Raw genomic sequence first — 72,089 nt, 5'->3', positions numbered from 1 at the left:
ATATAAAGACAGGGTCTCACTGTGTAGCTCTGGCTGGCCTGCAACACGCAGAAACCTCCTGCCTCTGCCTGCTGAGTGCTGAGATTAAAAGGTGTGCATCACCACCAGGCTATCAAGGTGAGGTCTCTGTGTCTACAAGGTTATGGGTTTTCATTCTGAGAGTAATGAGGAATCTAAATAGGAATAAAGAGAAGGACACCAGTTACCTGTGGTTCTTCAGAAAATGATGATGCTTGGCCAGTCCCATCAAAATACTAGTGATATTTTCTCTCTCCTGCACTAGATTTCATGACACTCTAGAAACTGTAAAGAGAATGGATCTGGGGCTTCAACCATCACCTCTACTAAACCAGTTAACTCTCCTTTATCACGATGCTTAGTAGAGCTCGAACAGAAGCTCAAATAATTTTTCTTAATTGCTTTAAAGCCTATATCACTTCACTGGTCTCAACTAGCAACTCTGCAGATGAGGTAGCCATGACCAGATGACTTCAGTAACACTGTGGACTTCGTGTATGGCACAATGCTTTTCCCATAATGGGCCCAAAATGTTACTACAATTAGGATTGTAAAATACATGTTTACTGAAAAAACAGATAGAGCATTTAAAAGGTTGTCATTTCTATTAGCCAATTCGGACCCATGTATGTGAGTCTATAAATTGGATTGACTGAGGAAGCAGAAGTAGCAGTAGATGCTGGGGGCAGAGGAAAAGGAGGTCAAGTTGTCATCTAATGGATCAGTAGGTGCTGTCTGATGCATGGCATTTAAATGAGTCATTCCACTTCCTGGGGGGGCAGGGTGGCTTTCCATAGCCCCACATCCCTTAACAGGCTTGAGTAATGTTGGTGCCCTGTGGGACCATGATTCAGAGCCTAGACATCAGAAGACTTTTTCTGATGGATCAAGAAAAAAAATCCAACTCAAAAGAGAGCAAATGCATGAGATGAGGTAGTGCTTTCCCCTCAGTGGGGACAGGGCTTCACTTAGTGAAGACAGGAATAATAGTAGGACAGAGAGAGAAAAGCCGGCATTGTGATCATCCTAGCGGTGCATCTGGCTGAAGGAGGGGCCCCAGGAATCACTTCAGTCACCATCACCTTCTCAGAAGCATATTGATCTGCATCAAGTACAGGCCCCACCTCTGCATTCTCTGTAACCAAAGCTCTCTAAGTCAGAAGCAAAATCCAGGAAAACAAAACAAGAACAATCTGCCTGGAGATTTGCTATGATGCCGACCGGAGGCTGATCAATGACATCCTCCCAATGTCAGATGTCTTGGAAGGTTCAAGGTTCATGATCCCATTTAGAGCAGGGTTGTAAGGGGTGGGGAGTGGTGGTGGAAGGATTTCTTGTCTTCTTAAAAAGTCAGAAACCTTCACAATAGATGAAGTCATCACTAATGACCTTCATTTCAGGATACCGCTTGTAGTTTAATACAAGCATCTGCAGGGGAATTTTCAACCCTGGGCAAGTGGATGCCTTTTTAATTAGCAAATGCAGTTAGCACTAAGGTTTTACAATTAAGGAAAATTAGGACCAGGCAAACCTGGGTTGGATTCCTGCCCCTCCTTTGTGCCTTTTGTGTAATTACTGTGGTCAAAATACAAAATGCATACCTCTCTGGGCCTTGAATTCCCAGTTGTAAAATTTCAAAGGAGTCTTCAGGATTAGAAAATGATATGGAAAGAATTCATCACTTCACATGGTACATCCCAGGTGCTCCAGGAACACCAGGAGAGGTGGTGTGAGGACGGTAATGCCGACAGACCTTGTCATTGTTTTGTTCTAATGCAACATAAAGAAATCTAAGATTCATATGCACAATACAGCTGGAAAGGCAAACTGGATCCTCCCATCTACCGGAGAAGACTTTTCATGCAATGCTCCTTTCCAAAAGCAGCCAGACTTCATTGCAAATGCTGTTAGCATACGAAGCCTTCGGAGAGGAACCCTGGTTCTAATTACACACTCTACCATTCTCAGCTGTACAACTACCCTTCATTGAGTGGAGTCTCCGACCCCATAGCTTTTCAATAAATACTGATTCTCCCCCATGAGTTAGTTCATGTGAGTTTCTACTTTACGTAACCAAAATATGTTTGGTTCAGACATGCTGATGAACATGATTTGGGACACAATGCCTCTGAGAGTGTGAGAAACATGAGGAGAAGAGAAGGAAGCCAGGCAGGGGGTGTCAGTGTAGGCCAACTCCTACAACTCAGTCAGGACCAATGAGATTTGTGTGGAGGAAAAGGAAAGGGCAGAAACATGACTGACGCCATTTAAAGGAATTAAGGTAAGTCTGTAGTTGACTAAATGAAGCCATCCTATCGCTGAGCACTTGACATACAGCCCAGAGGCCTAGGGCACTGAGGAATGAGGGAACACAGCACAGTCCCACCTTCAGGAATGTCCAGCTCCGCCCATATCTACTGGGAGTAGATGGAGCGCAAGGATGACTACTGTGGATGCCTGATCTTGAGGCTCTTACAGCTTTCGGTGGAAGCATGCAGTATGATCCTATCAAATAACAGAGTTGGAAGTGCTTTGTAAATGGAAATTGCTTTGTAAATATCACTGATGTTCATATTCAAATTGGGGACAATATGGTCCAGTTATGGTGGGATGGCCACCCCAAGGCCACAGGCAAAGCTCTGACTATATCTTCTTTGAAGGGAAAGGAATGAACCTCAGAATAAGGAGTTTGCTATTGCCCCTTCCAACAGATAAAGAGAAGGAATCTCAGAGATAGCAAGTCCTCATCCAAGGGCACAGATTTCTTGATTAGTGGAAAGAGAAGTAAATACACACCCAGTGGTGAGTTGGTACAGGACAGAAATGCCAAGGGAGGCCAAGAGGGAAAGAATGGTCTCGAATAAACCATACTGGAAACAACCGAGTGCTGAACAATGAATCTTGATCAGCATCTCACGTTGCATGCATGAATTAACTTTATGTGTCATCTAAAAGAAACCTTGAGGGCTGAGTACATAGATCTGCAGTCAAGCACTTTCCTTCCATGCATGAGGCCATAGGTTGGATCCACAACACTGGAAAAATTTATTTTTGGTTGCTGATAAATCACAAGAGAAATTCACAAATTAGGTAAGCAAAGCCTCCATACGTAAACATAAACTGTAAGAGAGAAAACTGATGCTTAGAAAGATGTTATTAAACATTCCACGGTTGAATGGAACGTTTGCTGTGGAAAAGCATGGTCTTACACCAAACACATGTAAGGGGTGATTAGAATTGGGTGGAAAGAAAGTAGCTCAAAAAAACAGTCAAAAGGTTTGAACACTCCAGGGCAAAGTGTTCAGCGTGAACAGTTGCCAGGGAAATGTCATGAAAAGTCGTTCTGTAGCACTTGGAATGACACACATGGAAAGCAGTTTGTTATGACCCCATAAGCCAGCAAATCAGGGCCTAGGTATCTGCCCAAAAGATGTGAATGCATATCCCCCATTTATGACTAAATACACATAGCAAAAATATTTGCAGTAGTAAAATGAAACTCTCTGCAACTCAGTGGTTGGGCAGATGGTATAGTCACCACATCGTACTCATCAGTAAGAATCAGCGGTCCACATTTCCATTATTGGTGATGTCTTCCTTCACCCTAAGGGAAAGGAGACTAGAAACAAGGCATCATATACTGTGTGATCACTTGTGAGCTTTGGGAAGGGGCACACCCTGTACTGACAGGGAAAGATCTGTAGCTGTGATGAGGAAGGAGGCTGCTTGGAGAGGGCAGGAATTTTCTTTCTTTTTACTTATTTGCTTATTTGTTTATTTGTTTGAGACAAAATGAAAATAAAGTATAGTGTCACAGATAAGAAGATGCCATGTTAAAATCTATTACTTTGTACGCTAACATAAGAAAATTAATAGGGAGCTGGGCGGTGGTGGCCCACGCCTTTAATCCCAGCACTCGGGAGGCAGAGGCAGGCGGATCTCTGTGAGTTCAAGGCCAGGCTGGACCGATAGCCTCCGAAACAATACAGAGAAACCCTGTCTTGTAAAAACAAAACAAAACAACAACAAAAAAAAAACAAAAAAAAAAAGAAAAGAAAAGAAAATTAATAGGGAAAAATTCAAGAAAAATGAAGATGACCCCTGGAGTATGGTAATATGATCTCCTGGCGCCATAGTAGCAGGAAGTGAAGGTGGACACGGTGGAAATAAAAATGGAAGTTAGAAACAACAGGGCTGGGATCACATTAGTCAAATCATAAAGCAGTGCCCAGTTAGGTTCTTTAATGTTTGGCAGCTCCTGAGCCCTGTCGGAACAGAGTGCTGGATTGGGTGTCTGGAGTGGGAAGAGGCAGGATGCAGAGAGTGACCTGGACCAAAGGGGACATCTGACTTGGTTCTGGACACAACTAACCTCACAGCCTCTCCCCTCCTCCTCACATCCCCTCCCTTCCTCCCTCAGTAATGCCTTCTCTCAGTCTAGTGACTGTTGGGGAGGGGTGGGGGGCTCAGGTCTGAGCCTTTCACACCCTCCTTTAGGCAAGCCACTGGAAACAGCCTGGAATAGCCACCCCAGCCTTCAGTCATTCTCATAAGCACTGTTCTTTTAAAAAGCTGGAAGGTTGGTTGAGGAGTCCGGAGCTATTCTTAGCACCAAACTCTATAAAAAGGAAATGCCAATGATAATCTTAGATGGCTGTATTTTTACAAGGGATAATTCAAGCTTCCCTCTGAGACTTCCCAGTCTGCAGAAATCCTCCATAAAATTGCTACCCCAGGGCAGACCCTCAGTCGCCACCCACCCCCACCCCCCACCCCCTTAACATTGCTAAGATTCTTTGGAGACTATTTGAATCAGGGACTGACTACAAGAGCTCAGATTGAATCCACTTTAATGGACACCTCTTTCCCAGCTGCCTCTGTATGTTCTATCAGAGGAAAATCCTCAATGAGTGACCCCACAGGAAGATATGCATCTGTGCTGACTGTACAGAGACAACATACTAAAGGAGTTAGTAAGCAGCAAGTAATTGTCACACTCACCTGTGTCCCAGCCCTGCGCTTCCTGTGCAGAACGGACAATTGTGGCTCCCGTGAGCTAATGCCTGCTGTCACCACCTAGCAAATTTGCAACCGAGGTTAATTCATCATTGTCATTGTGTCCAATGCACAGGAATTATGAAAAACGCATTCTGGCCTTTGAGAACTTCACGATAGTTGTTACAGGTAGCATACAAATGGGATAAGAGCAGAACCGGTGATGGCCTGTGTAAAAACATGCCTTTTGGGAACTGGGGAGATGGCTCAGTGGCTGAAAGTGTGGACTGCTCTTGCAGAGGACCCGAGTTTTGTTCCTAGAATCCACAGCAGGCAGCTCACAACCACCTGTAACTCCAACTCCAAGTGATTTGATAAACTCTTCTGGCCTTTAAGGACACTTGCATTTAAGTAGTGCACATACCACACAGATAGAAACACACACACACACACACACACACACACATATATATACATATATACATATATACATATATACATATATACATATACATATACATATACATATATATATATACATATATATATGGTTTCTCTGTGACTTTGGAGGCTGTCCTGGAACTTGCTCTGTAGACCTGCCTCTGCCTTCCTAGTGCTGGTATTAAAGGTGTGTGCCACCAATGCCCAGGTAAAACAAAATATTTTTAAAAGAACATGCCATTTGGTTTTCATGCAAAACTAGTCCCCTGCTTTGAGCTTTGTTGGGTAGCAATTTGTTAAAAGGATAGATATCAGATATATATATATATATATATATGATAAAAAAGATTGTGTGTGTGTGTGTGTTTGTGTGTTGTGAACTGAACGCATGACTTTGACCATACTAAGCATATAGTCTCCCACATGCAACCCCTCAAGGGTTTTCAAAATGTCTTTTCCTCTTGACCTACATTCCCTCTTGAAAATTTCTTAAGAAAACAAACTCATGATGGAAGATTTTGCCTGGATGTTTTTGTTCAGAATAACAAAAAAATTGGAACGAGTCTAATGTCTAACAATGGAAGTTACATGTAATGTAGATATTACAACTAACGGCTATTTCCACAAAGCAGATCACAAAACCACAGTCACAATGTGGGTTCATTCTGAGGCTATGGCCTGCAGTACTCTTTTTATTAAGGATTTATTGTAACCAGAAACTCTAAGAAGGAAGCCTGAGTTTTTCCCATATAAAAACACAGACACTGAGATATTTATATACACACATATAGAAAATGTCTATAGATGTTGGCTTAACAATGGTTTTATGTGTAGCTTTTTAGAGGACTTTTTTGTTTAATTTATTTTATTCCTACAGACTATTCCTTTTATATGAAAAAATAGAGGCAAAAAAAGTGAAGGTGGGGTGAATATGCAATGCCTTTGTTTTCACTTGACATTTCTTTTTTCCTTTTCTTTTCTTTCTTTCTCTCTTTCTTCCTTTCTTTCTTTCTTTCTTTTTTTTTTTTTTTTTGAGATAGTTTCACCATGTAGCCCTGGCTACCTGGAACTCACTCTGTAGACTGGGCTGGCCTCAAACTCATCAACTGTGCCTCCAGAGTGCTAGAATTAAAGGCATGTGCCACCACTGCCCGGCTTTGTGTGCTATTTCTAAGGACCCTACATCCTGTTCTTAGCTTTCCCCATACACTGATTGAATGATTGACATGGATGGAGTTCTTCCCATCTCAGACTCTGAGTTTTCCACCTCGAAATGCATGTTAGGCTAGGTCAGAGATAGCAAATTACTCTCATCCTGAGAGCAGCAGCTCCACCTCCCAGGAACCGTCAGGGCCACCTCTGCAAAGAGAAAGAGGATGTCTGATAGCAGGTGAGGCCTGGTACTGACTAGTAATGCCCACTGTGGATCTAAGATGGAGAAGAAACAAAGGAGAGCCATGCAGTTCCCATAAGTACAACAGAAAACTGTAAGTTTCCTTACAGTCATATGGGTCTGGGGCATCTTCACCCAAAAAGCTTTAGCCGCTACTTTAAAAGTCATTGGCGTCAGAGACACCTAACTTCACACATTCAGTTTTAGCTAAGTTGTACGAGACAACCCAGTTTCTACCATATGTCACAGATTCCAAGACACAATATGAATTTACAAATGGAGGGCTGAAGATGACTCAGTGGTCAACAGCACTTGTTGCTCTTGCAGACAACCTGGGTTCCATTCCCAGGGCTCACATGACAGCTCACAGCCATGTGTAACTCCAGATCCAGGGGATCTGATGCCCTCTTCAGACCTCTACCGGTACCAGGCATGCAGGCAAAACACTCATGCATATAAGGTAAAATAAACCTAACTTTATTTGTTTGTTTGTTTGTGTGTTTGCTTCTTTTATTGAAGGAAAAAATCACCACAGCACTGTGTCTCAGTTGTATTTACACCCATGGCCTCTCATGACAAGGCCAAGAAATAAGTCCACAGCTGTTAATTCGGCTTCATAAACCTGAAACGGTTTGAAAGCTACAGCTGTTGGAGACAAACCTGATCTTGGCTTTGTCCTTGATCCGTGTCTCAAGTTTCTTGGACTTCTCTAAAAGCCACACTTCAGGGGGGTGGTTCAGAGGAGGGTGTGCTTCTAAGTATTGACTCCCCACTTTCACCACCAAAGCAGACTATTGGGACTTCCAGCAGGACATTGAGTCAATGGTCCCAGGTCTACATAGGGCTGACACTATTCCCACTATGCTAAATTCAATCAATACACAACCTTACTCGCTGTCATGCAAACGTGGATTCTTTGGCAAACGTCAGCAATGGGCTCTAGAGCCTATTTGGAGGAAGGGACAGACTAAAAGGCTTGACTGCATCTCAAATTAGCTATGCTAATCTGTCACAGCTTCCAGAGAGAATAGCAGGCTGTATTCGGGAGTCTGGGCAACAGCTGTGCCCTCCAAACCAAGACACTGTTCAGAAAGATGATCCAAATGTGGGTGGTGTGTTTCAGCAGGATTTAGTGGGACTTTCCCACTTAAATGGCCCTTTGTGCTTTTAAAAGATGGGACACTGACCTCACGAGTGGCTAATGCATGATGTCTTGGAGGTCTCCATTTACATTTGGCTGGTGGCCAGGACTGAGTTGTCAAAATGCCCAGATGACTGATGGACAGTGCCAGACTTGTTCAGACTTGTTTGTAGTGGAGTGGGTGAATTGTGGGACACTTGCTCTGTCCAGGTTTGATAAGCTGAACAAAGCAAGACTGTTACAAAACACTTACTCCAGGGTTCCTCTCTGGATGCCAGGATTTAGGGTCTTTAGTCAGTCACGTCTTTAGTTATCTTTATTTACATTCAGCATCCTTATCTACTTCAGGGTCTACTTGTGCACGGCCTATTTGTTGCAGGAAAAGATCCTGCCCAAGATTGGAGATCAACCTTGTATCAGTGTTTGTGGCTTCTGCTCATCTCCTTGGAGTCATCTGCTTGGTCCTATTTTGTTAGGAAGACACTTTGAAATTGAGAGGTGATTCTAGACTCCTTAGCACTCTGGACTATTACACTAGATTTGGGGTGTTGGGAATGGACCACCTGCACCCTACCAGTGGGCAGTGTCATTAGCGAAAGTGTTCAAGAACTCTGGGGAGGAGCTAGTGGCGTTTTACCCATCTTCCTTCTCCTTCAAACCAGAATGGAGAAGGACTGTGATTCTCTGGGGAGGAGATGAGGTTTTATGGATCCTGGAATAGTTCAGAAGTCTAATTCCTGCAAAGCTCATATTAAAAACAATAGGCAACTTGAGCCTATCAGTAGACCCAATGACCAGAAAGATGTCAAGAGGGGATAGCTAAGTGATACATGTAAAGGGAGACTTTCCTCCATCTATCTTGGTCCCACTGGACTGGTATCTCTCTGCCCACTTTGTCCCCAAAGCTGCTATGAAATAACCACTCAGAGACTTAATACATAATTATTATTGTTTGGCCATTGGCTTAGGCTTCTTACTGGCTAGCTCTCTCTTAATTACTAACCTATCTCTATCAAGCTGTGTATCACCATATAGCCTTGACTTACCTAGGTGATGCCCTGGCACTCCGTCTCTCTGGCAGCTACATGGTGTCTATTTCTGTCTTCCTTCTCCCTGCCTCTTTGTTCATAATTCCTGCCTAGCTAAATTCTGCCTGTTCCTTGGTTGAAACAGCTTTATTCATCAACCAATAAGAGAAACACCTAGTCATAACATAGAGAGGACATCCACCTGTCAGATACACCTGCCACAAGGAACTCCATGACCCAAATAAGTACAGCTGAATGCTTTCATGGGCTACATTAGCCAGAAGGAAAAACAAAATCACATACACAAAAACAAAACTAAACTTAAAGATGAATCTGAAATAACCCAATGAAAGGAAACCATGAGCTGGGCACAGTGGTTCGTGCCTTTAATCCCAGCACTCAGAAGATAGAGGCAGGGGCAGATCTCTGAGTTTCAGGACAGCCTGATCTATAGAGTTCCAGGACAGCCAGGGATACATAGAGAAACCTATCTCAAAAACAACAAAAAGGAAAAAAAAGAGGAGGAAAAAATGAATGAATGAATGATTGAATGAATGAACCCCAGGACCCTGCGATACCAGTAAAGCCACAATATCTGAAAAAAAATAAGAGTAAAGAAAGAATGAAGTGGCAGCAGAAAAGTTCTCTGATCTTGCAAATATTATAGGCTTCCATGTAGACTTTCTATACAACAATAATAAATTTATTGATAAAGAAATTAAGAAAGCCACCTGTTTACGATAGCTATAAAAATACTTAGAAACAACAAAAGGAAATTGTAAAAGCAGTGATGTAAGAAATTGAAGACAGGAAAAGGTAGAAAGACCACCTCCAACATTCATGGATTACAGCTATTGTCAATGACCCAAGAGGGACACACAGTACTAAAAATACAGCAGTCTTTATGGGTAGTCATTAACATCACCCCCAACATACCCATGGGGAGGCATAAGTCTCATACAGTGAATACTTTGATTTATAAAAGTGAAGCATGTCATCTGCTGAGTGTCACACATCTCCAAAAGGGATAGAACCAGGAGTCTTTCCCAGGTGTGCCTGATCCCAGAGCTGAAATTCTTTAACATAGTCTCACTGATGGTGAAAAGCCTTCACTGAGATGAAAGATGTCATCCAGCTCCTGGCATCAAAAGGAGGAATATGTTCAGGTTCAAATTGTATTTGTCCAGGATAAATTACAAGGAAGAGAAACCCAAGGCCAGAGAGATGACTGAGTGGGTAAAGGCACCTACTGCAGAGACTGGGTTCGATCCTAGAACCCCGACACTGGAAAGAGAGAACCAACTCCCTTGAGTTGTCCTCTGACCTCCACATGTGCACTGTGGTGCATGCATGCCTACACACACATACAGAACACATAAATAAGCAATGTAAAATGAGTAATGATGGGGAAGTCCTGTGTGTATGTCAGTAAAGCACTGTTGGCCAATAGGGAAGCAAGATAGGTGGGACTAGGAGTCCAGGAAGACTCTGGGTAGGAGAAACACAGGGAGTCACCATGTAGCCCGCCAGAGAAGTAAGATGTCCGGAACTTTTCTCCAGTAAGAGAAATACTTAGATTAACAATTATGGGGTAAATACTTATGTCAGAGCTAGCCAGTAAGAAACAAGCAAGGCCAACAGCTTCATAATTAATACAGCGTCTTGTGTGTTATTTGGGGACTACAATGCGGCAGAACCCAGGCGACTGGTGGGGAAAAACCAAAGCAGCTGGCAAGGAAAAGACTTCTCTCTACAGAGTAATAATTAAAAAAACAGAAACCATCACAACAAAAATCCTTAAACTACTTAACTGTGTCAAGGACCCAGGTATAAAGTCGAGCACTTTAGGGAATGGAAGCAAAGGCTGTGATGACAGTCTTCTTTCTGCTTCTGCTGTGCTGGTATCACCTGATCCACGACAGAGGGGTTTAACCAAAGCAGAGGTAGCAGGGCCACCAGCAGCTCAGAACCCTTGGCAATCATTTCCTATGGGAAGCAGTATTGTTCCAACATGTCCCTTCAGGGAAGTCCTTGTGTGGAGGTGCATGCCTACGAAACCAGCTGAAGCCCAAGGCTTAAGGACAGCCAGGTTAGCAAGACCCGTGCCCAAGGAAAGAAAAGGGAAGTTTTGTGAAGTCCAGTCACCCCAACCATACTCGATGTGAGCTACTGTTCCAAACCTAGAGAGAAAGAGGTGCTGGGGTGGTGGTGAGGGGCGTTCATGACTCAAGTAGAGGAAAATGGAGGAAGACTTTCCACTGCGGTCCAGATCATGAAGAAACCAACAATATATTGGTCTCCTTAATCTTACAGCTCTCCTTTGTGTTTTCTTCCATCTTAGGGTAGCTCACACTCTAGTCGGAATGTCTACAGCTTTTTTTGTATGAGTTTTATTAGTGTGTGTGTGTGTGTGTGTGTGTGTGTGTGTGTGTGTATGTGTGTGTGTCTACAGAGGTCATGGCACCCATGTGAAGGGTGGTTGTTTCTTTCTGTCCACCTGTAGGCCCCAAGGATTGAACCCAGGTCTTTAGGCTTGGCAGCAAGTGCCTTTACCTGCTAAGCTATATCTCCAGCCCAGGACATCCATATCTGATGGAACAAAAGAACCTGCTCTAGCCTCATGTGGATGTATGGAAACGCAGAGTTCTATTCTCAATGTATGCACTAGGTTGGGTAGCCTTGAACTAATATTATCTCCCTTCTTTAAGGCCTCTAGGTTTCAATTGGCCAAATAATGATCATAGTCCCTGTGGAGAAACTTGTTAGGACTGGATAATGTAAATATATAAAGTATCAGCTAGGACAGGATAGTAAGTGCTCAGTAAAGTGTGGCTTCTATTGACTGATTCATCAAATATCTATGGAGTATACTTTAGGTGCCATGCTGAAGACAAGACATTCAAACAAGAACTATAGTGTTTCTATTCTTTTGAACTTTTGATAGTAGGAGTTGGTAGGGAAAAAAACAAGGAAATGAAAGAATTATAGATGGAAGTGATTTGCAAAAATTATTTTTTCCAGTGGAGCTTCTTCTATTGTTTTATTAAAGTACTTTTCATTTTTATAAAAAAAATTACAGTATGTGCACGCACACATGCATGTGTGCACATGCTTGTGTGCGTGTGTGATGCGTGAGTTCACATGCATACATACCACATTGTGTGTGTGTGAGTGAGTGTGTGTGTGTGTGTGTGTGTGTGTGTGTGTGTGTGTGTGTGTAGGTCAGGAGTTGGTTCCTTCCAATCACCACAGGTTCCAGAACCTGAGCACATGTGGTCAGGCTTGCATGACAAGTGCCTTTACCTGCTGAGCCATCTCAACAACCCTTTACAAATTCTTATTTCAAGATAAGGTCCGCAGGGCAGTGGTGGCGCATGCCTTTAATCCCAGCACTCAGGAGGCAGAGGCAGGCGGATCTCTGTGAGTTCGAGGCTGGGCTGGACCGACAGCCTCCAAAACAATACAGAGAAACCCTGTCTCGTAAAAACCAAAACAAAACAAAACAAAAAAAACAAAAAACAAAAAAGATAAGGTCCTCACTGAGTTGCTGGACTTGAACTCACCGTGTAGCACAGGTGGACTGTGGACTTGAGAGCTTCACACCGCACACTCCAAGAGGCTGGGTTACTAGACTAGAATCACAGGGACCAGTGCTAAAAAACAAACAAAAAAGATTTCTCAGTTTATATTTGCCACTGTGCAAATCATCCTGAGGGTTTTGAAGCTTTTGTTCATCCCGTCCCCATCTCTGGGTGTCAGGAGCAATTCTCCACTGGGCGATTGCCTTGAACTTAAGTATGGAAAGGCAACTGAACCATTGACCCTTAAGGGAGGAGGGTGGCAATTTTGCTGATGCTACCAGGCAGCTCTCTAGCACCATTTGTGACTCTCTTCCTAGTGGGCTTTACAATCAGCTGGGGAGCCTTGAAAAGACATAGCTTTTCAGAGCTCAGTCTTTAACCCTCAGACTCTGGAGAAGCAGGGTGATATTCTTTTAAAGACATCTAGTAATACTAAGGGCAGCCATGGAGAGCACTGCTTACCAGCTGGCCAATGAAATTCATTGCCCTGTAGGCTAAGAAAGCAAGGCTGCATCCGTTGTTTCGTGCATCCACATACGTGTCTCTCTACACTGGAGACTAACGCACTGGCCCTGGTTGATCACAAAGGTGCTTAGACACTAGTGGGAGATGTACATAGGCATCACGATAAGCAGGAACCTGGCTCAGGGTGGGAGGGTTTTTCCATGCTTTCTGGAGGGCAAAAGCCTATGTTAGGAAGTCTGCTTCATGTGACAGAAAAAACCAAATGACTGGGAATTGGTGTGGCTACATGTTTCTTTTGCTTTCATACAGGGCTAACAATCCAGTCTGGGTATGATGCTAGCTAACTTGTCTTTTTACCATCTTCAGAATGAGGCCTATGCAGTTCTACTAGTAGGAAGATCACAGTGGCAAAGAATGACCTGGCATCTCCCTTTAAAGGCATTTTTGGGGTCATCCCTTGGTATTTTAGGAATCTAGGGCTTGGGCACTTGACCACACCCTGCTGCAAGAGGTGAAAGTTTTTCAGAATGGCCATAGATGGTAAAATCTTGGGGTTCTATTACCAAAAGGGAAAGGGGTGCTGTCACTGGTGACAGCTGGGATATGTATAAATGGAGGCCCAAGGAATGCTGGGATTAGGCAGCACAAGGACAAAGCACTACCCATGAGGGCCTGGGGTGGTCCTCCACAAGATCTGCTCACCGCCCTTCATGCTGTGATCCAAACTGCCCCTGGGGCGACTCTATCTGCCCCAGTCACTCAGTTCTCATGTCAACAGTAACTTCCAGCCAATTCCAACTTCACACCCCACCCCGCAGGAGAAAATCCTCTTTTTGGTTTGTTAGAATAAGAAGAGATCACCTGAAGATTTCGTTAATGAAATTGGGAAAATGCTATAAAATAAAAATAACCATCGGATAGCTGAAGCCTTCTTCCTTCTGAAGACTTTTTATTAAAAGTTAGAAACAAGCTTGTTTAACATGTTAATCCCAGTTCCCTCTCCCTCTCCTCCTCCCCTGCCCTGCATAATCCCCTATCCCATTCCCTTTCTGCTTCCCAGGGAGGGTGAGGACTTCCATGGGGAATCTTCAAAGTCTGTCACATCATTTCCAGAAGAGCCTAGGCCCTCCCCCATGTGTCTAAGCTGAGAGAATATCCCTCTATGTGGAATGGGCTCCCAAAGTCCATTTGTATAGTAGGCATAAATACTGATCCACTGCCAGAGGCCCCATAGATTGCCCAGACTCCAAACAGATACCCACGTTTGGGGGTTCTGAGTTGGTCCTATGCTGTTTTCCCAGCTATCAGTCTGGGGTTCATGAGCTCCCCCTTGTTCAGATCAGTTGTTTCTGTGGGTTTCTCCAGCCTGGTCTTGACCCCTTTGCTCATCACTCCTCCCTCTATGCAATTAGATTCTGCGAGTTCGGCTCAGTGTTTAGCTGTGGGTGTCTGCTTCTGCTTCCATCAGCTACTGGATGAAGGCTCTAGGATGGCATTATTGGGGAAAAGCAATTAAGGTAGCCTCTCTATTATTGCTTAGCTTGTTAGTTGGGATCATTCTTGTAAATCTCTGGACATTTCCCTAGAGCCAGATTTCTCTTTAAACCTATAATGGCTCCCTCTATTATGGTATCTCTTTTCTTCCTCTTCTCTATTCTTCCCCCAACTCAAAATCTTCCTGCTCCCTCATGTCCTCCTTTTCCCTCCTCTTCTCCCCTTCTCTTTCTCCTAACTCCCTCTCCCCTACCCCCATGCTCCCAATTATCTCAGAAGATCTTGTCCCTTTCCCCTTCTCTGGGAGACCATTTATGTCACCTTAGAGTTCTCCTTCTCTGGCTAGCTTCTCTGGCGGTATGGATTGTGGGCTGGTAATCCTTTGCTCTATGTCTAAAATCCATATATGAGTGAGTACATACCATGTTTTTCTTTTTGTGGCTGGGTTACCTCACTCAGGATGGTTTCTTCTAGTTCGATCCATTTGCCTGCAAGTTTCAAGATTCCATTGTTTTTTTCCACTGAGTAGTACTCCATTGTATAAATGTACCACATTTTCTCTATCCACTCTTCAGTTGAGGGGCATCTAGGTTGCTTCCAGGTTCTGACTATTACAAATAATGCTGCTATGCACATAGTTGAACAGATATCCTTTTTGTATGAATGTGCATCTTTTGGGTATATGCCTAAGAGTGGAATTCCTGGATCTTGTGGTAGACTGATTCTCATTTTCCTGAGGAACTGCCATGCTGATTTCTAAAGTGGCTGTTTGAGCTTGCACTCCCACCAGCAGTGGAAGAGTGTTCCCCTTTCTCCACATCCTCTCCAGCATAAACTGTTGGTATTTTTTGATTTTAGTCATTCTGACAGGAGTAAGATGGTATCTCAGAGTTTTGATTTTCATTTCCCTGATGGCTAAGGATGTTGAGCACTTTCTTAAGTGTCTTTCAGCCATTTTAGACTCCTATATTGAGAACTATTTAGTACTATACCCCCAGTTTTTAATTGGATTATTTGATGTTTTGGTGACTAGTTTGAGTTTTGTATATTTTGAAAATCAGCCCTCTGTCAGATAGTGGGATTGGTGAATATCTTTTCCCATTCTGTGGGCTGCTGTTTTGTCTTGTTGTGTCCTTTGCCTTACAGAGGTTTCTCAGTTTCAGGAGGTCCAATTTATTGTTGATCTCAGAGTCTGTGTTACTGGTGTTATGTTCAGGAAGCCGCCCCTTGTACTTCCCACTTTCTAGGAGGCTCAGTGTGACTGGATTTATGTTGAGGTCTTTGATCTACTTGGACTTAAGTTTTGTGCATGACGATAGATATGATCTACCTACAGTCAAAGATGATTTTTAATGTGACTAGATCATTTAAAAAACAAACTTGATTCAGTGTCAATGGTGATCACAAGTAAGAACTGCTAAATAAGCTTATGAAAAATACAGATTACCACTACAAAAATACATGCTTGCCATGCTCAGATGGAGACAGACCAATTCTCTACATGAGGAGCAGTAGCACTTCTAACAGAGGTGACTAGAGACAGGATCAGAGTTTATAGCTGAGTCACAAGTACAGACTCTGTCCAGGTGTGCACTCCCACATGGGACCTCAGATCTTTAGGCTCTGAGGTAAGGGATCTGGCCTGCAGAGCTGCTCAGGAGCCCCACAATAAAGTTTTATTAGGAGGTAAAGAAGAATGAAAGTATTCCATCTGCAGAAAGATGGATGAATGGGAAAGCATTGAATTAAGCAAAATAAGCCAGAGTCAGAGACAAATGTCACATTTCCCTTCTTATGTGGAACCTATATTCACAGATAGGGAGAGAGAGAGAAGACTTTTTCAGGGAAGAGAATAGAGACTAAGAGAGCAGGGTAAGGAAAGGGTAGTGGAGTGTGAATATGGCCAAAGTGCGTAAAAAAATGTCCTCAGGAAACCCTTCACTTTGTACAGTGAATTCACCCTAGTACGTTTGTCTTCAACATGAAAAATGTAGTTCTGACTTTTAGCCCAGGCAGAACTCTCCTGACAGCTGGTTGACAGTAAAAGCATGTTGTGTCTATTGCCTCAAGAATTCTTGGATGCACTGTCATCATTCATTAACAAGCCAGTTTAATAGCTAGCAGTAAATTACAACAACTACAAGTTTTAGTTCTTTAATTTTTTAAGACTGTTAGACACAATTTAAGAAAGTTTATTCAGAAACAGCTTTTGTTTAACAAGGCAGTTAAGGTAACCAATGTGGAAAACCACGTGTTAAGTTGACAAACCAAAGCCACCAGCTGTCAGCATTTGCCAGCATTTCCCCAAGTGTGCACTGGGTGATGTCGGTAGGTAATGTTAAAACCAAAAAGAAGTCTCAAGCAGGTAAGTGTGGCACCCTGAGATATTAGACTTTTGTGACATTAAGACAATAATGAACATTGCTCACTTCAAAATGGGACATAGCACCAGCTTCTAAAGTCGTTTGACCAAATTCAGTCAGAACATCTGAACCACTCCTCTCAGAACCCCGCTCTCTCCTTTCTGACTTGGTTTCTCATGAAGACACCATTTCCCATCTCCTTTCAATTTGCAAATGCTTCAAGCAGTTATGTCTAGAGTATGGAACACTTTGGCATTTGAGACACACTGACATTACAATATACTCTTAAAAGGAGACATTTTGTGTAAGAAATTCCATGAAGTCCAACTTAATATATGAACAAGACAGTGAAACTGTTAGCTTGGAGCATTAAGATTTTCCACATTGGGCCAGGCGTTGGTGGCACATGCCTTTAATCCCAGCACCCGGGAGGCAGAGGCAGGCGGATCTCTGTGAGTTCGAGGCCGGGCTGGACCGATAGCCTCCAAAACAATACAGAGAAACCCTGTCTCGTAAAAACCAAAAAAACCAACAACAACAACAAAAAAGATTTTCCACACTGATGAGAAGCAGATGCCCTTGGGGGAGGTTTGTATATTAGTCTGTAGATGTCCAGTCAGTGGCTTAAAAGCTGATAAGTGAACACGTATGGGTACTTTGTAGGCATCTATGATTATCTGTGGTTGGTCTTTCCTAAGACAGAAATAAGCAGGTTTCTAGTCTAACTTACACTGTGGATCTACAAACAACCTGAACTCCTACTTTTGATGCCAGCATGAAGAAGAGGTGATCAAGAGTACCTAGCCCTAGCAATTGAACAACTGTAGAAGGGGTTGGAAAGATGGCTGGGTGGTTAAGAATACTTGCTGCTCTTCCAGAGGATCCAAGTTTGATTCCCAGCCCTCATGTTGGCTGGTTCACATTCTCTTGTTACTCCAGCTCCATGAGAGCCTACACTCTCTTCTGACTTCCACTGGCATGCACACACACACATACATGCTAAATAACAATTCTTTAAAAAAAACATGGAAGAAGTCAGAGGTGAAAGGCTACCCAGGAAACAGGTAATTAGGAAATGGCTAACTGTGACCTTCACCTGTCTGCTGTTTTACACAGTAATTTCCTCAACCAATCTGTCTGTAGGGTAAGTCTATGATGAAAGCTCTTTAAATGAGATGGGATAAAAAGGGTCAAATTGTTACATCCATTTCTTCTAGATATTAACTGCATTAAAAGACATTAAATATGTAAATAATGCTCCTTCAATTCACACATAAAATGACATGATATTTGATCATTCAAGAAATTCAGGACTTGTTCTTTACATCATCTGTGCTAAGCACTTAAAGAGTATCAAACCTGGGATCTCGGGAGATGAACTCAGGACCTGAGTTCAGATCCTCAGCATCCACATAAAAGCTTGGCACAGTGGTACACATTGGTAAGCCAGAACTGGGTGAGGGGGAAGCACGTGGATCCAGCAAAACTGTGTGCTCCAGGCTCAGTGAGAGCATGATTAAAGACGACACCCATGCCATTCTCTGGCCCTCATGCCTGCATGCATGGGTGCATGTACGTGTACACACACACACACACACACACACACCAAAACTGAAAATAAAAGTTATAGAAGTGCACTTTCCCAACAATTCACGTTCTTTCTTATAGATAGATACCTTTTAAAATGATCTCGACTCTGGTGGTCCTTATCCTATTCTGAAGGGGCCTTCTTTATTCACAAATGGATGCCTGCCAAGCTGTGACATCACAAATGGAGATTTTGTTGGTGTTCACTGAGAGTTAAGTTTACATGACTGTAAGTAAATTCTATGGCCTTCATATCAGGTGAACACAATATCCCCTTTGGGGAGTGTTTAAATCATATGTAGACTTTCAATACAACATTAGAATAAATACATCTTTGGCGCTACAATTTCAAATCTTATGCAAATGGTGATGGTTTACATTCATTGTTAACCTGATAGGATCTAGAATCACCTGAGACAAATTTCTTGGTATGTCTGGGGTTAACTGAGATGGAACAACACACTCTAAATGTGGATGACATCATCCCATAGGCTGGGGTCTTCGACTGATAAAGAGGAACGAAGCAAGCTCAGCACCAGCATTCATGTGAGCTTCCTGATCACAGATGGAAAGTGACCAGTCACCTCATGCTCCTGTTGCCATGCTCCCCCATGATGAACTGTACCATCAAACCACGAGGTAAAATAAACCTTACCTTAAGATGCTTTTCTCAGGTATTTGTAATGACACACATAATCAATACACAGACTAATAGGATTCTGTGCCACTCTGTTGCATACTAAGCAGAAATGCCTGCACAGAGCATAAAAAGTAACCATACCTGATCAGCACTTAACAGTGCTCATTTCTCTCCTTTCAACAGAAAACATTTAACAAGAGTGTTTTCATCTGTTTATTTAGTTACAACAACAACATAACAATGCATACCAAATGGGAAAGATAGCTAAATGATGATAAACTGTTCAGTAACAGAAATGACTATATCTGAAGGAACTGCCCAGGTGTCATTAAATACATTTTTAACTTATAATTGGTTATTAGTGTAAATTAAATTTAGCAACTGAGCTCTAGCTCATGTCTACAAGTTATCAAAATATTTTCAAAATGTTACATAAAAACTGACAACATTCATAAATATATAAACAGCAAAAATTTTTCAGAAAAAATAAAATAAATGTACCCTGAGATTAAATGCTTATCACATTTGCCGTGCCAGAAATATACTCACATGTGTGTCCTCACATGCCACTGGGAATTTTCTGTATTTCAAATGTTCCAAGACAAAGTAATGCTATCACATGTTGGTGCAAATTTCAGCCATGAACGTAACTACTTTAGATTTTAATATCCCTATGCTGAGGCATCGGGAGTCCAGGGTCACTAACGAGAACTTAGGAAGACACATGGCATTTGGTTCTGACTCCTCAGATCATGGCTGAAACTCTCAGCAAAGCATTCTAGGCTTTTTTTCTCACACCAACTGACCCAGAATATATTTTAAGAAATGTTTATTTTCTGTGCATACTTGTTTTAAATTATAAATTCCTGAGCACTTTTTCTTCTTCTTCTTCATCGCTGTCAGTGACATTGACTTGCTGGACGCTAGAGGAAGCTGATGCTGGGGCTGTGAAGACATTCTCCAAAGCTCCAATGTCCAGTGGAGGCATGGGACTCAAGTACTCTTCCCCACTGTGCCCATGACTGTTGTAGTAGGGGGGCCCGTCTATGCTCTCACAGCTCCGAGAGTCTTCACTGTGTGTGTGCTCATCTGGGTAGTCTCTGAAAGGATAGTCTCTATTTAAAGCTGAAAATATAGCCTCGTGCTTTTGGTACCTGTCTTCATAGTAACCAAGACATTCTGGCATTGAACTTGGAAAATTTCCATAGCCAAAAGGGGGCCGACTATAAGGGCACGTGCTGTGGTAGAAAGACAAAAGAAAATGAGATGAGATCTTGCCCACATACACCTGGATCACAGACTATGAGCAACTGAGTTTTCTTTACAACTTGGAAAGTATTCCTTTGCTTTCCCATTGCCTATCACCTCCCCACTCAAAACTCATAGCAAAGGCAGTCTGGATGGAGGTCATCTCCAGCATCATCTCCTCTTACTAGTTTCTAGCTTCTTTGATGACCACGATAAAGAAAATCCCATCCTTGTCTCTAGCTACCTTACACCAGACAAAGTGTTGGAAATATAAGTACATGTTGTGTGGCACTGAAAATGGCAGGTAACAAGATTAAAGCAGCCCATGTTTTTCCTGGATGGGCTGAAAGGAACAGCTCCTAAATTTCAAAGCCCTGGAACAGAAGATTCCAGCTTAATTATACAAATGACACAATAACAGAGCAAATTTAGAATATTCTCCACTAAAAAGATTTAGAACTGACACTATGCTTTCAAAGGGGTTTTGCACAAAACAAAACAAAAACATAGGCAAGACTGTGAGAAAATTTAAAGGCAAAGCTAATATTCTGTCACAAAACCGCCAATTCTCTTTAAGTATTAATCTCTTTAAGAGATGAACAGGAATTACACACAAACTGGGCTCGTGAGCTCCACCTAGTGACAGCTAACACAATGATCACATTTATTTGCAAACCCCATGGAATGCCAGCTGCTGTACTGCATCTTCTGAACGAGGAAGAGAAAGGGAAGGAAAGAGGAAACTAGAGAGGAGGAGAAAAAAAGGATGGGATACAGGAAGGATGTTAGGAAAGAAAACCAACCCTCTTTCCTTTCAACTGTATGGCAGAGGTACTAGACCACTGCCTCAAGCTCCCTGAAGATGCCCTACTCCCAAAGCCTGAAATAAGAGGTACATTACATGCTAACATTAAATGTCACAAATATAAGTCAGTGTTTGCATTTTTCAGGTTGTCACATTCTAGTTCAGGTATTTAGAATTTAAAATTGTGCTCTGATGCATTGTCATTCTGGCTGCCATGCCTTTCTTTGTTCACATAGCTTTCTACCTTCAGGTTCCTCCATCCACTGAACTCTATGGGTGTGTCAGAGAGGATATCAAATCTACTTCCCATATAAAGCCTTCATTTAATGTAGTCATAATCAGTTAACCGTCACAAGATTCAATTGCAAGGCTTAATGGAAAACTGAAAAAACCCTAAAATCTTAATATATATTAGACATGTGCTGTAGTTTGAGAAACCAGCATCTCAGTGACTCTAATGTATGGGGAAAACAAATTAATGTTATGGTCACAAGTCAATTACAACAAAGCTGGGTAAAACAGGTAAACGGAAAAGCATCCTCTCCATTGTGGAATGCATCTGTTAGCATGATTAGAGTAGCAATATTAGCCAACACGCAGTTATGCCTAATCTATGCTTTCCAGGTATGGCTGAGGATTTCATACAGAGCAAACGAACCTTACAGACATTTGCATTTCATCTAGAATAGGACATGTTCTCCTATCAGTACATGGAACATTCTCTAGGTAGTTCCTATAGTAGTTATGCCCTAAATGAAGTCTTGATAATTTCTTAAAAACTGAAAAATATCACACATCTTCTCATATCACAATGGGATAAAACTACAGGTAAAGAGCAACAAAAAGAATGGAAAGCAAAGATACATAAATAAATAAATAAATAAATAACAGACAATGAACAACATAAACCAATGAGAAATTAAAAGGAAAAATTTTTTTCTGGTAGTAACCACCTCACAAAATTTGTATAATATAACAAAAGCAGTTCTTAGAGAGATATGTATATTAATATCCCCATACATCAGGAAATAAAACAACCCCAAACCAGTATTCAGCATGCACCTCAAGGACTCAAAAAGCAATAACAAAATAGACAAAAAAATAGTAGGAGGAAAGAAATAGGAAGAAATAAAATCAAAACTAAAGGAAAAGATGAGTGACAGGAAAAACAAGACTTCTAGCTAGAAGAGAGAGCATGCAAACAAACAAAAAAACCAAAGATGAAAAAGATGGAACTCAGGTCAGCACAGAAACACAAAGGGTCATAAAAACTATTATGACAAATCACATGGCAAAATAACTAGAAAGCATAGAAGAAATGGGTATGTCTATGAGCACATACAACCCACCCAAACTGAGTCAAGAATAAACAGAAGTAGGCAGGACAGTTTGTTACTCCTGGACACTGGAGGAGGGGCAAGAGGATTCAGGTTTGAGGCCAACTAGGTTCTATATGGAGTTCAAGGGCAGCCTGGGCAGCACAGAGAAACAAAAATCAAAAAATCAGAGGAGAGGGAGAGAAAAGGAGGGATGGAGGAAGGGAGAGGAGGGAAACTTAAACAGACCAGTACTGAGTACTGAGACTGAAATCTTTTTTTTTTTTAGATTTATTTATGATGTATACAGTATTCTGCCTCCATGTATGCCTACAGGCCAGAAGAGGGCACTAGATGCTCATTACAGATGGTTGTGAGCGAGCCACCATGTGGTTTCTGGGAATTGAACTCAGGACTTCCAGAAGAGCAGTCAGTGCTCTCAACCTCTGAGCCATCTCTCCAGCCCGAGACTGAAGTCTTACGTGTCTTGTTTAAAAGACCTCCCTGGACCTAGTGAATTGACTACTGAATTCTACTATTCATTTAAAGAACTAGTTAAAATTCTTTGAAAACTACTCAAAAAATTGAAATGGAAGAAGCTCTGCCAAACACTTTTATATGTCCAGCTTATCCCATTATCCTGGTATGAAGCAAAGAAAACTATAGACCCATATTCTAGATAAATATAGCTGCAAAAATTCTCAATAAATTTATTGGTATATGGAACAGGACACATTTCATGATAAAGTAGAATTCAAGGATGGTTCAACATATACAAACCAATAAGCACATTAATACATCACCAGAATTCAGGACTGATCTCTCCAAAATACTAAAGGCTAAGTTAACAAAACCCACAGCCAATATGACATTGAACAAGGAAACTGCAAACATTTCCTTTAAGATTGCAAACTACAAAAAATGTCTGCTTTCACTACTTGTATTTAATACAGCACTGGAAGGTCTTCGCATGAGTGCAAGGAAAAAGAAACTAGGATATCTATACTGGAAAAGAAGAAGATAAATTATCCATATTTGCATGATAGAAAAATCTAAATTTCCCATCAAAAAGCTGTTAGGGCAGATACACAAATCTACTAGAGCTGAAGACGATGAATTAAGCATCAAAAATCAGGTTTCTCTGTACATTCATGGCTGCCCTTGAACTCAGCAGACAACCATGGTTGACCTAAAACTTGCATTCTCCCACCTCATCCTGATGTACTCTGGGATTTCAAATATAGGCCATACAATGAAAGCGCTGGAAAGAAAATGAAGAGTTCAATCATTCACAAAGTCACAAAAATAAAATATTTAGAGTAAATTTAACCAAGGGAGTAAGAAATGTCTACAATGGAAACAATGATATATTGATGAAAAGAGCAAGTTTAAGGTCAACCTATGACATAAGGTCCGATTCTCAATACAAACAAGCAAACAAAATCCATATAAATCTACAAAGCTACTATAACCCAAAGATCATGATAGTGGCATAAAAGCACACAAATAGAACACAAGAACAACAGAACCAAAAATCCAGAAGCTAATTCATGTCAATACTGCAACTGATTAGGTAAAAAGATAATAAGGTCATACAAATGGTGGACAAAGAAAATAGTCTTTTTAATAAACATGGCCAGAAAAAAATTGGATATACATGGGCATCCTAGTGACACTACATTCCATCCTCCCACTGACAACAGATCAAAGACCTACATGTAAAACATGAGACTATAAAATCACTGCAGGGAACCAAGGGGAAGGCTTATGTACACTGGTGTGACGTAGGTGATGACTTAGTTTTAAACAACAGGACCCAAAAGCTCAGACAATGAAAACAGACAACTGGGATGATTAACTAAGAAGCTCTCACATAGGAAATGAGAGTCTACAGAGTGGGAAAAAATACTTGCAAATTATTCATCCAAGGGTAGGGCAGTGGCGGTACATGCCTTTAATCCCAGCACTTGAGAGGCAGAGGCAGGTAGAATTTTTTTGTTTTGTTTTGTTTTTTGGTTTTTCAAGACAGGGCTTCTCTGTATTGTTTTAGAGGCTGTCCTGGAACTCGCACTGTAGACGAGGCTGGTCTCGAATTCACAGAGATCCACCTGCCTCTGCCTCCCGAGGCTGGGATTAAAGGCGTGTGCCACCAACGCTCAGCCTGCAGGTAGAGTTTTAAGTGAGCCTGGTCTACAGAACTAGTTCCAGGACAGCTAGAGCTGTTACACAGAGAAACCTTGTCTTAAAAAAAAAACAAAAATATTAATCATCTGACATTGGATCAATATCCAGAATACATAGCACTGAACACCAAAAGGGGAAATAACAAATTATCATAGGATCCAGCAAGTCCCCTACTGGATATAATATATTCATAGTTGAGGTCATTATACCAGAAGATATTTATTTCCACATGTTTGTTATCCTACTACTCACAAATATTGAATCAGGCCCAGTGCCCTTCAGTGGATGAACACATAACATGCTGTGGTGTGCTATCTTTATAGACTAGAATACTAGTGAGTAGTAAAAAGAATGGAAAACTAAAAAACATTTGCAGCAACATGAGTAGAAATGGAAATCATTGTGCTAAGCCAGACAGAAAGAAAAACACCACACTATTAATTCATCTGTGGAAACTAGTAAGTTGGTCTTGGGGAAGAGCAGAACAGAGACTAGAAAAGGCAGATGATGTGGCACCAAAACACAGTTAAGGAATACTGGGTCTTCTCTAGCACAGCAGGTAACCATTGGTTAAAACGCTCTATGTTAAAATGACTTAGTGGAGCCCATTCTATATGGAGAGATACCTTGCTCAGCCTAAACACAGGGGTGTGGGGGTGGAGAAGTGCCTTGGTCCTGCCTCAACAAGATGATGGAACAGACTAGTAGACTTCCTAGGGGAGGCCTCACCCTCTCTGTGGAGCAGATAGGAAGGGGGATGTGAGGAGAGCAGGAGGAGAGGAGGGAGGGGTAACTGGGATTGGAATATAAAAAATAAAATCATGAAAATAAGAAACACCAATCTGTGTTGCATTTCAAAATGACTAGAGAGTAAAATGCCCTGCACATAAAATGATTAGTATTTAAAGAGATGGAAATGTTTTAATATCCTTTATTATATACTGTGTAGATGCATCAAGTTTCATAAAGATGTACAACTATTGTATCTCAAATACAAAGGAATGCTGTTGTCAAGCCTTCACTTAAAGCTCCTGATTTCTTCCACCCAGGGCAGTGCCTACACATTGTATTTTTCATGTTCTCCTAATGCAACCAGCATGCAATCAGGAGCTGGCTGTATACTTCTCCAGCAGAAAGAGTGATGGAGATACAACTATGTCAACACCATGTGCATCCCTTAGTCATTCTTCATGTCACTAGAGAGAAAATCAGTTTTACATATCCTTCATGTAATATACTACTACATAAGGTACCACTGGGGGGAAAAGGAAAGAAAAGGAACACAGAACTTGGATCTAATCAAATTTTAACATCTGTCACTTTATACAAAAAAAATTAGTGATAGAGAACATGTCAATACCCCAGGATGTAAGAAGCCACATCCAGGATGTGAATAAGTTTTTGTTTCTTAGTAAATACACAGCATCGAAGAAGGTGGAGAGCCATTGGCCAAAGCTTAGGAAACAATCAAGCTAATGTGTGTATTGACTGACTCTTGACTTACACACACCTGTTGTGAAAAGAAAGGTTTAAGATAATAAGGGAAAAGCAAAGACAGATGAATTGTTGGTTAATAAGGCACATGAAATTTTCAGCTATGAGAGGGTAGGTGATGATTTCACGAGTCTGGAATTGGTAAGCACATGTGTGTATAGTGTATTCTTTATTGAAAACACTTAGAACCTGAGGTGTCCTGATTTCAGGTTGCTGTTGTTTATATTTATTTACTCGGGGGGGGGGGGGAGGAGCACCTGTACTACTGTGCATGTGAGGGATTGGTTCTCTCTTCCTACCATGTAGGTCCTGGGTATGGAACTCAGGTCAGCAAGCTTGGCAGAAGAGCCTTTAAACACACTGAGCATCTCCCCAGTCCAGAGTCTGATTTTGCTTTGGAGTTCTGAGATTTGCATAAGCTTTCTACATAAATATTTCCATTGTCCACAATTGAAATCAGAAGTGCTCTGAAATTGGAAACTTTTTTACCAACAAAAATTAAAAAAAAAGATTTTATTTGGATTTTGGATGAAAAGTATGAAACTGTACTATACTTACTGTACATGAAATATGAGATCTGTGATTTTCTTTAAAATACGTCCTTGCTACCAAAGTAAAGGGAAACTGGAAAAACAAGAGCAGTAAATGTGGAGTTCTGAAGCTGGGTGCCAGCATGTAGGGCACATGATGCTACACTGTTACCTTTACCTTTTTTGCATATGACATTTCTGTAACAAAACTATGTTAGTCACAAAAGATTGTCCACGGTGAAGGAGATAAGTCATTCTGTAGCCTCACATTCTCTAAGTTGGACCTCTGTACTCACTTTGCTGGTCACAGTTGACTCCCCAGTGGCTACTGTTGCTATAGACCACCCGCTAGCTGAACCAAGTGTACAAGAACTCTGTTCATTGAGAATGCTCAGGAGCTGGGGAAATGCAGGCACAAGACTACAGCACAGAACCCTGCACATTCCTTCCCCTTCCATTAACTGCTCTGGCCTATGGAGCCCAAGTATGCTGTGTCTTCTGCTCCAAAATAAAGTGCACCTTGAGTCATGAAAACAAAGTCACTGGCTTAGAAAATGGCTCAGCAGAACAAGTCAACAATCTCTCCTATCTTAGTTTTAAGCTTAATCTATGGGTTGAAGAGTATTCCCTCAATATGCACATCCTCCTGGGACCTTAAAATATGACTGCTTAGAAATAGGGTCTAACAGATGTGACTGCATCAAGGTGACATTGTATTGGATTGAACAGAACATGATTCCAAAGACTTGTATCCTTACAAAAACAAGGTGCATCCAAGTATGAAATTTTCAAAGAATTAATATTTTGTAAAAAAAATGAGAAAGTTGGTCAGTGGTAGCATATGCCCTTGATCCCGGTACTTGGGAAGCAGAGGCAGGCAGATCTCTGGGAGTTTAAGGCTAGCCTGGTGTACAGGAATGAAGGAGGGAGGGAGGAGAGGCTGTGGAGATGGTTCAGTGGGTAAAACACTTACCATACAAGCATGCAGGCAATTCAAGGCCCTGGAACCCACCTAAAGACCAGTATAGCAACACAAGGGAACCTAGACCAAGCTAAAGGTAGACGCAGGAGAATCTTGGAAAACTCATGGGCTCGTTGGCCCAGATTAAGCAGTGGCAAGCAACAAAAGAGAACTTGTTTCAAATAGGTAGAAGATAAGATCTAAAACCCAAGGTTGTCCTCTAACCTCCACATGTGCCCACACTACACACACACACACACACACACCATACAAAGTGAAATATTGAAAAACAATGCAATGAGAAGACACACAGAGATGTACACAGGCATGCAGAAAGAAGATGGTGATAGCAAAAGATGGTGGTAGCAGTAATCCAAGGGCAGTTGTGGATTTCCAGGAAGCTAGGAAAAAGGATACTTTCCCAGAATATTCAGAAGGAAGCACAGGTCTATCAATAGCTTAATTTCAGACTCCTTGACTCCAAAACTAAGAAACTAATCATCGTTGTTGATTTAAGGTCTGATGTGTGTTGTCCTACCGGCTTGAGCAAACTAACCTATATCTAGATGCATATTTTAGCTTCTGACCTCAACAACTATATACCGTAGTTAATTTATACTGTCTAAGCCCACTAAGTTTACTATCATTAGTTATAATGGCAATGGTGAACTATCTGCTTGCTATTCAAATTTTAGCTTTCTATCTGATTATCTACATTGTCTAAACATTCCTTTCTTTAGACTCCTAACAACTCTACTGACTACTTACATCTGTCTGTGTAAATGTCTTCCCTAATGGCAAATTTCTGGCTTGCATATATTCTTAACTCTACTCATAGCTAGGAAGGAAGTCATTATTCATTGTATATTTATATTCTAAGGAATTGGAGGTTTTCAGAAAAGCCTGTATCAATTTCATTTCTATCAGTAATAAATATGGGTTCTATTTTTTCCAACATTCTCATTTCAAAACATTACTTTAGCAAATCTAACCAGGGGATTTGGAGTTACATCCCTGTGTTTTTTGGTGTGATTTCCTGTAATGACTATTGAATCTTGCCATGTAATTACTGACCACATGTTCATCTTTGAAGAGTATCTGGTTGGATCTGTGCCCACTTATAAGCTGAGCTGCCTTTCATTGTATTGAGAGTGTTCTTTGTATATCCTGATATAGGCTATGCACACATGATCTGCATACTCCCTCACATTCTGTGGATTCTTGTCTTTTTTTGATACCTCTTGATGCAAAAACTGTTTTAATTATGAAAAAGTCTAGTCTATTTTTGTTTTTGGTGGTTGTGTTTCTAATGTAGCACATAAGCATCACCAAACCCAAGTCATAAAAGTTTATCTTTACAAGAAACCCTTACAGTTTCTCCTAAGAAAATGTTTGTAGTGAGAGCTAATAGTGCAATTTCATTGAGGGTACATGAATATTCAGTTGTAACTGTACCATTTTTAAAACGGATTCTTCTTTTCCCCCATCTAAAGGGTCCTGGAAACATCCCTGTTGAAAATGAAGTGACCATAGATCTCTTTTTTGTAACTGAATTCTACCCTATTACTACCATTGTCTATCTTCATGTCGGTGCCACATTGTTTTCTAAGTTTCTTTAAAAACGAACGTTTTATCTTTTACAGAAACTTTAGGCTCATAACCAAAGTAAACATTAGTATAGAGTTCTCCCTCCCAATATGCACAGGGTCAAAACAATGCATCCCACAACAGAGTGGTATACTTGTTAAAACCACTGGCCTATACAGACATGTCGTTACTACTCAGAGTGTTAACAAATGTGTAAAAACATCGCATGGCCGGGTGGTGGTGGCGCACGCCTTTAATCCCAGCACTCGGGAGGCAGAGGCAGGCGGATCTCTGTGAGTTCAAGGCTGGGCTGGACCGACAGCCTCCAAAACAACAGAGAAACCCTGTCTCGTAAAAACCAAAAAAAAAAAAAAATCGTATGACCACAGTGCCGTACACAGCAGTAATTTCTCTGCTCAGCACATTCACCCCTCCAGTCCCTGCCGAAGTAAGGAAACTTCAGCATATGACTTTGGAAACAGGATCCCTGTATTGGTCGGTAGTTACATTAAGATTAGGTTAGTGGGCCAGGCGGTGGTGGTGCATACCTTTAATCCCAGAACTCAGGAGGCAGAGACAGGTGTATTTCTGTGAGTTCGAGGCCAGCCTAGTCTATAGAGCAGGTTCCAGAACAGCCAAAGCTATAGAGATACGGTCTTGGAGAAAAAAAAAAAAAAGAGTATGTTAGTGGAGTAAGACCTAATCTAGTGACTGGTATCCTGGTAAGAGGAGAATACTCACAGACACATATACACACAGAAGGAGAAACTGGCCATTTATTATTATTTTTTACATTCCAATCACAGTTACCCCTCCCTTCTCTCCTCCTGCTGCCCCCTCCATCCCCCCCCTCCCATCTCCTCCTCAGAGAGGGTAAGGCTTCCCCTAAGAAGTCTACTAAGTCTGTTCCGTCATCTCATTGAGGCAGGACCAAGGTACCTCTCCACCCCCCCACATCCCTGTGTCTAGACTAGGCAAGGTATCTCTCCATATAGAATGGGCTCTACTAAGTCAGTTTGTGCATTAGTGTTAGATCTTGGACCCATTGCCAGTGGTCTCATTTACTGTCCCAGTCACACCACTGTCACCTATATTAAGGGAGTCTAGTTCCGTCTTATGCAGGGTCCCCATTTGTCAGACCTGAGTCAGTGACCTCTCACTAGCTTGGGTCAGCTGATTCTGTAAGTTTCCCCATCATGGCCTTGACTCCTCTGTTCATATTTCTGCTCCTCCCTCACTCTGATTGTACTCCAGGAGCTTGGTCCATTGGTTAGTTGGGGACTTACGCATCTGCTTTCATCTGTTTCTGGAAGAGGGTTCTAGATCCTCTGGGGTTGTAGATTGTAGGCTGAGTATCGTTTGCTATATGTCTTGTATCCACTTATGAATGAGTACATACTATATTTGTCTTTCTGGTTTTGGGTTACCTCACTCAGGATGATTTTTTTTCTAGTTCTATCTGAAACTGGCCACTTTTTATCTTTTCCAGGAGGTTATATATTAAGCACACAATCTGTTGTTTTCAGAAGGACCCCTCGCTTAGTACACTCCTGATTCTCTATGTCTTGTGGTTTATTAGTTACTTTTTTTCTAGAAGTGATATTCCACTGGCTGGATATCAGTTCATCTATCCATCCACTGAAGAAGTTCTTGTTTCCTTCATAGATAACTATAAAAAAAGTCTCCATAAACATCTTTATACAGATTTTTATTTGGGTAAATAGCAAGCAACATGATTACTAATGCTTATTTTTGTAAGAATCTGACAACCTGTCTTCCAACTGGTTATGAATTATCTTCTCATTCTATTTAAATCACACTGAATTAATCTATTTATTGGTATGTATGATGTATATGTGTGTCATTATATATGGCATTATATGTGTGTGCATGTGAGTTTTGGGCAGGTGAATGTCACTGCACACATGTGGAGATCAGAGGACAACCTTAGTTTCCACCATGTTTGACACAAGGGTTCTTGCTCACCTCTGCATACCAAGCCACCTGGCCCATATGTTTCTAGGGATTCTTTTCCCATCTTGCATTAGGTATGCTGGTATTACAGATGTGTGCTACTGTGCCTGGCTTTCTCTGGTACTTTGCCCACTTAATTTTTGCATAAACATTTAATACCTTGAAACTATGCAGTTCATCAGCTACAGTATGCATTTTGTGATTTTTATTGTTATGTTATTTATAATTATTTTATGCTTTTGAGTATTTTTGCCTTTATGTATTTATGTACACCATATATAGGCAGATAGATGCCTACTGAGGCCAGAAAAGGGCATTGGCTCCCCTAGAATTGGAGTTACAGATGGTTGTGAGCTGTCACATGCATGCTGGGAACCACATCTGGGTCATCTGGAAGACTAGTAAGTGTTCTTAACCACCCACTAAGCAACCTCTCTGGCTCTCTTTTTTATTTATTTATTGTGCAAGTGTGTCTATGTGTGTGGGCACATGTGGATGTCAGAAGACAATCTTTGTGACTTTTACCATGTGGATCCCAGGGATAAAACTCAGGTCCTCAGGCTTACTGGCAAGTGCTTTTATACACTAAGCCAGTTCACTGGCCCCTTTTGTTGTAGATTTAAAAATATTTTTTCCACATGTAGGATGACATCAAGTAAGAACAGATTTGATTTTGGAATTTTTTGTTTTTCTTGCCTAATTGATCCTGCTAGGGTTTTTCAGTGCAATATGGAACAGAAGTGATAAAAAGGGACATTTTGTCTTTTATTCCTGGTCTTGGGTAGGGAGTGGGATTTTCTACCTGTTATTGATGAATATGATGTTATCTGTGGGATTTTGATACATTTCTTTATAATATTGAGAAAGCCCTTCCTATTCCTAGTCTAAAAGAGTAACTTGAACTAAGGCATTTAATATTCTTACTAAGATACTGGGTTTTAGCAAGTGCCTTTCTATATCAGCAGATATTATCTTGTAGCTTTATTGTTAATCAGTTTTCAGACTGTGAACCATACATTCATTTCTGGGGTAGATACATTTGGTTCTGGTTTGCAATCCTCTTACTATTGCTGCTAGATTTAGTTTGCTGGCATAATTTTGCACCTGTATTCATATAAGGTAAGTGATTTTGATGATTCACTCTGGCTTTGGTAACAGGGTAATATTAGCACTGCAAGTATTCATTTTTTTTGAAGAGTTTTAGAAAGGACTGATATGTATTCCTCTTTCAAAATTTCATAGCATTTACCAATGATATCACCCAGTACAGGAATTTTTTCTTTGCTATGAGGTTTTACATTGTTGATTCATCTCTCAAGGTTTGTTTACAATTTTTAGGTCTTCTTGTGGTTGTCAACTTGACAGTACTTGAATCACCTGAGGGAGATGGGTCTCTGGGCATGGTTATATATGATCATCTTGATGACATTCATCAAGGTATGAAGACCTTCATACTGTGGGTGACATCATTCCCTAACTAGGATGTTGGATTGTACATGGGAGAAACGGGAATGAGCAGCAGCATGCATTAGTTGTTCTGCTTCCTAACTGTGGATAAATGTTACCAGCTGTTTCAAACTCCTGCTTTTCTGGTTGACTTGATGGACTGCATCCTTGAGCTGTGACCAAGAATAAGTCCATTCTTTCGAGGCCAGCCTGGTCTACAAAGCAAGTTCCAGGACAGGCTCCAAAGCTACACCGAGAAACCCTGTCTCAACCCCTGTCCCCCCAAAAAAGAATAAGTCTTCTTTATATTGCTGTTCCAAGGATATTTTATCAAATAACAGGAAAAGAGGCTAGGCTATTTGTTAAGCTTGTTACAACGCAAATATTTACAGCATTTGTATTAGCTGCTTTAATCACTGCTGTGACCAAATACCCGACAAGAAAGGGATTTGACAAGAAAATGAGGGTTTGTTTTCACTTTTAGTGTGAAGGAATACAGGATATCACATCAGGTAAGGCATGGTCTTATGTGAGGTGGTGGCCACATTGTGTCTGTAGTTAAGAAGCAGACAGATGGTAGCAATAGTCCCATTTACATGTCTTATACACCTTAGCAGTTTTTGTGTTTCCAGTTTTCTCAATTTTTGTTTTTGTTTTCTTTTTCTTTTATTTTTTTTGAAACAGACTTTCTCTGTGTAGTTTTGGAGTCTGTCCTGGAACTTTTTCTGTAGACCAGGCTAGCCTCGAACTCAGAGAGATCCACCTACCTCTGCCTTCCAAATTCTGGGATTAAAGACATGGGCCACCACCATCTGGTTTCATCTTCCCCCCTTTCATGATTATCAGTAAAAAATTACATTTGTATATTACAAACCACAACAATATAGTTACAGTATTACTTCATAGAGTGTTATATCTAGTAAATAAACTAGTAAATACTCACAAAATGTATATTAATTAGCCTTACTATTTACCTCTTCAGGACTCTCCATTTACTCCTGTGGCTTCATTTTCTTTCTCTGAAACAACTTCACAGGCACTAGCGATTGTGTGCTGCTTCTGTCAGTGTATAACATTTCTAAGTATTACAGTCCTCTGTCCTGAGAAAACCCCATTATTCCATAGTTTCTTTTGAAATCAGTTAAAAGCTATATAATGAATATATATGTATATACACACACATATATATACCATATATATTATACTATTTTCATAATTATATAATTATATTTACTAGTATTCTGTGCTTTATTTGGATTCATATTACCATAGGATTCATTTAGTTTCAAGATAACATCCTTTAAACCAGGAGTAGTGGTGCATGCTTTTAATCCCAGCACTTGGAAGAGGAAGGTAAATCTCTTGAGTTCAAGGCTAGCCTGGTCTACATAGTGGGTTCCAGGACAACCAGGGCTACATATTTAAGACCCTGTCTTAAAAAATGTGAAAAACAACTCACAAAAATAAACAACAAAAATACCCTCTTTAATACCTGTTTCAATCCCTAGTGCTTTGGTAAAAGATATGAATATAAATACAAATTTGCATAAGTCTTACAACGCAAGTTTTTGGGTTTTGTGCTTTGTTTTGTTTGTTTGTTTTTTGTTTTTTCGAGACAGGGTTTCTCTGAGCAGCTTTGGAAGCCTATCCTGGCACTCAATCTGTAGACCAGGCTGGTCTCGAACTCACAGAGATCCACCTGCCTCTGCCTCCCGAGTGCTAGGATTAAAGGCTTGCGCCACCAACACCAGGTCCAAAGCCAGTTTGATAACAATGAATTATCCAGGCTGTGATCATCTAAGAGCACATTTTATCTTCATTGAAAATTAAGATGCATCAGCTAAAAGATTCTTGGTAAGTACTTTCATTCTTTCTTTGCATATAACTGCTTTCAGTGGGAACTCAGTTGTGGATTTCCTAGATATCTTTTGGACATGATGATCCAACTTTGTATGGCTACTTGTTTGACTACTTCAAAATGTCCTCTGATTTTCTCTTTCAGCATTTTACTGTGATGTGTCTAGTGTGGATTTCTTGGCATTTATCCTACTCAAAACTCGCTGAGTTCTTAAATGTAGTTTTCCACATAACTAGGGAGTTTACAACAACTTTTCTCTACATAGCCTTTAAGTTTCATTTATTACCATTAGTGTATGCATGTATCTATATTGCTAAATGTGTACATATGGCAATCAGAAGACAACTTTCAGGAATTAGTTCCCTCCCTTCACCACTGGGTTCAGGGTACCAGAGATTGAAATCAGGCTTATGGGAGGCAGGGGCAGGGAAAAAGGCAGCTTTTACCCACTGAGGAATTTCACCAACCTTTTTGCCCAATATCTTCATGTTCTTACCTTTCTCTCTCTCTCTAGGTATGTACACACACACACACACACACACACACACACACACACACACACACACACTGAGGATTGAATTCAGGTCTTCATGCTTTACTGACTGAACCATATCCCCAGCACCAAATTCAATTTTTTAATATTTATTTTATGTATATGTGAATCTGTATGCATGTATGTATGTGCATCACATGCCTGCAGTGCCCAAGCAGCCTAGGAGGCAACAGTTATAGATGGTTGTCCACCTCCATGTGGGTGCTGAAAATTGAATCTGGGTTCTCTGCAAGAGCAGGCTGTGTTCTTAACCTCTGAACCATCTCTCCAGCCCCCAAACTCATATTCCTAATGACTCCTTTGCTTGTGTTCTAACCACTTCTCTGTCCCCTTAGAAGTTGCAGCTGGACTGAGTAGTGGAAGTATTCCTCTAAAACAGTCGTCCAGGTAACCTCCAACCAATTACAAAGGAATTTATCAACTTTAAAAATGTCTCCAACAAGTGGATGGGGTGAGTTTAGATTCTAAATCAGTGTGCAATGAATGCACTTTAGAAATCACATGGAACTCCAGGCAAAAATGTATTTCTCCTTATACTTCATCTGAGTTGGTTATAAAGTTTTCTATTTTCCTTACTATGGTTAAAAAAAGCCTTCTGCAATTCTGGCTTATGGGGAGATTTTAGTTTGAGATCAGGCATAAATCCAAGACTGGATGTTTCTTCATGCAGGCATTTAAATCTGACTTTATGGCCACTGAGACTATTTCTGAGTCTGAAAACCATCTCCAGGACAATTGTAAATTCAGCTTCTTGGCCAATCAAAAATAAAGACTTATTCTCTAATTCTCTTTTATGATGGGTTAACTTACCTCTTAAGTTATCCACATTTAAATTTAATATTTATAGGTGGGTATAGCAGGAGGTATTCTATAATAACTAAATCTATCACTATTTGGGGACTATAAATGTCCCTCTCCTCCATAAAAGTTCAGACAAAAGTATGCATGTATATATAAGTGTGATTACAAAGAGCCCATAATTTCAATTTCAATTAAATTCTTTTTTTCCTTTTTTTTTTTCCAGATAGGGTTTCTCTGTGTGGCCCTAGCTGTCCTGTAACTCCTTTTTATAGACCAGGCTGGCCTTTAACTCACAGAGATCTACCTGCCTCTGCCTCCTGAATGCTGGGATTAAAGGCAGTATAACCATAGTCCAGCCTCAATCAAATTCTTAAGTAAGTCTACAATCAAAAACTTGTTCAGAAGAATTTTAACCTGTTTTTGTGACTAAAATTTTACAACTAGATTGCTATGTTTCAGGAACTCCTTGGACTGCCTTCTCTACTATATGAATACATTTGAATACATTTTCTCTTTATTTGAAGGTACTAAGTCCCCACTTGTCTTCCATATCATTTTAATATTTTTCATTGCAACATTCAATGAAAATTCTATACATCTCTGTTGAATATTAAGATAAAAATTCGCTACAGTGAGCTGAAGAGATGGCTCAGCATCAGACAGCTCACAACTACATCAGGCAGCTTACAACCACTTCTAATTCTAGTTTTGAGGGATTCAACACTCTCTCCTAGTCTCCACACACACATGGCAAATACATACATACACATAAATAAAAATAAATCTTTAAAAATATGATACAAGGTGGAAAAAGGAAGGATGAAAGAGAAAAGAACTAGCTAGAGGAGTGAATGTTGCCTAAAGGAAAAGAGAGTTTCACAAAAACAAAATGAAATGGCTAATACTCAAAGACAGAAAGGCAATATCTCAGAGAGGTAGGAGCGCATCATTTTACAAATTATCCCATTAAATTGCCTAACCACATCAGAGAAATCAAGTAGACTTCATCCCAGAGATGCAGGGGTGGTTCAACATACGAAAATCTGTCAATGTAATCCACCATACAAACAGACTGAAAAAAAAGTCACATGATTGTTAGATGCTGAAAAAGCCTTTGATAAAATCTAGCATCCCTTCATTATAAAGATTGTGGAGAGATCAGGGATATAAGGAACATATTTAACACAATAAAGGCAATATACAGCAAGCCAAGAGCCAACATCAAATTAAATGGAGAGAAATTCAAATCGATTCCTCTAAAATCAGGAACAAAACCAGGCCGTCCACGCTTTCCATAGCTATTTAATATAGTACTTTAAGTTCTAGCTAGAGCAATAAGATAACAAAAGGGATCGAGGGGATACAAATTGAAAAGGAAGAAGTCAAACTTTTACTATTCGCAGATTATAGGATAGTTTACTAAGTAACCAAAAAATTCTACCAGGGAACTCCTACAGCTGACAAACACCTTCAGTAATGTGGCAGGATACAAGATTAACTAAAAAAAAAAAAAAATCGGTAGCCCTCCTATATACAGATGATAAACAGGCTGAGAAAGAAATCAGAAAAACATTACCCTTCACAATAGCCACAAACAACCTAAAATATCTTAGGGCAATTCTAACCATACAAGTGAAAGACCTGTATGACAAGAACTTTACATCTTTAAAGAAAGAAATTAAGATATCAGAAAATGGAAAGACCTCGCATGCTCTTGAATAGGTAGGATCGACATAGTAAAAATGGAAATCAATCACAAATTCAATGCAATTCCCATCAAAATCCCAGCACAATTCTTCACAGACCTGGAAAGAACAATACTCAACTTCATATGGAAAAAAAGACAAAATAGCGAAAATAACCCTGTACAATAAACAAACTTCTGGAGGCATCACCATCCCTGACTTCAAGCTCTACTATAGAGCTATAGTAATGAAAACAGCTTGGCATTGGCATAAAAACTGACAGGTGGACCAATGAAATCAAATCGAAGACCCCGATATTAATCCACACATTTATGAACACCTGACTTTTGACAAAGAAGCTAAAATTATACAATGGAGAAAAGAAAGCATCTTCAACAAATGGTACTGGTGTAACTGGATGCTGGCATGTAAAAGAATGCAGATAAATCCATATCTATCCCCATGCACACAAAACTTAAGTTCAAATGGATCAAAGACCTCAACATAATCCAACCACACTGAACCTCTCAGAAGAGAAAGTGGGAAGTACCCTTGAGCCCAATGGCAAAGACCACTTCCTCAACATAACACCAGGAACATAGACATTGAGATCCACAACTATTAAATGGGACCTCCTGAAACTGAGAAGCTTCCATAAGGCAAAGTAGACAGTCAACAAGACAAAAAGGCAGCTCACAGAGTGGGCTCACATTTGACAGAGGGCTGATTTCCAAAATATACAAAGAACTCAAGAAACTAGAAACCAAAACACCAAATAATCCAATTTAAAAATGGGGTACAGGGCCAGGCGGTGGGGGCGCATGCCTTTAATCCCAGCACTCGGGAGACAGAGGCAGGGGGATCTCTGTGAGTTCAAGGCCAGGCTGGACCGACAGCCTCCAAAACAATACAGAGAAACCCTATCTCGTAAAAACCAAAAAAAAAAAAAAAATGGAGTACAGGTCTAAATAGAGAATTCTCAACAGAGGAATTTCAAATGGCCAAAAGGCACTTAAGAAAATGCTCAACATCCTTGGCCATCAGGGAAATGCAAATCAAAACAACTCTAAGATACCATCTTACACCTGTCTGAATGACTAAGATCAAAAATACTAATGAAAGCTTATGCTGGAGAGGATGTGGAGTAAGGGAACACTCCCCCATTGCTGGTGGGAATGCAAACTTGTACAGCCACTGTAGAAATCAGTATGGTGGTTTCTCAGAAAATTGGGAATTGTTCTACCTCAAGACCCAGCAACACCACTCTTGGGTATATACACAAAGGATGCACACTTATACCACAAGGCCATTTGTTCATAGCTGCATTATTTGTAATAGCCAGAACATGGAAACAACCTAGTTGCCCCTCAACCTAAGAATCGATAAAGAAAATGTGGTGCATCCACTCAGTGATTTAAAAAAATGACATCTTGAAATCACCAGGCAAATGGAACTAAAGAAATCATCCTAAGTGAGGCAACCCAGACACAGAATGTAGTATGTACTCACTCATATGTGGATATTAGACATAAAGCAAAGGATAATCACCTATAATCCACAACCCCGGAGAAGGTAGGAAACAGGGAGGACCCTAAGAGAGACATACATGGACCCCCCACCCCCAGAAGGGGAAACAGACAAGATATTCTGAGTAAATTGGGAGCACAGGGGGAGGGAAGAGAGGAAGGAAAAGGGGGAGAGGGGGAGGAGAACATGAGGGATCAGGAAAGTAGAGTTGGGGGAAGAACAGAGAAGGAGAGCAAGGAAAAAGATACCTTGATAGAAGGAGTCATTTATGGGGTTAACAAGAAACCTGGTACTCGGGGAATTTTCAGGAATCCACAAGGATGACCCCAACTAAGAATCTAAGCAATAGTGGAGAGGGTACCTTAAATGCCCTTCCCCTATAGTGAGACTGATGACTACCTTAAATGCTATCATACAGCCTTCATCCAGTAGCTGATGTAAGCAGAAGCAGAGATCCACAGCAAGCGCTGGCCTGGACTCCTAAAGTCCAGTTGTAGTGAGGGAGGAATAATACTATGAGCAAAGGCCATGTTGGGGAAACCCACAGAAACAGCTGACCTGAGCAACTGGGAGCTCACTGACTCCAAACAGATAGCTGAGAAACCTGCCTAAGACTGAACTAGGCCACCTGAACGTGGGGGTCAGTTAGGGACTTGGGCAGTCCATGGGGCTGGTGGCAGTAGAACCAGTATTTATCCCTAGTGCATGAACTTGTTTTCTGGAGCCCATTCCCTATGGAGGGATACCTTGCTTAGCCTAGATACAGCCAAATGATGTGATGGAATTTGATGATTCCCCATGGGAGGCCTCAACCTCTATGAGGAGAGGATGGGAGGTGGGACAGGGAGATGGTGGAGGCAGTGGGGAAATGGGAGGGAAAGGGAACTGGGATTGTTATGTAAAATAAGATTGTTCTAAAATGTAATAAAATGCCTAACCAATTTAATTTTTGTTAAAATATGTAATATATAATAAATGCACAAAATATTTGCATATTTGCATTTCAAATATCCATTATAATCATTGTATTGAAGCAATTAGGGGAAAATATTCCTTATAAAATTCCATTATCTATTTAGAGACAAGAAAAACTAAAAGGAAATCAGTTAATTTTGCCATTTATACATACTAGATTTTTCTAGTTAAGGAATCGTAATTAGATAATCCATTCCCTGGGGAAACCTATCATTGGATATATATGGACAAAAGTCAGAAAACAATTACAAAGGATTTTAAGTATGAAATTATAAATCTTACTTTCCTTTTTGAAAAAAAAGTGAATTACCTTGGCATTTACATTTGATATACTGCTTTGGCATTCCTAAATCCAATCAAATTACTATGTACCCACCTCATTTACTATTGTTAATTAGAGGCATAGTTCAGTATTCTAAGTGCTTGTTTTCAAAAGCCTTCTTATAAAACAATCCTTAAAGTATCAGAGAATGTGTACATTAATAGTCAAATCCTATAAACCTTGACATGGCAAGAAAGCCTAACTTGCTATTAGTTAATCTATGTAACGTAACAGTAAGATTGATATCAAACATTTTAATATTCCAATCACAACATTAACTGTGTCTGTATACTTAACAGCAACAGAGAAGTAGAGGATATTTGCAAAGTGAAGTTCCAATTTGCTTTCCCACGATATTTCCCTATGAAAATCAATTTCATTGCTGGTAATTTACATGGAAAAGTCTCTGGTTTAGTAATGGGCAGAGAAAGGAAGTGTAACTTTTAACTAGTCATTCCACTTATCTTGGCTTGAAAACCTTCCCTTTTCCATCTTTATTATTCAAAATGTAGTACTTAAGTAAACAGAACTGGCATCCCTTGGGAGCCTATTAGAAATGCAGGCTTGCAAGCATGGTAAGGCTATTCTTATACTGGACACCTAACAGTCAGGGTCTGCATTTTAACAAGATGCCACACAAATTGTTTTGGTGAAACACTTCTCCAATAAAGGGATCATGTGGCTACTCATAACTGTTTCCTATGAAACCACATTTGACATTACTGAAACCATATTCTCATATGAAAAGATCTGGCTGGAATGGAGAAACAGCTACCCCAATAGATGGCAATGCATTCGCTCTAGCTCTAGCTCTGGTTCTAGCTCCCTGAGTCCTCATGTGGTTCCTTCATCCCTTTATGTGGAACTGCTTGGTTCTTAGCCTCCACAGCTGAAAGGAAGCCTGGTTGAGGAAGTCAGGTTTTCAGAAAGAAAAGCCTCACTCCAGGCAGTGCCACACGACCTTTAATCACAGCACTTGGAAGGCAGAGGCATGCGGATCTCTGATTTCACGGACAGCCTGGTGTACAGAGCAAGTTCTCGGATAGCCAGGGCTACACAAAGAAACCATTCTTGAAAAACCAGGGGTGGGGGGGTTCATCCCAAAATACTAACATATTAAGAGTATTTTTAGGCAAGAGGTAGAAAACTGTTCGTTTACCTTGATGGGAAGTAATGAGGTCCAGGTAGAAAGTAAGGGTGATGAAACGAGAATCGTGGTGGTGTCCCAAACAATGTAGCTGGATGGCCAAGGGGCGGGGGCTGATAGACGTGAGAGTGTGGAATGGGAGTAGCTGGAGGAATTGGAGTGCTTCTGGGACACGTGGAAACGCTGGCATATTCCTTGGGAGGCTGGATAGGTGAGGTTGCAAATCTGGCATGGGCAGTACTTGCACCAGCTGGAATCCTGCTGGAGCTCTCCAGAGAGACTGGAGTGGGTCTCTTCATAGAGCGACTGGCTCCCGAAGGAAGCCTATGAACGTCAGTTTGGGAAGGCCCAGTAAAGCGCTGAGGTGGGAGTGCTGGGCGGGGTGTCAGACTTGGAGGCGGGACAGCCACTGGGCCAGTGCTGGAGACGCTGGGCTGGAAAAGTGTGATGGGGCTTGGGCGCTGGACTGCAGGTGTGGGCAGCTGGATAGCAGGTGGGGCTTCACCTTCAGAAATAAAAATAGCAGAAGTTAACCATTAGTAAGATCAGTACTGGTATCCACCACACTATGAACTGGAACTTTGAAGGAGTGGTCACTATCTACCTTCACCTAGTAGTGGTATCATATCAAACCACTCTCTCCTTTATTAACAGTATTCTGACAATTTTGAAGTCATTGTATTTTCTTGTGAATTTACATTTTCCTCTTTCCAACTAGCCTGAGTGTCATAAGAAGAGAGACCTTCTATTTTGTTCACCACTGTATCCCCAAGCTCAGCTTCTGCCTAGCACAAAATAGGCAAGTCCTCAACTTGGACAGGCAAATAAATGATTAACATTTCTATTGACAATTTAGAAGAATGTATACATTAAAATGGTGATATAACCTAAAACTACTGGCAATAATTATTATTAAGGAATAATCTTCTGGGAGTACAGGATAAGATACATGGGTAGTAGGAAAATCTCGGTAATCAATTCTAGTATTTAGGTTTTCATCAAATATATTTATTTTATTTTCATATAACTAGAAATTTCAGAGTAGCACTGTGAGCATTTTCTTTCATTTTGCATACTTCTCTACATTAAAAATTATGGTACTTCTTAGTTGAAAAAATTTCACTTTACTGCAGACAAAGTGACTACATCTGGAAATCTCCAAAAAGAATACAACTGATCATGGGTAAGCCATTTGTGACAGACTTGGAAACAATACTGGCAGGACATGATTGGTAAGGACAGAATTCTTAAAGTAAAAGAGTCATGTGATTCATCCTTCCACTCCCAAAGAAGACAGTACTGCTGCTTGAGATGCTGTTTTCCAAACAACACATAGACTAAACTGAACTAAGTATTCATGACAAAATACAAACAGAAGCCTTTGGAATAGAGTCATACCCAGTGTATTTCAATTCAGCAAGGTGTCTGGTAACAAGATCACAGTCCAAGTACAGACAGTGAAGTTAGAAGTGTCTCTCAGAGGCCCCAAATGCAGACCTTTCAACTTTATCCAGATAAGAACTCCCTCTCTTTCCTTCTCAGAATAGTGGAAGGTAATACCCTTCTAAACCTCAAAGTAGGAAGGAAGAGTCCCACCCATCCATTCAAGATGGTTTATGCCCCAAAGAAGTACAGGAAGAGGGTATAAGTGAAGCTGTCCTCATCTTGTAAGTTAAGACTTCCAATTACCCTGCCTCAAACTTCTGAATGCTAGGATCACAGACATGTATCACCATGCCATGTATTTTTATTCATGTTTGTATTGCCAGGATCTAGCCAAGAACTTGATTTTAAAAACAGTTAAGAGGGGTTGGAGAGATGGCTCAATGATTAAGAGCACTTGCTTTGCAATCAAGAGGACCTGAGTTCAGATCTCAACATTCTCATAATAAGCTAGGGGTCCCACAGACACCTGTAACTCTAGTTTTAAGGATTCAACCACCTATTCTGACCTTTGTACACAGGCATGCAAAGGCACATATCCGTACCCACATACAAGTGAACATACAGTCATAAGAAATATACATGACCACACAAATCCTTAAAGTTTATTTGACTGAAGGAAAAACAATTAACCCTAAGCTGATAGTACTCCTACACTGATCTGCTATAAGGAAACTTAAAGCACCTTGCAACAATCACAAAGCGAGGAAAAGATGTAAAATCTCTCAAATTTTTATTTCTTGAATTATTACCGTACTCAAGAAATTAACAGTCTATCTCTGATGTTGAGTTCTTTTTCTTATACCCAGCGTAAACACTCAGTTATCAGAAAAAATAAGTTACAAGAACTCTACAGAACTATTGATCAAGTTTCAGTCATTGAAAGGGAACATATTTTCTCCAATGCTCTTTCTACCTAAGACAGTTCTAAGAAGAGATGGAAATGAGGCCTGGGATGATATTCATGCTTTCATTTAATGACAAATAAAAAGCAACATATATCAACAATAGTATTTTGTTACACAGTTACCCAGAAACACAGTGTCTTTAAATGTCAAGGTTCAGGCTGGTAAGGAGGAAGTTAAAAGTGTAAACCTTTAACAAGCACTATATGGAAGATGGAGAAAAAGTTCAGACCTCTAATAACTAACCGCTGCTAAGGTGTAGTAGATGCCAACCACGGGAAACCCGTCAGGGATGTGACTTCTCTTCTAGGACACAGCAAGACCACAATGTCCTAGCTTCTCTTGCATTTTGGAATAGCCAAGGACTATGCAATACAGTATAAGCAATTTCCATCAATGCACTCACATGTGGTCCTCCATGTTCTTACTGCCTTGTGCAGGTTCAAATGTATGAATACAGTGCCCCTGGAGGCCACATTTTAATGATGTCAGAGCTACAGGAGAAAAAAGCCTTCATTCATTAACAATCTTTTGAAAGAGATTTATTTACCAAACAAAAACATCCCTATGTGACTGTTAAAATAGCCAGAACTATCCAATCATTACATGAAGTAGAGAGCAGCTTTAACATAAAGGCAAAAGTTGGAAAAATTCAAAACCCAAATAACCAATTCAAGTGTAAAAATAAAGCAGTACAGCTGTAAATAATTCCTGCAAGTCTCCTATCACCCAGTCCCAAAGAGTAAGAAACCCTTACAGATGGTGCATGACTGGAAGATGCCACCAGGCTTCTGTTGCATGACTGTAATGAACAGTGAGGCATCAGGGCATGATAGAGACTGAGCCAGACCACTTTTTTCTATTAAAAAATAGCTTTATAGAGTTAATAAGGAGGGTCAGCATGTAGCTTGGGATACAGAGATGAGAGATGGGGAGACTGAGAATTGGAAAGGATATATGGGCCATTGTTAGAAAAGTGGTGTTCAGGAAAGACAAAGAGGTAATAAAGAGCTCAAGAAGACAAGATGGAACCATGTGAGTGTCCTCCTGCCTCGTGAAGAACCAGGCTACTTTTCTTTTATTGATGGTTTTAATACAGTACAGGTTTATTAATTATTATTTGATAATTTCACACATTTTAATGCATTACTGCACTCTCATACTCCACTCTTTTTCATGTCCTTTCCACACCTGTGGACCTTCCCCGACAAATCCCTTCCCCACATTCATGTCCTTTTGTTTTGTGGCCCATTGAGTTTAAACAGGGACAGGACACCTGTGTGTCCATGGAACCATCCATTTGAGCCTGGTGGGCTCACCAGTAAGCACACAGAATCCATCACTAGTCAATGGCTCAGGTGGGAGGCCTTAAGAGTATGGAGCCCCTCCCATCCATGCCTGTTGACAACCACAACCACAGCTGCTATAGGTTCAAGATCAAAATGGTTTGTCCTGCCTCAAATTATACAACTTTAAAAAGAAAATTTTGGGGCAGACCCTGAGTCTCTGATAGACATAACATCTTCTTAGAATGGATCTTAAAACCAAGACAGATACACCTGCTGACTTTTGGATTAGAACAGTACTGCAGTCATGGACATTTTCTTTTTTCCTGTTTTATTTAAATAAGAAGTAGAAACTGGATGTGGTGGCACAAGCCTTAATCCCAGAGGCAGAGGCAGGTGGCTCTCTGTGAATTCGGAGGCCAGCTTGGTTTACAAAGTGAGTTCCATGACAGCCAGGACTTTTTCACAGAGAAACCTTGTCTTGAACTCTCCCCCACAAAAACAAAACAAAAAACAGAACAAAACAAGAAACAAACATAAATAAGTACATAAACAAAAATGGCACATAAATGCAAAAACTGGTTGAAAATGTAACTAACACATTTAGAGAAAGTATAAAGATGCTGGAGAGTAAAAGACTGTCAACTAAGTGATGATAAATTCAACAAGACCGATCTTAGGCCGGACAAATAAAATATAAAAAACTCAACAATGAAAAATGCATCTGTGTCAAGTAGATATTTAACAGTAAGTAAAACAAAGCCTGTATATAAATGTGAATGCTGATATAAAATGAGGATGCTGGCATAAGTGGCATCTAAGTCATTTGGTAATATACCTGAAAAGGATTCTGGACAATCATGCCATAAGCACTTTCAAGACTAGAAGGAAAAGAGTTTATAGTGCCACTTTAAACATAAGACAGAGCAAACAATGCAATGTAAAACAAAACAGAAAACACAAGATGCTGCTGTAGTTTGATATAGGGACAGAAAGTTTACTTTTATCTGTATCTATCTTCTTTACAACTACATTATGAAATCTTTGACAAGAGGGTCTATGGAAACACATTTGTCCCTAAGACAACATGGCCCATAGCAGGTACCAGATAAATATTAGGCAGTAGAGAGGTCAGACAGGCAACCTTGAAACTATGACATTGAGTTCACTCAGAAGATAGTGAAGATAGAACGATTCTTGGGAACAGAAAATCTTGAGTACACATTCAATTTTCAAGTACTTTTAATATCGTAATGAGATGAAGTATTCTGGAAAAGTGTGGTCCAGTGCAAATGGCTGCTTGTTAGAAAGTAGACTTGGTGGACTACACAGGAACATGAAGCAAGCTTGACTGAGCATCAAATAAAAGGAAAGATTACTAGAAAATCCATGAATTTGGTATGAAATACTTAGCAATGCATTTCTAAATCACTAATTGAATAATGCAATTTTATTCACCTTTTTTCAATCACAAATGTTGGTTTAGGGAAGGATAACTAAAGTAAAAAATTTTTCATTGAAAAGTTTTTTTTTGCATGATAAAAAAAGAAGAAAAAAAATACTCCTAAGTCATAAAGCTGTTAAGCTAACTAGTCAAATTAAGAGAAACCTATCAAAATCTTGTGTGAAAAAAATTAGTCTACATGTTTAAAGTTGGTGTAAATAAAAATCAGACAGTTGGAGGATGGAGAGATGGCTTGGTTAAAAACATTTAACTACTCTCTGGACTGGGAATATGGGGGAAGAGGACAAGGAGCTGGAGAAAAGGGGGAGAAGAGAAGGGGAGAGGAGGACCTGGGGGAGCATGAAGACTGAGTTAGGGGAAGAATAGAAGAGAGCAGGATGAGAGATACTATAATAGAGGGAGTCATTATAGGTATGAGGAGAAATCTGGCACTAATGAGATTTCCAGAGATCTACAAGGATGACACCAACTGGCAATCTAAGCAATAGTGGAGAGGCTATATTACATGTCCTTCCCTGATGAGACTGATGACTACCTTGTATGCCATCTAGAGCCTTTATCCAGTGGCTGATGGAAGCAGAGGCAGACACCCACAGCTAAACACTTAACTGAACTCCTGGAAACCATTTGCAGAGAGGGAGGAGTGATGAGCAAAGTGGTCATGACTGGGCAGGTGAAATCCACAGAAACAGCTGACCTGAAAATGGGGGAGCTCATGGATCCCAGACTGATGACTGAGAGGTCAGCATGGGACTGATCCAGACCCCCTGAACGTGAGTTCAGTGAGGAGGCCTCAGCAATTTCTAGGGCCTCTGGTACTAGATCAGTATTTATCCTTGGCATCCTAATGGACTTTGGGAGCCCGTTCCACATGGAGGAATGCTCTCTCAGCTTGGACACATTGGCGAGGGCCTAGGCCCTGCCCTAGATGATATGACAGACTTTGGAGATCCCCCAGGGAAGGCCTCACCCTCTCTGGGGAGTGGAGTGAAAATTGGGTGGGTGGCTGGGGGAAGCAGGGGAGGAGGGTAGGGAAAGGGAGCTGGGATTGACATGTGAGGCTAGTTTAAGCTTGTTACTGATTTAAATTTTTTAAAAAAAGATGGAAGAAAGAAAAACACATTTAACTACTCTCAATAGAGGACCCAAGTTTGACTCCTAGCACCCATGTCAAATGCCTCACAACCATAACTCAAGATCAGAAAGTATCTGACGCCCCCCCACACACAATTTTTTTTAAATCAGGCGTTTAGAAGGAAACTAAACTAACAAAAACTAAATGACTATAAAGCAATACTACCTGACTTGATAAATTCTCCACCAGAAAGAACAAAGTAATTGAAACTTCTTAGACCAGTGATTTTCAACCTTCCTAACAATGCAACCCTGTAATGCAATTCCCATGTTGTGGTGACACGCAATCATAAAATTATTTCATTGCTACTTCATAACTAATTTTGCTACTGTTATGAATTGTAATGTAAATATTTGATATGAAACCCCTTTGACTCCCCCAGAGGAATTATGACCCACAGGTTGAGAACTGCTGGCTTAGATGGTAATAGTTTTAAGAGGCAACTTGAAGACAGTGGAGATAACACAATCCTTTCTACTAAAGATCTTAGGACTCCAGAACCTTAATTTTCACAGAAGGAAGTTTCAGAATCCATTGTCAATACACTATAATGGTAAGTTTACAAACAGACAAATAAAGAGATATTAAGTTCCATTATCATAATTATTGCAGATAAACTCAAAGATAAAGCATAAGATATTAGATAATGCAGATAGAAATAGCTTCTGCCAGAACAATTTTGCTAAATCTATATCACTTCTGTGATGGTTAGCTTTTAATGTCAACTTCACACAACATAGGATGACTTGGGAAGAGTTTCAATGAGAGGTTTTATACACTGAGTTGGCCTGTGGGTGTGTCTGTACGAGACTGTATTAATTGATATGGGAAGATGCGGGCCATTGCAGGTGGTACCATTCCCAAGGCAGGAAGTCCTGTTAAGAATAGAGAAACTGAGCCAGGGAAGCAGAGGTATGCGGCTCTCTGTGAGTTCAAGGCCAGCCTGGTCTACAGAATGAGTTCCAGGACAGCCTGGATACAAGTCATGATGCACAAATCCTCACAAAAACATCTTTAGTCTTCTTCTATCCCACATCTTTGAACAGATGATAAAAGTCATTTCCTGTGTAAAAGCTCAACTGCTTCAAATAAGAACATCGATGAATCTGCTCCTGGGAAACACAAGCACTTAAAAATGAACAAAACAGATGCAATTAAAGGCTTGTGGGGTGGGCAACAAAAAACACCATGTACTGAAATAAAAAAATAATACCTAACATGCAAAACCCAAACAAAGATACACTGAAGCCTAGTTTGAAATACAGTATTACAGGCAATATTAAGAGTGTCTGACTATATTGTAAAATTGAAGCTACAGACCAACTTCCTGCATCTTTCACCTGAATAGAGATATCTTAAGTACAGCTTTGGTACTTCCAATACCTAAAATGACAGTTTAAAAGACACTGAAAATTAGGGCTGGAGAAACAGCCCAGCAGTTAAGAATACTTACTGCTCTTGCAAAGGACCCAGGTTCAGTTCCCAATGCCCAACAGCAGTTTACAACCAATTCCCAATGCCAAAGTACAATTCCAGGTCTAGGGGATCTGGCACCTTCTGATTGGCACCAGCACCAGACACACAGACACAGACACAGACACAGACACACACACACACACACACAAAGTGTGTGTACTTAACATATATGAAAACAAATCACTGGTATACATAAAATAAAAATCTTTAATTAAAAACACTGAAAATTCCAATTTCTAAGATCTATCCATCTCTAACTCATAAGGCAGCTTTATCATTAGAAGAATCTAGGAAGGCAGAAACTGGGAAGAGCAGCTTTAAAACAAACCATAGAAATAGTGAGTGGTTAACAGTTTGTTTAAGAGACTGTTATAAAAGCTCTTGGGGGTGTCGGTGGTGCACACCTTTAATCCCAGCACTCAGGAGGAAGAGGCAGGCAGATCTCTGTGAGTTTGAGACCAGTCTGGTCCAAAACCTACAATGTCACTGAGATAACAGATAGTTAAGATTTGAGAGTCTCAATTTAGCATTCCTACCATCCATAGACCAGACTGTAAGGAACATGAACCGATCAAGTATTTAGGGAAAACAGATAGCTTCCATTGCTTTTTCTAGAACAGCAAGAGAATGGTCTTCAATGGATTAGTCCTTACTAAAGTCCACGACAAGATGCCTCATAAGCCACTAGCAAAGCATCACTTTATTCTGTAAGTGAAATACATCCCTATTTCCTGTTGAATTACATCAGTCATTTCCTTTATTATCTGACTAATGTAGGGGCTCATCCTGACTTGCTTGAAAAATCAGTTGTCCGCATTGATCTGCTATTACTCCTCTCATTTAATGTTTTCGATTTCTCTCTTAATTTTATTCCTTTCCTATTGTTTTAAATTCTAAGTTTAATAGAAACCAAATTTCAACTTAAGAGGTAAAATTATGATGTATATTTTTACAAATTAGAACAGAACCAACTCACCAACTGGATGAGTGATGGTGTTCTGAAGGCCAGGGATTACCACAGAGTAGGTAGGTGAGCGATAAGGATAAATTGTTGTAGGATTTGTAGAGATAATATTCTGTGTGGTACCAGAAAATACATTGGAAACACTTAGAGGGAAGCGTTTTCGCTTCCCTGGACGAGGCTGATAAACCCAACCTAAAGAAAAAGATAGAGACTTTTAATGTGAATACTCTGGTCTTTTCATATTAAAAATACAGGACACTTTAAAAATTTTTTTAAAAAGGTTTTCTAAAAATATATTTTCCAGTTCTATGATACTATTTCTATGAACAAATCCTCTACTCTTCATTTTAACATCCACATAGTTTATTTTGTTAATTTTGTAACACATACTAAAGAGGAAGGTCAAAATGTCTTATATTCAGGGAGAGTAACTTTGTGGTAAAATCTATACTGGTCAATTGAATCCCAAGTCCTTTCTTCTACTAAAGAAAAATACCCTATAAAATACTATTTATCTCCTCTTTTTCACTCTGTAAGACACAAATGTCAGTAGCTTAGAATGTCACTAATAACCAGTCACTATTTTTATGCCCGGTTTAGGAAATCATTCCCTGAGACTTGGCACCTACTAAAACCATAAACACCTTCATTTTCTTCAAAGTCAGAAGTGTGATGCTATCATATAAACAAATCACTGGTTCCATCCAGTTGATAACTCAGAAACTTGTCTCTGAAAATATTTTTGCTTATATTTCAGAAAAAATTCTTAGCTCAGCAGTGGTGGCGCATGCCTTTAATCCCAGCACTTGGGAGTTAGATGCAGGCGAATCTCTGTGAGTTCAAAATCTACAGGATGAGCTGACAAAAAAAAAAAAATATATATATATATATATATTTATTTCCCATTATGTAGTTATATAAGCAACAAAAAAATGCATAGCTCCCAATCTTTTTTTTTTTTTTTTTTTTTTTGGTTTTTCGAGACAGGGTTTCTCTGCATTGTTTTGGAGGCTGCCCTGGAGCTCGCTCTGTACCAAACTGGCCTCAAACTCACACTACCTCTGCCTCCCCAGTGCTGGGATTAAAGGCATGCACCACCAATGCCTGGCTCATAGTTCCCAATCTTTATCTCAATGACTGAGGAGAAGGAAGAATCATTCATTTCAAACCATATCATGATAGAAATAAATCCATCAACCAAAATACCAAACTATATTCTGATAACCATTTAACATTAAAATGGAATAGGATATTAATTCCTCAATTTTAATTATCTTTTAAATGTGAGTTATACTTTTTTCTGTTGCCATGATTACTTAATATGTCTAGTATACTACAAAATAGAATCATGGAAATTTGTTGTTACTTTCATAGCTACAGCTATGTTTGTATGTACCTATATTTATTTAATCAAACCTATAGTCAAATCATGTCTTTCCTGATTTGCATTAGCTGGCAAATATGGGATCAGATATTTCACAACTGTTTCTACTTAAGAAATTGTATGTTAAGTATTAATTAAATCATTATTATAATGTTAGCCATTATTTTCTTTCTCACACATAGATTAGGAAATCTCAACCTAACTTAATCTTTACCTAAATAAATTTAAAAGAAATTGGAAAGAGCCTTTGTTCATTTCATTGATTACCAGGAAATTCCTCTCTGTGCTTTTCTTTAATCTTTTGTGCTTCATCATAATAGGGTTTCTTTTGCTCTTCACTGAGTTTGTTCCACTCTAAACCAAGCTGGACACTGATTTCTGCATTGTTGGCAGCTGGGTTAGCTTTGGCTAGTGCTGGTCGGTGGATTCTTGCCCAAACCATAAATGCATTCATAGGTCGCTTCACATGACCATTTCTGTCCTTACTGAAGGGAGTATCAGGTATTCCTATATGACAAAAATTAAGAGACTAAGTTAATGTGCCACGTATGCAATTTTAGACTGAAGGACTTCATCTATACTTATTCTTAACATTTCAAGTACCTGAAAACATACACTACAATATAGTCAAATTATTGCCAATATTCCAAAATTCCTTATCATCCCTGAACTCAGCATTCTAAATTGTATGAACTCAGTATTCTAAATTAAAGTGACTCCTATAAAGTATAATATTACTAAATATACTATTCAGTAACATTAGAGACTCAATGGATGACTACTTATTTCTTTGAGTTTCATTAATACCTCTAATAGTAATTAACATTTAGTTTATTTCCCACTAAAATTAGTCTATCATTGGGGGCAGGAACTATGACTCATTCATAACTATGCACCTAGCACTACATAGATGTCACTTAAGTATTTAAAGGAAGTCATTTACAAAAGGAGTTGTAATGTCCTTCAAAGCAAACAGTATTTATGCTAACACAGTTTTTCACTATGAAGGTAAAATCCCTGCCATAGTGAATCATTAAAAATAGTCTCATGTCCTGGGAGAAAAGTAACACAAGTGACCAAGAGTCACAGTACCAGTTAAAAATTCCTATAAAGGAAATTAACTAAATTTATATACCTATGCAGTTCATAAAAGTACTATCTATGGTCAAGTGGTTGTGGTACACGCCTTTAATTCCAGCACCTGGAAGACAGAGGCAGGCAAATCTGTGAGTTTGAGGCCAGCCTAGTTTACAAGGTGAGTTCCAGAAAAAAAAAAGTACTATGAACTTTTCACATTAATTCATTTTAGGGTTGCTTGATATATAAAAACATTCTAGATGTGCAAAGATGTTTAAAAGAATGCTGACTGAATATATAGCTTAGTTGGTAGAATGTTTACCTAGTACGCATAAAGCCCTGAGTTCAGTTCCCAATGCCATATTAAAAAACAGGTGGAAAGTGGTCTGTGCACACGAGGGCTTGAGAGCATGCACACACAAAGTAAGTAGAAAAGGATATTTGAGTAGTAAGAGGTAAAAAAGCAAAGGATAGGGTGGGTAGAATCAGCACCGAAAATGAAAGAAAACAATAAACATAAAAGCTCATGAAAACATGAAGAACGATATGACTTCCGACATTCTGTGACAGTGTTCCGTATGAACTAATCCGAAGAATTTGCTAATTATATACTTGAAAATACTGGAAAGTAGTATTTGGTTGTAGTCACTACTATTTAAAGTATATCACTCCTTTTAAAAACAATTTAGCTTATTATTTTGACTAATATTTGTAGAAAGTCTTTACTTTCAGAATACTACACTGCTATGTTCGAATGTTTTCTCCAAGAGAAGAGTTACTGCTCACTTTAAAGGTAACATCTATAATCAGTATGAACAACTATCATCACTTTTCCCCGAAACATTGGTTTTATCAGGAAACTTGAAATGCTACTTCTGTATAAGCTGGGGGATCTGTTGTGCCTATTATCTAACTCAGTTTACTAAATCTTGAAATTTTTAAAACTTGTGGAAATCCTTCACACTTGTGTATTTACTAGTACACAGGCAAATCACTCAGAAAGGATCCCTGTGTGGGCCAAGAATCAGCCCCACGATTCTATCTTCCAAGCTTCGGCTCCTGAACTGCTAGGACGTCTGCTATGAACAACATAGATAAAACTGTGAAAGCCAGGTTCCCTTGCGTTCTAATACCTGCATCTGAGGGAAGCACGGTGAGGGGGACATCTTTGGTTTCAATTTTTACAGAAGGCTCCAGTAAGGACTGCATTTTAATAGGCACTGGTGTCAGGGGGACCTTGGACAACCGTATCAGCTCAGAGGGCGGAGGCCCCTGAAACTGGATCCGCGCCCCGGGAGGGACCGTGTGGAGAGTCAAAGGGAACCTTAGGTCTTGCTGGTGCGGCCCAAAAGCACTGGGCGGCTGGGCCAGGATAGCATCCTTGCTGCCGTGGCCCAGGCCATTGGACGCGGCTTCCGTGGCCAGCCTGCAGTCGTCCCTGAGTCTGTCTGGCTCCTCGGTCTTGATGACTCCTTCTCCGATGGCCAGCGGGTTCCTGCCTTCGCCGCCCTTCGGCGCATCCCTCGAGGCCTCCTCTGCCTCCAGCTTGGCTTTCTTCTCATCCCCTCGGCGGCCGTCAAGGGCCTTCCCGGTGCCATCCAACTTGGCGGACCTGGAGGCTCTAGGGCCGGCCTCGGTGGTCCTCCGAGATCCCACCGACAGGTCCAAGCCCACCCCCAGCTCCTGTTTCAGCGTCAGCGGTAATCGGCGTCAGAGCAAAAAAAGCAGAACGTGGGGCTGCAAAGGCCTCAAATGACGCCAAGCCTGGCTGGCGCAGCAGCAGCGCAGCTCCGGCTCCTCTGCTTGTAAATGCCTCATACGTAGGTCGGCGCGTGGCGACTTTACCTACAATCAGAGCCGGAGATGCTGTAGTCAAGTGCCAGCACCTTTTTGCTGTATCAACCATATAATAGACCATATTAGCGCAGTATAGCTTCTTATGTATGTATATACAAATGAGCTACTCTGCAGCGATATAGCATGCTGACCTGAATTACCTGTCAGAGGTACTTCAGTCAAATCAAGTAGTCAGCGGCATAATGGACTACTAACATTGAGATGGCTATATGAAAGCTTTAATCAAATTAAATACCAATGAAGTTCACTTTGTATGTAGCGGCAGCTCAGCTATTCTCACACTTGGGAAGCGACTAAGCTGATCAACAGAAGTTATATAATCAATACAGTTATTGTACAGCTCTACTACCCTTTGGTTAAAGATTGCTTTAAGGCGCTACCTGCGAAAACATGAACCTACATCGGATTCTGATTTTCTCCGGCTGCTTCTTGGCCTCTCAAGTATTTCGTGCTTCGATCCGTAATCTGACGCTCTGGAAACACTCCTCCTCTCTTTCATAGTACCTTACTCTGGAATCATCTTCATATCTCTAGGGCGAAAGCTTTCTTCCACATTTCCACCTCTTCCTCTCTCTTTAGGATTCTCTTTCAAGCGTATGTGATTCTCTCTTACCCCTTCTATTGCAATAGTATTGCCGAGCACTATGTAGTTTCCGCTCTAGATCATTATCGAAAGAATAGCGTAAAGCTTTTACCTCTGCATGAGCTGTGGCTTCTGTAAGTCTTACTAATGTAATTGACATAGTGTCAGTAGGGTCTTTCAGCGATGGGGACACCTTTGTGACATGTCACCAACCTCATTAATCGGTCATAGTGGAACAGGTGTTTGACTCAATAGAACTGTTTTGCTAGTTGAATTTTCAATCACCCTACTTCCTAAATGCGACCCAGATTCCTCCACTTCTGAGGTTCTACTCGGCGCTGCCCTTGTCCAAGCTTCCATCCTTCACTTCTTCCACGCGGATGGTGCAGTACTCTATTGTCTTGCTCTTTTTTTTTTTTTGTCCCAGTGCTTCCCAACTGCCAGTAGTGCTAAAAATACAAGTCACCCTGTCACGTTTCCCCAAGTCTGTACTGTTCCCACTGGTCATGAGATAAAAACCCAAAATTCTTGGAAGAACCTGGTAAAGTTTGGTAGTGGCTTGGGCTCAACCTACGATTCCTCTATGTAGGTTTTGTACCTCCCCACCCCGTGCCATTCTTTTTCACCACAGGGAGTTTTTAGCGTGTCAGGCTTTTATGTCTATGAAACTCCTACTTGTTTTTCAAACAGGAGCGGAACTGCACTTCAGAGAAAACAATGACTCAGCACCCATTCGAATCCCTTTTATGCACTCATACCTGATCACATCCTTTGAAGTGCTTTGTTTGACTATTCTGTTGACTCTTCCAGTTCATTGTTACCTCCTCTGTGGAAGAACTGCTTATGTCTTGCTCATGGTTGACTCCTCAATGCCAACTGTTGAGTAATCATTCAACAAATGCTTATTGAAGAGGAGATGAATAAGAACTTCACAGCTTAATAAAACAGTAACACTACTTATGTTCAGGGCTCATTCTAGGTTTTTTTTTCTGGGTGTGCCTCTTCTTTTAAGTACGATTATACTTGGTTTTCATTAAATATTTGTAAGTAAATGAGAAAGTCTCTAAACATGTATTGCATCACTAGATATCTTGACTAAATGCCACAGCTCTGTTGAGGTAGATGAGCCTATAACACAGACAATCCAAGATGAATTCAATTTTTTCTAACCTTCTTTTGTCAAATGTGGTCAACAGAAGTTTATACATCTATGCGTGGAAGAACACATCACATACAGAACAGACTACGAGTGAGTCAGACCAAGGGTCTAAGAGCAGGAGAACTGGCCTTGGTCCTTGCAGAAGGCTACCTTGCTACAGGCTTCAATGGGTGTGGGCTGGCTCAGGCATTGCTGGAGAGGGCATGGGAGGGTTAACAATGGGGGAAAACTGGCAGGCTAAACAGTCCAGCTGACACCCAGGCCAGGCCCAGGCATATGAGTTGACCCACCCCAACATCCACTTCATCTATGAACAGAACAGCAGAAGGGTATGAACCTACACATCCAAAACTATGGAATCTCCATGACATAAGACAATGGCAGGAAGTCCAAGACAAGACATGGGGAGAATCCGTTGTTGATGGTAACAGAGAACAGAGGCCTCGAATCAGACCAATGACTCATGGCAATGAACACTTGCTGATGAAGATGAAAAGACTAAAGGGTGAAGCCACCACAGCTTCCACGATGAAATTCTCTCTCTCTCTCTCTCTCTCTCTCTCTCTCTCTCTCTCTCTCTCTCTCTCTCTCTTGTCTCTTTCTCTCTCTGTCTCTCCTCTATGGTGTGTGTGTGTGTGTGTGTGTGTGTGTGTGTGTGTGTGTGTGTGTGTGTCTCCTTTCTTGTTTTGCTTTGTTGGCCTGGTTTGGTTTTTAGTTTTTCCTTTAAACTTTGTTTTGTTTGGGGGGGAGGTCTCAAGGGCAGAGGTTGGATATGGGTTGGGATGGGGGGATGGGAGTGATTGAGATGCGTGATGCGAAGATTGAAGAAAATCAATAAGTTAATTTTTAAAATATAAAATCTGAATATCTATTAAACAAAGGCATTACATGATTTCTGAAGAAATTGTAGCGCTCAAGAGGCTTCCCAAGAGTTGGCTAGGATGACTGGAGAGATGTCTCAGTGGTTAAGATCACTGGCTGCTCTTCCAAAGAATCCAGGTTCAATTCCCAGTACCTGCCTATAATACCAGTTGCAGGGGATCTGGCACCATCATACAGACATACATGTAGGCAAAATACCAACGTACATAAAATAGAAATAAGTTATATAAAAAATAGTTTTCTAGGTTAAAACAGTTCTCAAAATAACTTTGAGACACTATTCTTTTGACTGCATTATCTCATGAGTGTTTTCTAGATCCACATGACCCATGAGTCTCAACAGATGGAATGCAGAAATAGATGGGCATTCCAGCCAGGGGTTTTTTTGTTTTTGTTTTTTAATGTGTGTAAGTGCTTGTCTGCATGCATGTTTATATATCATGTTCATGACTAGTGTCTTCAAAGACCAGGAGAGGGTGTTGGACCCCCTTGAACTAGAGTTACAAATAGAGTTATAGACAGTTGCAAGCAGCCATAGGAGTAGTAAGAATAGAATCTGGGTCCTCTGGAAGAGCAGACAGTGCTCTTAATGACTAAGCCATCCCTACAGCAGCTCCCACTGTTGAAAGGTTTTTTTTAAATTTATGTGTGTATTGGGGTATATATGCCATGAGTAGAAGCTAGAGGTGTCAGGTCCCCTGGAGCTGGAGTTTCATGTGGCTATGAGTTACCTGGCCTGGATGCTGGCCTCAAACTCTGGACCTCTGGAAGAACAGCATTTCTCCAGTCACTTGGACTGTTGATTTAAAGTCAAACATTAGGTCAAACTTGGAAAGTTTTTTTTTTAATTTTTGCTTTTTTTCCAGACAGGGTTTCTCTGTGTAGCTTTGTAGACCTGCCTGTCTCTGCCTCCCAAGTGCTGGGATTAAAGGCATGTGCCACCACCACCTAGCCCAAACTTGTGAAGTTTTGAGTTATTATTTTTTAAAAGTGTTTTTCTATGCAATCTTTTTTGTTGTTGTTTTGTTTTTTGAGACAGTATTTCTCTTGGTAACAGCAGCCCAGACTATCCCTCTGTAGACCAGGTTGGCCTTGAACTCACAAAGATCTGCCTCCCTAGTGCTGGGATTAAAGACATGTGCCATCATTGCCCTCCTTCTACCTGATTTTTTTAATCCTCTTCTGGGACTTTCAACTTCATGTGTTGGATTTCTTCAATTCTCTGAGTCTCTGATGCTCTATTCTTGCTCTGACTTTTGCATTTTTCTTTGTTTTTTCCCCACTATGCTTTTTATGTCTCTTCTTTTGATTGGATAATCTCTCTTGATCTATCCTCAGGATTACTGATTCTTCCTTGATTTCAATCCTACTGTGGTCCTTATCTAGGCTAAATGTTTATTGCAATTGTACTTTTCAACTCTAAAACTTCACTTTTTTACAATTTTTATTATGACAATTTATTTAATTCTTTTTAAAAATATGTATAATAATTTCTTTAAAGATTTTGTTTTCCAGATCCAACATCTGGGCTTCACTCTGAACAAGTTTGTATCCAGAGGAAGTTATCTATTGCTTTGGTAATATGAGTCTGATAAATTATTGTTTTCTCATCTCTCAAGGAAGTAATGAGTACCAGGCTTATAAACCAGCACTTGGGAGGTGGATACAAAAGGATTAGGAATTGAAGGCCAGCCTGAGCTATATAATGGTACCCTGCCTCAAGACTAGTAAGCCTCAGGCATCCCTATAACTCGGTTTATAGAGTAATTGATTACTATACAAGAGGCTGGGGCTTGGACCCTATTGTGCAAAGGATGGTGGTGGTGACACAGGCCTGCAATCTCATAACTCAAACAGTAGGAGTGGGCAGATCAGAAGTTCAAGGTCATTTTCAGCTACATAGCAAATTCAAGACCAGACTGAGTTATAGTCAACCGTGTCTCAACAATAACAATGAAAAGTGCCAAAAAAAAAAGGGAGATCAGTATTTGGAGTCATCCTCCACTACATTTGAAGCTCTAGAGTAGCTACATGAGATCCTGTCTTCAAAGAAAGTATTTATAAATAAAAGAATCCATAGGTGAGTGTGATATTATCATTGAGCAGTATAAAAACTCTAGCTAACAACCTAAGATTTACATTACATCCCTGGCTTCATCATCCTTGTTTTTTTTTTTTACACAATTATTTTTTTAAAGATTTATTTATTTATGATGTATACAGTGTTCTGTCTGCACACATGCCTGCTGGCCAGACGAGGGCATCAGATCTCATTATAGATGGTTGTGAGCCGCCTTGTGGGTGCTGGGATTTGAACTCGGGTCTTCTGGAAGAGCAGCCAGTGCTCTTAACCACTGAGCCATCTATCCAGCCCCATCATCCTTGTTCTATCACTTACAATGTAACCTTGAATAAGACATAGAATCTCTAACGCTATAAAATGAGCACAGCAACTGCATATACTTAACTAGAGGACAATAGATACTACAAAGAAAAGGCTGAGCGCTGAGGGAAGCATTTGGTCCCTAATAAACATTTTATATGGGCCTCTTATTATTGGTGAAAAACAGAGAGCAGCTGGCAACAACACAAATCTCGATCCTGGCTGAGTGGGCAGATGAATTGAAATCTGGCCAAAATTCAACTCAAAAATGGAAAAGGCACTGTTCCTCTCCAGACTTATAAACTAAAACAAAGTAAAGATATCTTTATACAGATAACACTGTCCTACTAAATTCTGATTATACTTCAGCTTCTTGTTCTGAAATCATTCAATTACAGAACCATGTATTGCAAATACTTTAAAGGGAGGGTCACATTCAGATTATATCTGTGATGAGTCAAATCCAAGCATGCAGGAGTTGCTGGTGTTTGGTCTAAGAATGTGTTCTCAAGTAGTCATCTTCAAAACTAAAATATCTCCAAGAAAAAAAGATTTCCTTAAATGGTGTAAATTCACAGAGTATCCATGATGGAATGTACTTCAACCTTTGAATTCACTCCCCCAATTTAAGATTTCTTCCATGACCATGTTATAATTAAAATGTTAGGGTTAAATTGTCAAGGTCAGGAACACCAAGGAAGGCAAATAAGGCTTCCAGCTGAATATAAGATAGCCACAATGGCCAGCTAGGAGGAAGAACAGGCCTCTGAGAAAGGTTGATCTCCTATGAGGCATTCTCTGAGGAGCATATACTAGGCATCATTGCCCTTTACCCTAGTAAACTTTTCAACTTTGTGCGGTTATATTTTTATAATATTCTTGCATCTAACTGGAAAAGACTGAATTGTGAGTAAAGGTGCTGTATTAACTATTTTTGTTGTTGTTGTTGTGATAAAATACTGTGTCCAAAAGCAATTTATAGACGAAGAGTTTATTTTGGTATATGGTCCTATAGGTATGAGACTCCATCATGGCAGAGAGGCATGACAGGCATGAAGGCAAAGGCAGGAAGCTGAGAGATCACATCTCCAACCATAAGCAGAATGCCAATGGCAAACTGGAAGTGAAGCTATGAACTCTTAAAATGCACCAGCAAGAAGTACCATATTTTCTCCAGCAAGGGTGGACCACCTCTCCAAACAGCGCCACCAACTGGAAACCAAGTGTTCAAATCCTTGAGACTGTGGGGGAACATTTCTCATCCAAACACCACAATCAACTTCTAAAAAGTACCTCTGCTTATTGGCAGAAAGGAACCATCTGAGACCACTCCACAGATGGGGAAGACCATTGCCCAGCTTGGTCCACTCTCTGCTCTGGATGGTGTATTACTTTCCACTTCTGCTTTCTTACCTACCAACTAAATTTGACTACATGCTCGCTTTCACCTCTGCTCATGCACTGGATTTAATTCTTTTTTTTTCTGTTGCTAAAATTTAAAAGGTTATCTTATTGAATTACAGGTGGGACATCATCCTCCCAAACTAACCAAAAATCCCATACTGGATTTTCTTTTCTCTTTACTGTCCACTCTATCAACATGATAAAGAGTACCACAGAAATAGAATTCAATGTGTTTTCCAGATGCCATGTCTAGATTGGTGTGAAGATTTCAAATTGACTTGTTCAATAACCCAGTTTATTCGTTTGAAAAAATTAAATTGAATTACATCTGCCTGTGTTGATCTGGCTATCTAATTAGGGCCCACACTAATTATGAGGCACTAAATTACACAGCCTTATAATAACTCCTAGTTATATGGTATAATTTATAATTCATCAAGCATGGCTCTACCTCTACATCAATTATATTTACATTGTCCAGAATGTCTTAACACCTTACCTTTTAAGAATATATTAAAAACTGTGATGTAAGACCTGGAAAACATTTTGTAAAGAACAAGATTGTTTTTTGTTTGTTTGTTTTTTTTTAAATCAAACTTTTCCTTTTAACCAGTGCCACATATCTGAAAAATCTAAATAGGGTCTCAGCTGGCCTAGAAACCTCCAGGTTTCCAATTGGCTCTCCTCTACTCCTCACACCTCAGCCAAATTCATTTTCCTAAAGCATTAGATACAGCAAAGCCAAATCCTTAGCTCATGTTCCATCTCCTCAAGTCCAACTTGTCTACACACCCTGCTCTCCATCTCTTGTTGGATCTTCCCATTATCTTCAATCCATCTGTATCAATACTCAGTTCTTTAGAGGAACAAACCTGACAGACTGGGTATATCTTATAGAAGGGGCTTGATTAGACTGACTTACAGGATGGAGTAAGGTGGTGTAGCAGCCGCAGTAGTAGTGAGGTAGTCAGGAGGACCATCAGTATGCTGGAGTAGCTGAAGCCCAGCAGCTTCTCAGTCCACAACCTGGATGTCTCAGCAGTCCCAGACTGGTCCTGAAGGCCTGAAGCCCCCTGCAATGTTACTGGCATCAAACACATTGAAAGGTCATAGAAGCTGGCTTCGGATGTCAGAGGAAGATGGTGACAGCAATGGTAGATGCACTTATTTAGGAAGATGCCAAGGTAGGCTGGCACACAGAGATGTTTCTTCAGCCCACTTTGTACCTGGGCTTTCTTAAAAAATTCCACCCAGTGAGCAAATCCTCTCAGCAAATCCTCTATGCAAACACTTTAGTATTAGAGCCCAGAGATATATCTTTGAGGTAAAATTCTAAACCCCGCCAAACTGACAATGATGTGCAACATCTGAACATCCTGAATTACCACTGGAGTCTCTTTTTCATTCACTCCATCTACATCAATTGCTTTTGACTCCCTATAATCTAATAAACAGGATTCGAATGAGTTTCCCTGTGGGAACAACAGATCTTGGCCAGAGGCCCACTTCCCCATCAGCCTGGGAGCAGGCAACTGCAAGACAATGTTTACTAAAAACATGTTTACTAAAAACAATACAGTGCCCCAGGCAATAAGTTCCTGCTAAGGGCTGACCCATGGAAATGCCCTGACCTTCACCTTTTCCATAAGTTCCTGATAAGGGCTCACCCACAGAACGCCCTGACCTCAACCTTTTCCAAAGACTAGCTGCCTCTTTCTGACCCACCCACCGCCGCCTCTGGTGTCAGGGTATATATAACCAGCCAGGGTAGGAATAAAGTAGAGCCTTCTTGAGGAGCCTTCTGAAAGCCACCGACGGGTCTCTGTGTCATCAATCCTGACACACACTGCACACTCTCAGACACAGGCTGTGCAGCGGGTGCAGCATTTCCCTAGTACTCTGAAAGCATCCCAAAGGCCCAAAGTTGAAAAGATATAAAGTAGTCCATTTCTAAGTCCAGAGACCTTAAAAATCCACTGGTAGTCGGACTCTTTTCATCCCAGCACTCAGGAGGCAGAGGCAGGAAGATATCTGTGAATTTGAGGCATCCAGAATAGCCAGGGCTACATAGAAAGATTCTGTCCCCCCAAAAAAATAAAGGAAAGAAGAAAGAAAGGAGAGGGAGGGAGGAAGGAAGGAAGGAAGGAAGGAAGGAAGGAAGGAAGGAAGGAAGGAAAAGAACCCACTGTTACTTTGTACACACCTCCTTTAAGGGTTTGGTGGAAAAAGCAATCTGGTCAATATTCTTTTATTTTACTTTTGAAACCACATTTTAATTTATTCTACATGTTGGGGTGGGTGTGGAAGTGGAGAGCAACACAACTCACAGGTGTAGGTTCTTTCCTTGTGCCATGTAGCCCAAGGACTGAACTCAGATCCTCAGGTTTGGCAGCAGCAGGTGCCTTTGCCGGCTAGCCATCTTTTGGGCCTTGATCAACATTTATTTATTTTGGGTGGAGGGGGTTGGGCGTTTTTCTCCCTGAAACAGGATTTCTCTTTGTAGTTTTGGAGCCTGTCCTGGAACTCACAGAGATCCACCTACCTCTGCTTCCCAAGTGCTGGGATTAAAAGTGTGTGTAACCACCACCCAGCATTGGTTGAGATTTTTTAAGGTAATCACTAACTACCAAGATGAAGAAAAGAGTAGTTATTGGGAAAATTTATATTATTTTACTATGACTAATACCCCTATGAATTAAGGATTCAAAAAACCAATTTATAGTGATATATTATTTATAATTTATTAAAGTTGGACTGAGGATTCAGAAAAGCAAAGTCAGCCTCAAGCTATATGGATCAGGCAGTGGTGATACATACCTTTAATCCCAGAAGCCAGATGCTAACAGATAGTGGTACACACCTTTAATCTTAGGACTCAGGTTAAGAGATAGACGGATCTCTGTGGATCCAAGGCCACCCAGATATACACGAGAGTGAATCAGTCTAAAAGAGAATTATACCTCACTCCTTTAATCCCAACAAGAGAGAGGCAAGGTCTCAGGCATTTGTTCTCCAGTCACACCTAGGAGAGGCTACAGTCTGAGGCTTGATGAGAGCTCGTGGAGACAGGATCAACCCATTCAGTCTGAGGTAGAGGTAAGAAGCTAGTAGCCAACTACTTTTCTGATATTCAGCTTGAAGCTTGAACCCCCATATCAGTCTCTGGGTGATGGGGAAGTCCTGTGTATATGTCAATAAAGCACTGTTGGCCAATAGGGAAGCAAGATAGGTGGGACTAGGAGTCCAGGAAGACTCTGGGGAGGAGAAACAGGGAGTCATCATATAGCCCGCCAGAAAAGTAAGATGTCCTTCCGGTAAGAGAAATACTTAGATGGGTTAAATACTTAAGTCAGAGCTAGCCAGTAAGAAACAAGCAAGGCCAACAGCTTCATAATTAATACAGCGTCTTGTGTGTTATTTGGGGACTACAATGCGGCAGAGCCCAGGCAACTGGTGGGGAAAAAGCAAAGCAGCTAGCAAGGAAAAGGCTTCACTCTACATCTGGGTCATTTATTATTTGTGTTACACCAGCTGTTACATAGACAAAGACATGTTGGTGTAAGTGTTTCGGGATGGGTCGGGACAGGATGGAACAGGAGTGGGTTAGGTATTCTGGCACTCGGGAGTCACAGAATACTAAGTGTTACACAGCTCAGGTGGAAAGGTATCCTGGAGCTTGGGAGCCAAGGACCACCACAGGTTGCAGTAAGCTTGGCAGCTTACAGCCTTGCCTCAGAGAAAGGCTTCTCTGGTGTATCAGCTCCGCTCCAGCAGGTATCAGCACAGCTCCGGCAGGACAGGGTCTTCCAGCTGGGGATGTTCGCCTAGTGTAGCAGTTTTGCTAGGCAGGAGGTTTCTAGGGCGGAAGTTGTTACAGTTCAGCTCTGCTCCTGGAGAGCGGAGAGCAGGGAGCTGGGAGCAGAGTGTAACAACTCCGCTCTGCCAAGGAAGGTTTCCTGGGCAAGTGTTACAGCGCTGCTCGCTCTGCTCTGCCCAGGGTCTCACCTCTGCTTGCTCTGCTCTGCCTCTGCTTGCTCTGCTCTGCTCTGCCCAGGGTCGCCTCTGCTCTGTCGCCGCTGCAAAAGATCTTCACTCGAAGCTCATCCAAAGGGGTTTATTGGAAGACAGCTGGACCAGCCAAGCTGAACATACACAGGGTTTATATAGGGATTCCTGGGGTTGGGGAAGTTTTTCCAGAGTAGGGATTGGTCCTATTTCAGTGCTGAGCTCAGATTGGCTAGAGCTCTGCTCCGGGATTGGTTACTTTTTTTACACAGGATTAGGGTCAGATTTGGCTCTGGTTTCAGGGCCAAAGTGTGTTTCTTTCTCTGGTCCTTTTTAGCCTTTTGCCGCCAATTTTAGGGCCAGGGTACATTTCTTTCACTGACTCTGATTCCAGGGACAAAGTGTGTTCCTTTGGCACTGGTTTTAGGGTCAGGGTACATTTCTTTGGTTGTGGTTGCAGGGCCAAAGTGTGTTTCTTTGGCTCTGCTCAGGGTGTGTTTCTTTGACTGGTCCCTTTTCTCTACAGTTGGGTCTTAATCATTTGGTAAATGTTTACCGATTGCTTCGTATGTGGCAGCAACTTTCTCAACATGAAGGATAGAGTCATGAAAATAAACAGAACCTTTTAAGGTGTAATCCCAGCACTAGGGGGCAGGGACTGAATGAGAACTGTCATGAGTCTGGGGACAACCTTTACTGTGTAGTCAGACTCTGCCTCAAAAAAGAAAAGTATCCTACCCCCTGAAAATTAATCCAAGTTCTTGTTGTCCTGGAACTTAGAGGACTCCAGGGATGTCTCAGGTCCAGCCATGACACTCAAAAATGTCATCAGAAATTTTCCTCTCAATCTTTAGATTTCCTTCCCTTTATGGACTGTGCTGGCTAGTTTTACATCAACTTGACACAAGCTAAGGTCATCAGAGAGGAGGAAGCCTCAATTAAGAAAATACCTCCAGAAGATCCAGGTTGTAGGCAAGCTTGTAGAGCATTTTCTAAATTAGTGATTGCTGTGGGAGGACCCAGTGTAGGGAAAAGGGACCAGTCAAAGAAACACACCCTGAGCAGAGCCAAAGAAACACACTTTGGCCCTGCAACCACAACCAAAGAAATGTACCCTGACCCTAAAACCAGTGCCAAAGGAACACACTTTGTCCCTGGAATCAGAGTCAGTGAAAGAAATGTACCCTGGCCCTAAAATTGGCGGCAAAAGGCTAAAAAGGACCAGAGAAAGAAACACACTTTGGCCCTGAAACCAGAGCCAAATCTGACCCTAATCCTGTGTAAAAAAGTAACCAATCCCGGAGCAGAGCTCTAGCCAATCTGAGCTCAGCACTGAAATAGGACCAATCCCTACTCTGGAAAAACTTCCCCAACCCCAGGAATCCCTATATAAACCCTGTGTATGTTCAGCTTGGCTGGTCCAGCTGCCTTCCAATAAACCCCTTTGGATGAGCTTCGAGTGAAGATCTTTTGCAGCAACGACAGAGCAGAGGCGACCCTGGGCAGAGCAGAGCAGAGCAGAGCAGAGCAGAGCAGAGCAAGCAGCGCTGTAACACTTGCCCTGGAAACCTTCCTTGGCAGAGCAGAGTTGTTACACTCTGCTCCCGGCTCCCTGCTCTCCGCTCTCCAGGAGCAGAGCTGAACTGTAGCAACTTCGCCCGAGAAACCTCCTGCGGAGCAAAACTGCTACACTAGGCGAACATCCCCAGCTGGAAGACCCTGTCCTGCCGGAGCGGAGCTGATACACCGGAGAAGCCTTTCTCTGAGGCAAGGCTGTAAGCTGCCAAGCTTACTGCAACCTGTGGTGGTCCTTGGCTCCCGAGCTCCAGGATACCTTTCTACCTGAGCTGTGTAACACTCAGTATCCTTGGCTCCCGAGCTCCAGGATACCTTTCCACCTGAGCTGTGTAACACTGAGTATTCTGTGACTCCCGAGTGCCAGAATACCATACCTGACCCACTCCTGTTCCATCCTGTCCTGACCCATCCCGACGAAACGCTTACACCCAGCTCATTGTGAGTGGGGCCCATGCCTAAGCTGGTGGTCCTGGGCTCTGTAAGAAAGCAGGCTGAGCAAGTCATGAGGGGCAAGCCATGGTTGTTGCACTGGCTTCTGCCTCCAGATTCCTGCCCTGTTTGAGTTCCTGTTGTGGGCGTATATCTCAAATAAACCCTTACCTCCCCAAAGTGCTTTGGTCATGGTGTTTCATCACAGCAATAGTAATCCTAACTAGGACAGAGACATAATTTTTTTTTGAAAATTTAACTTCTCTATTGATTCTTTGGGAGTTTCACATCATGGAACCCAATTCTGCTCACCTCCTGGTCACCGCATAACCTCCCCTCATCCCTACAGCACCCTCCACAAAAGACAATTTTTAAAAAATCAAACAAAAAAACCCAAAAACAAACAAAGCAAGAAAACAAACTAAAACAAAATAAACAAACAATAAAAAAAACCAAAACACCACTTTGCTTCTCTACCTTTCCTGCCTCTCCAACACCTCTTCATTTATCCTGGTGGCATTGGGAACCTTGATGTGTTATATAGTAAGTATACCCTTTTGTCTAATCAGCCTTACTAGCAAATGTTCATTGCAACAAGTTACTGGTCTGGTTCAAGGCCTCTGATTTCTGAACACCATCATTACTGGATCCTCACCAGAATTCCTCTGGTATATCCTGCCACTGCCCTGAGTTATGGAGACCCTGCGTGCATAGTTCCACAGGACCAGAAGAAACCTGTTCATCCCCAGCAAAGACATCGTGAACACCTATGTAGCGATTCTAATGGGAGAGGTGCCCAATGGGAAACACTGAACTGGTTCATTGACCTGGCTTGGGTCAGATGAGAATCTCTGATTTTCTCCATCCATGTCTAAGACACTTGGAAGACCACCACAGATATTTGTACTCACAACAGACAGGAAAAGCAGGGTATGGAGTCCAGAGTGGGCTGTACCAACCAAACCTTCCCCCTGAATAGGTCTAGGTCTGCTTGAGGAGAAGAACTCTTTCCTCTTTGCTAATTTGCACTGTGCTCACCCTGGATCAGAGGTAAAAAAATGTTATCTCTGCCTAAGTCACATGGTGTGCATATGGGAACAGACTGTTGGGCTACTGTGACCTAAACTTAGGAAGATAATGATGGGTAATAAAAAACTAAGGCTATCTACTTTGTTCCTTAAACCACGAAGAAACGGTGTAGTACTGAGGACGTTGGACTTGGAGGTAAGAGGACTGATTTCTGACTACAGTTATAAGGTCAGATCCTAGAAAGTCACTTCATTAACCTCCCCACCCCCTAAACTGTTTCTTTTATGATGTTGAGGATGTATAGGATGTTGACATACCTATAGACTCGTTGGGAAGAAAAAGTGAGATCCTGTGTGAGAGAATGGTTTGGCAACTCTTAACTTCTTCTGCCTGTGTGATGGTTAGACCTTGTTGTCAATTTAAAAGGTTTTGAAGTCACCTAGGAGACATACCTCTTGAGTGTGTCTTTGGGGGAGTTTCCAAAAGGTTTAGCTGAGGAGATAAAGACTCAGGCTGAGTGTGGACCTCACAATGTGCCAGGGTTCCAGGCTGAATAAAAAGGAAAAGGAGAACATGAGTACCAGAGGTGCACTCATCTCTTTGCTTCTTCACTGCAGATGCAACGTGAATAGCTGCTGAAAGCTCCTGCTGCCTCATGTTCATCACCATGGTAGACTGTATCCCTTCAAACTGTGAGCCCAAATAAGCTCTTCCTAACTTTCTTGTAGTTTTTCTTTCTTGGATATTTTGTCACGGCAGTAAGAAAAGTGACGGACACAGCCTGGAAACTATTGTCATTGTTTATTATATCTTTCCAGACAAGTATCCTCTCTCATGTATTAAAGGCGCTCAATGGATATTCATGAATTGTTTGATCCATGATATTAAACCCATTAGCTCTGGTTACTTTTCCAAAATCCTACACAAGCAAGCTGCTTAGGCAAAATGTTCATTCAAATGACAACAGAAGATTCCAGAAACCTATGAAACAAACTGTCAGTCTCATGTTGGGTCTGAACTTAAATATTGTTTTGTTTTTCAGGGAAAAATTCCTAACCCCCTAAACGGAGCAGAGACTGCAATGTGCCTTAAAATATCATCTCAACAAATCATGAACTCTATTAGGCAGGCACCATTGGCATTTCATTGTTTCACTAGCTGGACATAAAACATCGTAGGAAATTAAGAAATATTTATCCGCCAGGCGTTGGTAGCACACACCTTTAATCCCAGCACTTGGGAGGCAGAGGCAGGTGGATCTCTGTGAGTTTGAGGCTAGTGTGGTCTACAGAGCAAGTTCCAGGACAGCCTCCAAAACAATACAGAGAAACCATGTCTGGAAGAAGAAATATTTGTCCAATGATTGATTACATTCATGGAATAGATGTAACAAGGAAGAGTGGACTAGAAAACACTTCTAATTTCCTTTTTTGTTCTCCTAACTTCTTTTCCCAGCCCTCCAGCAACCAAATCCTCCTGGAATTCTGCTGAATAGAGCAGTTGACTAAATATGTCCATTTAAGGACACACAATCAATGACTATCTTAAAATAAAACCCACTCATTCTGAGCTATATAAGAAATATCTTAAAATACAAAAAGCAAAATCTTGAGGTTCTGTAATGATTCACGTCTTCTAGAATATTTCATTCCAGATTTCACAACCTTGTGCATCCTGGAATGTCCTGATGCTTCTCTGTGTTTGAAAAACGAGGACAGGGCTAAGCAGCCCTTCCTGGAAGCACACCCATGACTCAGACAGAAATTGGATTAGAGTGGTTCAGAGGAAGAAGGAGAGTTTGGGGACAAGTCAATCCTTCTCCTTCCCCTCTCCCACCCTGAATCTCATTTGCAATAATGCAGCTCTTAGTGAAATTGAAATGAGTCAGCATAGAGGAAGACAAATGGAAAAATGACTTCCACACCAAAGCCAATTACTCCTCTCTCCATTAAAGTGGTCTTTGAAATAACAGAAATAATAAAAAATATAGAATACAGTATATGTGTAGGCCATAAATACCTGTCATGTTCAAATTTTCTTTATATTAATAGTGGAAAATATACATTTAATTTACTATTTTTATCATTTTTAGCATACGATTCAATAGTGTTAAGTACAACCACATTATTGTGAACCAATCTCCTTCAGACCTCTTTCATCTTCTAAAACTAAATTCTGCATCTATTAAACAAGGGAACTCCCCATTACCCTCTTCCCCTTCAACCAGCATCCTACTGTCAGTCTCTGGACTTGACCACCCCAGGCACATCACGTGAGAACAACCACATGATACTTGTGTTTTTGCGACTGGCTTATTTTATGTGGCGTGGCATCCTCAAAAGTCAGCCATGTTACAGCATATGTCAGTGTTTCTTTACTTTTTCAGACAGAATAACATCTTTTTATAAATCCATACCACATTTTGTCTTGACTATTCATCCATTATTGGACATCTGGGTTACATCCTAATCTTAGCTGTGGTGATAGGTGTACGTATACCTTTTTGGAATCTAAACCAGATTGTATTTCCAAACAAAATCCAATATCTCTTCAGGAAAAAAAACCTGAAGAGACTAGGGATGGAGGGAACATATCTCAACATATGAAAAGCTATCTATCAGCACCACTATGTGAAATGGATAAAAAAAAATTAAGCCCACTAAGATCAGGAACAAGACAAGGGTGTCCATTCGTAACACTCCTGTTTAGTACAGTACATGATGTCTTAACATCATGTAATGTACATGAAGGAGGGAGGGAGGGAGGGAGGGAGGGAAAATCCTCCCAGGTGGGATCTCAGGAGCTTTGTGAGTGGGTCCTCTGGCACATCCCCTTTTGAGAATATGTAGCATCTAGTTTGAATTCAGGTCAAAACCTAGAAACCTGGTAAGTTTCCCCCTTCCTGTTTGTCTTTCATAGTGTCTCCAAAAGCTTTGTACATAACTTGAACATGGCTGATATTCCAGAAGAATGATTTTCTTTCTTTCTTTCTTTCTTTCTTTCTTTCTTTCTTTTTTTTTTTTTTTTTTTTTGGTTTTACGAGACAGGGTTTCTCTGTATTGTTTTGGAGGCTATCGGTCCAGCCCGGCCTCGAACTCACAGAGATCCGCCTGCCTCTGCCTCCCGAGTGCTGGGATTAAAGGCATGCACCACCACCGCCTGGCCCGAGAAGGATGATTTTCAATATTGAGGCTGGGGGACGAATCCCGATGCTGTGTCCTGACTACTTGTCTCAGTATCAAGTAATATGGTAAAGATAATTAACTGAGGAAACAATGTGATGCTAGAAGTGTGCTTTAATCCCTGTTTTTAAAAAGCTTCTGTTTTTTCATTCGTATTTTTTTCCGGTTTTTCAAGACAGGGTTTCTCTGTATTGCTTTGGAGCCTGTACTGGAACTCCCTCTGTAGACCAGGCTGGCCTTGAACTCACAGAGATCCACCTGCCTCTGCCTCCCCAGTGCTGGGTTTGAAGGTGTGCACCGCCAATACCCAGCTTGCTTTTTCATTTGAGGATAAAGAGATGAGTTTACTGGACATGGTGGCACATCCCTTTTATCCCAGCACTCAGGGAGGCAGAGACAGGTAGATCTACATAGCAAGTTTTAGGCTTGCCAGGACTATATAATAGGACTCTGTTACCTGCCTTCATCCTCCAAAACAGGAGAGCTGACCTATGAAGGGTCATCGAACAGCATCACACCACATTTGGAAGTGCTTAATAGATGGCAACTATCTGTATCATCACTAGTCTGTGACTCATCTTAACTCGGTGGGTGAAACACAAAATGCTATTTATCAATTGTCTTTTCAGTTAGTGCCTGCACTAGCATGCACCCTATCAAGTCACTGATTCGTCCCTCATCCACATCATTGCCAGATCCAACAGTACTTTATTCACATTGATAACTTGACCTCTGATTTTGCTGTCCCAGTCTGTGACTTCGATGCTTCTGGGACCTCATTCTCACTCTGCCCCAGCCTTCTGCTGAACGGCTGCAGGGGGAGACGGGGGCTGCTCTTTCATTCTGTTCCCACCACCCTGGTTGGATGTGGGAACACCAGACCTTGAGCAGAGACCCACTTCCC

At 40.9% G+C, this 72,089-nt stretch overlaps 1 protein-coding gene across 1 annotated transcript; it reads right to left on the bottom strand.

Annotated features, from left to right (window-relative positions):
• Positions 1–19,346: 19,346 nt before the first annotated feature.
• On the bottom strand, positions 19,347–54,404 carry Sox30 (SRY-box transcription factor 30; the record flags this gene model as incomplete). Its single annotated transcript, XM_040747931.1, has 5 exons — positions 19,347–20,384; positions 41,572–42,064; positions 50,246–50,425; positions 51,885–52,124; positions 53,828–54,404. Coding segments are annotated over 5 exons (1,872 nt in total), but the record flags the coding sequence as incomplete, so codon positions are not given.
• Positions 54,405–72,089: the final 17,685 nt, after the last annotated feature.

Source organism: Mesocricetus auratus, unplaced genomic scaffold (genome assembly GCF_017639785.1).
Source record: "Mesocricetus auratus isolate SY011 unplaced genomic scaffold, BCM_Maur_2.0 Super-Scaffold_100007, whole genome shotgun sequence".
Lineage (NCBI taxonomy): Eukaryota > Metazoa > Chordata > Mammalia > Rodentia > Cricetidae > Mesocricetus > Mesocricetus auratus.
This window is presented reverse-complemented; position numbering and strand designations above follow the sequence as displayed.